We start from the raw sequence: 72,089 nt of genomic DNA on the forward strand, positions 1-72,089 counted from the left end.
GATGAAGAAGAAATACCCGCATCTATTTCCAGAAGATTCGTCAACACCTTCAACAGCTTAAAATTTCGGGACGAAATTTATTTAACGGGTAGGTACTGTAGTGACCCGAACTTTTCCATGTTTATATATATTAATTGAGATTGATATTTACATGATTAAATGTTTCCAACATGTTAAGCAATCAAACTTGTTAAGACTTGATTAATTGAAATATGTTTCATATAGACAATTGACCACCCAAGTTGACCGGTGATTCACGAACGTTAAAACTTGTAAAAACTATACGATGACATATATATGGTTATATATATATTTAACATGTTTTTATTATAAGTATGTATCTCATTAGGTATTTTAACAATGAGTTATATACATAAAAATGAGACTATTAATTTAAGAAACTCGAAAACGATATATATAACGATTATCGTTATAACAACGTCTTACTAGGTACATATGAATCATATTAAGATATTGATACACTTGGTTAATTATGTTAAATGATAAGTAAATATATTATTAAGTGTATTAACAATGAAATACATATGTAAAAATAAGACTACTAACTTAATGATTTCGAAACGAGACATATATGTAACGATTATCGTTGTAACGACATTTAACTGTATATACATCATACTGAGATATATTATATATCATAATATCATGATAATATAACAATTTAATATCTCATTTGTTATAATAAACAATGGGTTAACAACATTCAACAAGATCGTTAACCTAAAGGTTTCAAAACAACATTTACATGTAACGACTAACGATGACTTAACGACTCAGTTAAAATGTATATACATGTAGTGTTTTAATATGTATTCATACACTTTTGAAAGACTTCAAGACACTTATCAAAATACTTCTACTTAACAAAAATGCTTACAATTACATCCTCGTTCAGTTTCATCAACAATTCTACTCGTATGCACCCGTATTCGTACTCGTACAATACACAGCTTTTAGATGTATGTACTATTGGTATATACACTCCAATGATCAGCTCTTAGCAGCCCATGTGAGTCACCTAACACATGTGGGAACCATCATTTGGCAACTAGCATGAAATATCTCATAAAATTACAAAAATATGAGTAATCATTCATGACTTATTTACATGAAAACAAAATTACATATCCTTTATATCTAATCCATACACCAACGACCAAAAACACCTACAAACACTTTCATTCTTCAATTTTCTTCATCTAATTGATCTCTCTCAAGTTCTATCTTCAAGTTCTAAGTGTTCTTCATATATTTTACAAGTTCTAGTTACATAAAATCAAGAATACTTTCAAGTTTGCTAGCTCACTTCCAATCTTGTAAGGTGATCATCCAACCTCAAGAAATCTTTGTTTCTTACAGTAGATTATCATTCTAATACAAGGTAATAATCATATTCAAACTTTGGTTCAATTTCTATAACTATAACAATCTTATTTCAAGTGATGATCTTACTTGAACTTGTTTTCGTGTCATGATTCTGCTTCAAGAACTTCGAGCCATCCAAGGATCCGTTGAAGCTAGATCCATTTTTCTCTTTTCTAGTAGGTTTATCCAAGGAACTTAAGGTAGTAATGATGTTCATAACATCATTCGATTCATACATATAAAGCTATCTTATTCGAAGGTTTAAACTTGTAATCACTAGAACATAGTTTAGTTAATTCTAAACTTGTTCGCAAACAAAAGTTAATCCTTCTAACTTGAATTTTAAAATCAACTAAACACATGTTCTATATCTATATGATATGCTAACTTAATGATTTAAAACCTGGAAACACGAAAAACACCGTAAAACCAGATTTACGCCGTCGTAGTAACACCGCGGGCTGTTTTGGGTTAGTTAATTAAAAACTATGATAAACTTTAATTTAAAAGTTGTTATTCTGAGAAAATTATTTTTATTATGAACATGAAACTATATCCAAAAATTATGGTTAAACTCATAGTGGAAGTATGTTTTCTAAAATGGTCATCTAGACGTCGTTCTTTCGACTGAAATGAATACCTTTACAAAAACGACTTGTAACTTATTTTTCCAACTATAAACCTATACTTTTCTGTTTAGATTCATAAAATAGAGTTCAATATGAAACCATACCAATTTGATTCACTCAAAACGGATTTAAAATGAAGAAGTTATGGGTAAAACAAGATTGGATAATTTTTCTCATTTTAGCTACGTGAAAATTGGTAACAAATCTATTCCAACCATAACTTAATCAACTTGTATTGTATATTATGTAATCTTGAGATAACATAGACACGTATACAATGTTTCGACCTATCATGTCGACACATCTATATATATTTCGGAACAACCATAGACACTCTATATGTGAATGTTGGAGTTAGCTATACAGGGTTGAGGTTGATTCCAAAATATATATAGTTTGAGTTGTGATCAATACTGAGATACGTATACACTGGGTCGTGGATTGATTCAAGATAATATTTATCGATTTATTTCTGTACATCTAACTGCGGACAACTAGTTGTAGGTTACTAACGAGGACAGCTGACTTAATAAACTTAAAACATCAAAATATATTAAAAGTGTTGTAAATATATTTTGAACATACTTTGATATATATGTATATATTATTATAGGTTCGTGAATCAACCAGTGGCCAAGTCTTACTTCCCGACGAAGTAAAAATCTGTGAAAGTGAGTTATAGTCCCACTTTTAAAATCTAATATTTTTGGGATGAGAATACATGCAGGTTTTATAAATGATTTACAAAATAGACACAAGTACGTGAAACAACATTCTATGGTTGAATTATCAAAATCGAATATGCCCCTTTTTATTAAGTCTGGTAATCTAAGAATTAGGGAACAGACACCCTAATTGACGCGAATCCTAAAGATAGATCTATTGGGCCTAACAAACCCCATCCAAAGTACCGGATGCTTTAGTACTTCGAAATTTATATCATATCTGAAGGGTGTCCCGGAATGATGGGGATATTCTTATATATATGCATCTTGTTAATGTCGGTTGCCAGGTGTTCACCATATGAATGATTTTTATCTCTATGTATGCGATGGGTATTGAAATATGAAATCTTGTGGTCTATTGTTACGATTTGATATATATAGGTTAAACCTATAACTCACCAACATTTTTATTGACGTTTAAAGCATGTTTATTCTCAGGTGAATACTAAGAGCTTCCGCTGTTGCATACTAAAATAAGGACAAGATTTGGAGTCCATGTTTGTATGATATTGTGTAAAAACTGCATTCCAGAAACTGATTTCGATGTAACATATTTGTATTGTAAACCATTATGTAATGGTCGTGTGTAAACAGGATATTTTAGATTATCATTATTTGATAATCTACGTAAAGCTTTTTAAACCTTTATTTATGAAATAAAGGTTATGGGTTGTTTTAAAAATGAATGCAGTCTTTGAAAAACGTCTCATATAGAGGTCAAAACCTCGCAACGAAATCAATTAATATGGAACGTTTTTAATCAATAAGAACGGGACATTTCATTCGATATTAGAAATTCAAAGATATTATCGTGTCTTTCATTATAAATATCCTCCATATTTCTGAAGATATTTTTATAATTATTCTTATTTGAAATCATTAATCACTTCGTACTATCAGTATTACATCATATAGAAACTGTTAGTTTCTATATTCTGTAAACTTCGAGCTTAAAATATGAATGTTACTGAAGTAATGTTGGAAAATGATGCATGAGTTAGTATAATATAATGACACTTGATTAACGTGATTATATTACATTAAGTCATGCTGAGTTTATAAATGGGACATGATGATTCACAGATTATAACGTCATCATGTGCCATGTTACACGACTCTTACATTTTATCTGATATATAAACATATCAAGAACATATTTTCTTGATAGTTCTATCTTTCCCGGATATTCTGGTAATTTGACGAATCAAGATCATGCTATTACCATTTCTTTCTTAGAACATTAACTATGTTCATTTCGAAATTCATATCTATGAATTCTGGATCGTTTCTCGCTTTACTAGAGGCCGAGAGGATAATAAAAAGGCAAAGAAATCCAAAATATAAGAGAAAATATAAAGCCCAATGACAACACCGAAATTACAAACCATGGATATTAATACGAATAGCAATATAAAGACACGGTAGAATCAAGAATAGTATCACCCCAAGGTAATAGTAGAAGTAAACAGATTTTTCTGGTGAAGATTGAAAAGAAGGATAATAGAAATGATAATTAGAAAAAATATCATGGAGTAAAACGGGATTAAGCATTTTCACAATCTTTTAGATGTATGAACTAAGAAAGGAAGTATAGGAATGGTGAGAATAATGAAACAAAAGAGCTTAATTTATAATGAAAATAGCAGACAGAGTAATCGAGGCAGATCACCGTATTAAATAATAGAGATCTTAATTTCCTTACTCACTGAAGAATCAAATCTTTTAGATTTCGAAGATTTTCTTTAAATCCCTTGAATTCCGTAATTCAACCAAGACAACGTCAAAAGTTAAAACGAAACTTCATTCATTCATTTCACTCTTTTATGATAACTTCATTCGTGCTCTTCGAATAATCGATTTATTTTATCTGTATTAGTCAATAATGATAAAATTCTATTTATCAACACATATTTGTCAGGAAAACATATTTATTGTTAGTCATGACGACCTCACTCAAATTTCGGGACGAAATTTCTTTAACGGGTAGGTACTGTGATGACCCGGGAATTTCCGACCAAATTTAAACTTGAATCTTATTTGATTTCAATACGATAAGCAAAGTCTGTTAAACTGAATCTCAAAAACATTGAACTGTGTTCATGTGTACATTTGACCTTTGACTAATCCCGACGATTCACGAACCACTATCTGTAAATAAATAAATAAATATATATATATGAATTAGGTACATAATTAATATTATATGAATATAGTAAAATAAATATAGTACATAAAAAAATTAAATATTCACATATGATATTATATAGTATAAGTATTACATAATTAATAAAATGTAAAATTTTATATTAAACTTAATTACAAGTTAAAATATAGTTATTATATTACTTTTATTATTAATATTGATACTAGTATTATTAATTTAATATATATATATATATATATATATATATATATATATATATATATATATATATATATATATATATATATATATATATATATATATATATATATATATATATATATATATATATATATATATATATATATATATATATGAAAGATTTGATAAGCACAATTTGTTATATCAATTTGTTTAGTATTACTTTTATTATTGATATTAATATTATTATTAATATTAATATTAACATTATCATCTGTATTATCAATACTATATAATATATATATATTGATATACATATATATATATATATATATATATATATATATATATATATATATATATATATATATATATATATATAATTGAAACATGTAACTTGATATTACTGGTATTATTATTAGGCATTATCATTTAGAATCATTATTAGTAATATAGATTATCATTATCATAATAATATGTAACTTATAAATATTATCATTAATAATATTGTTATTAACATTATTATTAACAATTATTAATATCATTATTATTAATAGTATTTATGATAATTATTATTAATATTAGCTGTATTATTATTTTTATTAATATATTATAAGTATTACTAATATTAATAATATTATTATTAATATTAATATTATCCAAATTCTTAATTGTTAATTATTATTTATAATTCTTATTGTACTACTTGATATATACACACATATCAGACATATCTGTCTTCCTCACTTTATTTTTTTTCTGTTATGCTTGTGACTTTCCATGGACAGCATCCTATCCACTACAATAAATCATATCAATTACCATCACCAATTTTATCTTTATATTATCCTTCTTATTCGCAGATATCGATTATCTATTTTTTTTATCAGAGTATTTTTTTGTTTTTGTTTTTCTTTTCAATCGACACCCTACTTGTACCTGCTTAAATCAAGTTCTTATTTTCGAATTGAATTTCAAAAATCTGTTATTGTGGTGTTGTAAGGAACCCTCCACTCAAACTACTTGCAAATTTATAAGTTTTAAATCATCATATTCGTCGTAAATTTTCAAAGTCAAGGTTTTAGAAACAAAAGTCAAAGTTCGTGTTCATGATAAAATTCGAAATCTTTGTTATGTTTTAAGTGAAATTAGGTATTGAGATAGATTCTAGGAACGATTTTATACTTAATTCGTGTTGTAACAATTGTCTAAAACTTTCTCAAAATCAATAATCGATTTTATTTTTTTATTATTTCGACGACGAGTAGAAGCAGGTTTTATAATCTGTTCTTCTTTTTATATATTTTTTTTATATACAATAAATCACTGGTACTTGTTTTCTATGTTAAATAATTAATCCAACAATAAGTGAAATTGCATGTTATTGGAAGGGTTGAACCCTGGATCGATGGGTATTGTGTGTAAGAAGAAAATAACAGAAGTTTTGGGTTAAGTAAATTCGAATTGGGTGTTATTCCAGAAAAGATTGGTTAGTCGAGTGGTTAAGGGCGTTTGCAATATTTGAGAGGTCACGAGTTCAAACCCGGCTGATGACAGCTACTTTTTTTTAGAAGTCTATATTAATGAGGTAGTGACTTTATTATCTTCATTATTATTATCATTATTATTTTTATTGTTATTATTGATATTGCTATTGTTATTGCTATTATAATTATTAATGTATAATTGTTATTATTACTAATAACATTATCATTACCTTAGTGTTATTGTTATTATTATTACTAAACAAATAGAAAATATTATTATTGTTATGATTTTTAATTACACAACCGAATATTATTATTATTATTGTTAAAATGAGTATTATTATAACTATCATGCTGAATCTATTATTATTATTATTAACAATTAGTACTGTCATTATATTTATCATTACTATCATTGTTATTAATATAATGTTATTATTAATATTATAATTATTATTTCTAAAATGATTAGCAATATCATTAGGGTTATTATAATTATTATGGTTAAGTTAATTGTTAGTAAAACTATAAAATGCAAGTATATATATTATTATCATTATTAGTATTGTTATTATTAAAAACTTATTATCACTTTTACAAAATTGTTATTTTGCTCTCATTACAACCAAATAATTATTATTATTATTATTATTATTATTATTATTATTATTATTATTATTATTATTATTATTATTATTATTATTATTATTATTATTATTATTATTATTATTATTATCATTTTTACTGCTAATATCACTATTATTATTATTACTATGATTCTTATTATAATAACTATATGTAATGTTATTTTTGTTATATTATCATTACTATCAAATACAACTATTTTTTTCACTTTGATTATTATTAAACTTTTCATTTTACTAAAAACTACTGTTATTATCATAAGATTTATTATTAAAACTATCATTAATATTATTATTAATAAAATCATTAATACTATTATCATTATTATTAATATTAGTATTATCATCATCACTAATTTAATCACTACTAATGTTATTTTAGTATTATTATAATTACTATTTAACAAACAGATGTATTATATACATATAAAATATTTGATACATATAACATAACTAAAGTTATATCTTTATATAGTAACAATGAAATATATAAATTAATAATATAAAACATTATATCAATAATAAATAATATATATAATCGTTCAAAAACAGGTATATGTATTAATATATATATGAATGATATAGGTTCGTGAATCCGAGGCCAACCCTGCATTGTTCAGTTGTTCAATGTCGTCATATGTATTTTTACTACAAAATATAGTACTGTGAGTTTCATTTGCTCCCTTTTTACTCATTACATTTTTGGGCTGAGAATACATGCAAATGCTTTATTAGCTGTTTTTACAATATTTATATGCGTGAGTTTCATTTGCTCCCTTTTTACCCTTTACGTTTTTGGACTGAGAATACATGCAATGTTTAAATAACTATTTTTGCAATATTTATATGCGTGAGTTTCATTTGCTCCCTTTTTAAATGCTTTTGCAATATATATTTTTGGGACTGAGAATACATGCGCTGTTTTTATAAATGTTTTACGAAATAGACACAAGTAAACGAAACTACATTATATGGTTGAATTATCGAAATCAAATATGCCCCATTTTATTAAGTCTGGTAATCTAAGAATTAGGGAACAGACACCCTAATTGACGCGAATCCTAAAGATAGATCTATTGGGCCTAACAAACCCCATCCAAAGTACCGGATGCTTTAGTACATCGAAATTTATATCATGTCCGATGGAGGATCCCGAAATGATGGGGATATTCTTATATATGCATCTTCTTAATGTCGGTTACCAGGTGTTCACCATATGAATGATTTTTATCTCTATGTATGGGATGTGTATTGAAATATGAAATCGTGTGGTCTATTAAAATATTGAAATGATTGTTATGATAAACTAATGAACTCACCAACCTTTTGGTTGACACTTTAAAGCATGTTTATTCTCAGGTACGAAAGAAATCTTCCGCTGTGCATTTGCTCATTTTAGAAATATTACTTGAAGTCATTCATGGCATGTTTCAAAAGACATTGCATTCGAGTCATTGAGTTCATCAAGATTATTATTAAGTCAATTATAGTTGAACATATTATGAAACAGTGTGCCTGCCGTCAACTTTTGATGAAATGAAAGATTGTCTTTTCAAAAACGAATGCAATGTTTGTAAAATGTACCATATAGAGGTCAAGTGCCTCGCGATGTAATCAACTATTGTGAATCATTTGTAATCGAGATGGACTTCATCCGGATGGATTAGGACGGGTCATGAAACACCTGTGCGCAGTGCGCACAGGGCCTGGCAGCCCGCTGTCCACTTTTTCCAATTTTCGTAAAAAGATCTCTTGCTTCCTGACACTTTTAGACCAAATGCTTTTCAAAATACATTAATATAAGTAAAACTAACATGATTCAATAATAAAACGAGTTTTACGTTACCTGGCCCACATACACCCAAATTACCCTTTAAGTACAAAGTACAAGTTTTGACCATATGAGTTTTAATACAAAATAAAGACCGGGCATGGTGATTGGGAATATGCTACCCAATCCTAATCAAATCCAAAAGCAAGATCTTCTAAAGCAACCTACGTAAGTCCACTAGTCCCCACGCTTACCCGAGCCACCGTCTCCAAGCAAATCTATAAAAACGTAAACAACGAGAGGGTAAGCTAACGCTTAGTGAGTGAGAATATACTACATACATATATATGCATAAAATGGACACGCCACACAAATAATCAATTACTGCATATCGGAGCATCCAAGCATAAAAGCAAGCTAAGCTAAGCATACCGTACGATCACTAAGCAACAAGTTAAGGATACATCAACGAACATAAGTTCACCAATGACGATGTGAACGACGCCAATAAGCTACACCCGGAGGGTTAGCTACATAACAAAAATACGACAATATATATATAAAACTATATATAAACGTCCAAGGTTACCCCTTAACCCAAATACTGAAAACCGAATACCACAATGAAGATTGGCCGAACTACACGAGCCTTAGTAAATCCGCTTACACACGAGACTACTATCATCACTAGCACAACAACATCGAGGTTGGCCGAACTATACGAGCCTTAGTGAATCCACAACCACACGAGATCACTACCTCGATAAGATGACCGAACTACACGAGTCATCATGAATTCGCATCCACACTTGATCCACTTCACAACTCAATAAGATGACCGAAAACTACACGAGTCATCGTGAATTCGCATCCACACGTGACTCACTTCTCAAATCAAAACCCTTCGCCATTGGGGTTATATCGTCCACATCACAACCACGTGTGATAACGTACACACAAAATGTGCACCTCGCCAAAGGTGGTCAACCAAAACGCACAACCGTGCCAATTGGACCTATGCAAAAATCTATCAAATCCACTTATATGTGAAGTGAGCTCTATAACCGAGAATTACTTCACCCGACCCGCACCCATCCTACACATACATATGCACATAGGATATTAACACTCACCTTGTCGCCTTGATGAATGCCACCGAAAAAATCCGCAACTCGTCAATGGAAAGTACCTATTCCATTATTACAAATACAACAACACACTTAGAGTGGATTTACAAACCAACTCAATTCGACACTTAGTGCAAATTCGACCAATTGCACTTACAAACACAAAACGCGCCCAAACTAACCAATAATCACTAACACTAGTGACAATGGTCCTAATATGCCAATTTAACCCAATCATAAGTGTAAAACACTTATAATTCTCAAAATCACCCATAAACCCTAATTTTGACTTATTTCAAAATTAGTCTTTCAACACTCTAAAAGGGTTCCAACACTTCCATAATCACTAAACCTAGTGATTAAACCCAATTACAAGTTTTAATCATGGCCAATTTGTTCACCAACCCAAAACCCACCAACAACAACCAATAACCTGATTACTAGCATCAATAAACTCACTTCAAGAGTTTTAATGGGTTTATCTACAAATCAAGTTCAAACCCTAACTTGAATATCAAATCAAACAATGAAATTCAGAGTTAGAACTTACCACAACAACCAAAACGTAGCTAGGAACGAGGTGAACAACTTTAACACTTGAGCTTTTGATCAAACCAAGCTTCTTCTTCTCCAAAACCCCAATTCTCTCTCTAGAAATCTCCCTCTAGAAATCTCCCTCTCTCTCTAGATAGTTGAGAGTGTGTTTGTGGATGTGAAAATGATCCAACAACGGATCCAAACCAGCTGATAAGTCCACATATCCGGTCTCAAGTGAAATGACCAAAAAGCCCCTCATTTAAATCTAATTTAGAAAAAGTCAGGAATCTGTCGCAGGCTACGTGCGCGGCGCGCTCACCTTATGGTGCGCGGCGCGCACCCACGTCTGGGCAGATTCTGAGCTTTTAATTTTATACTGTGCTTTACCCACTATACGTACATCGTTTAAACTCAGTGTGCCATAAACATTGGGGTCTTACATTCAAGTTCTGAAATCACATAAGAAAGCAATTGCTTGGAAGATTTTCGACATAAAAGGAATAAGTCCCAACTATTGCACCCACAAGATCTTCATGGAAGATGATTTCAGACCATCAGTTCAGAGGCAAAGAAGGGTCAATCCTATGATTCAAGAAGTCATCAAGAAAGAAGTAATTAAACTTCTGGATGCCGGTCTGATCTATCCCATTTCCGATTCACCGTGGGTCATTCATGTTCAAGTTATACCTAAGAAAGGAGGAATGACTGTAATCCAAAATGAGAATAATGAACTTATTCCAACACGGGAGGTCACTGGTTGGAGGGTTTGCATAGACTATCGTAAACTTAACGATGCAACTCAGAAGGATAATTTTCCATTACCTTTCATTGATCAAATGTTGGAACGTCTATCAGGAAATGAATTCTATTGTTTCCTTGACGGTTTTTCGGGCTACTTTCAAATTCCTCTCGATCCAAAGGACCAAGAAAAGACAACCTTCACCTGTCCTTAAGGAATATTTGCCTATCGACGCATGCCCTTTGGGTTATGCAACGCACCAGCTACATTCCAGCCATGCATAGTAGCAATATTCCACGACATGATTGAACGTTGTATGGAAGTCTTCATGGATGACTTTTCAATTTTTGGTAGTACTTTTGATTCGTGCCTTTCTAACCTTGACAAGATACTCACCCGGTGTGAAGATTCGAATTTAGTTCTAAATTGGAAAAAAAATGTCACTTCATGGTTAAAGAAGGCACAGTTTTAGGACATAAGATTTCAAAAGCAGGAATAGAAGTTGATAAGGCTAAGATTGAGACCATTACTAAACTTCCAGAGCCTACCACAATAAAAGCGGTAAGGAGTTTCCTTGGACACACCGATTTTTACCGACGTTTCATTAAAGATTTTTCAAAGGTCACTCGACCTCTCACTCATCTCCTCAGAAAAGAAGTTCCGTTTGTCTTCATTAGAGAATGCAGAAAAGCATTAACTATCTGAAGGAACATCTCACACATGCGCCCATCATGATTGCTCCCGATTGGAGCTTACCATTCGAAATCATGTGTGATGCGAGTGACTTCGCAGTTGTATCTGTACTAGGACAACGGACAGATAAGCACTTTCATCCAATCTATTACGCCAGCAAAACCTTGACCGGAGCTCAAGAGAATTATACCACCACGGAAAAGGAGCTGCTAGCTGTAGTTTTCTCCTTCGACAAATTCCGTTCCTATCTCATCCTGTCCAAAACTACGGTTTACACAGATAACTCGGCCCTTAAATATCTATTCACTAAGCAAGACGCTAAACCGAGACTCCTACGATGGATCTTACTCCTACAAGAATTCGATATTGAGATCAAAGTTAAGAAAGGAGCTGAGAATGTCGCAGTAGACCATCTCAGTCGTTTGGAGAACCCAGCGATGGAACAACTTGCTGAACAAGATATCAGAGACAAATTTCTGGAAGAACAGCTTATGAGCTTAGGAGAAGCTAACATAGGATCGCAATTTACTGATACCCCTTGGTATGCTGACATTGCCAACTACCTAGTTGCTGGAGTAGTACAGAAGGGAATGAGCACATCCCGAAGAAGGAAGTTCTTTAGGGATGCCAAGTACTACTACTGGGAAGACCCTTACCTGTTTAGAATTTGCCCTGATCAAATAATCAGGAGGTGCGTAGATGAGAAAAAAGCAGCAGGGATTCTTCACCAATGTCACCATGGACCAACAGGAGGGCATCATGGAGCAAACTTAACCGCAAGAAAAGTCTACAAATCAGGATTTTATTGTGACGCATGCCAAAGGCAAGGTATTATCAATGTGAAGAATGAGATGCCTTGGACTAATATCCAAGCTTGCGAGATCTTCGATATATGGGGATTAGACTTTATGGGGCCATTCCCTAAGTCTAATGGGAAAGAATATGTCCTCGTAGCAGTAGATTACGTCTCCAGATGGGTCGATGCCCAAGAATTTCCAACTAATGATGCCAAGGTCGTCACCAACTTCCTGAAGAGACTCTTCTGCCGATTCGGAGCTCCCCACGCTATAATAAGTGATAGAGGCACGCACTTTTGTAACACCCAGTTTATGAAAGTGTTGCAACAGTACGAAGTTACCCACAAAATGTTCACTGCCTATCACCCGCAGACGAATGGACAATCAGAGGTCACTAACAGAGCACTCAAGAGAATTCTAGAATGAACCATCCGCCATCATGGGAATAAATGGGCCGAGAAACTAGACGATGCTCTGTGAGCATTCCGGACTGCCTACAAGAATCCCCTAGGAACTACACCATACTGAAAGATCTATGGAAAAGTTTGTCATCTTCCGCTGGAACTAGATTATAAAGCTCTCTGGGTACTGAAAACCTGTGACCTCGATCCTTCAATAACTGCTAGACATCGAAAAATGCAAATGAATGAACTCGCTAAATTAAGAGACCAAGCGTACGAAATGCCATACATCTACAAGGAACGAACAAAGCTGACGCATGATGCAAAATTGATTCCTACAAAGTTCGCTCCTGGAGATAAAGTTCTACTCTTCAATTCAAGATTCAAGAAGTTCGCTGGAAAATTCAGATCAAGATGGAGTAGCCCATACAAAGTTATTCATGCTTTTCCGCACGGGGCCGTGGAATTAGAAGGACTCACTGGCAACTTCAAAGTCAATGGCCACCGGTTAAAAGTTTATCTAGAAGACCACGACAAGGAGGAGCATATCTTCTCCTTCGATCTATTCTGAAGATCTGGCAAGAAAAGTCGAGCTGTAATGACTTGATAAACAAAGCGCTCTTCGGAGGCACCTCTTGCTTATCCTTTTCATTTGTTTTATTTTCAATTTATTTTCAGTCTACAAATTTACTATTTCTGTGAACTAACCCTAAGCGCCATACTTGCGCTTAGTACTTACAAATTTGTTGAATGTATTCAGGCAAAAATGCCAAGCTCGAGAGGTTCTTTTTGCATTCCCATTCGCAGGAGGAGGACTCCCAGAGTATACCTATCGAAAAGCAGCACAGATCAGTTTAGGCCATCCACAGGACAGTTAGGTCCAAGACGTATGATCCTGAGAGTGTTGAGGAGGACACTAGTACGGCACCACCAGCCCCTCCAATGCAACGCTCCCGACATTTAGCATCGAGACCAGCTGAGTTTCCAGAGTTATCAGAGATACGTGAGCCGCAGACTGTGATTCATTATGGAGCCACCTTGAACGATCCAGATGTTACTTGGGCAGTACTTAGAGACTAGCAGAGACTTTACCGAGCTCTCAGAGCGTACCTTCATCGTGAAGGAATGCCCAAGAGTACTCTGGGCCCTTCGTCGTTCAGGCTAGCACGCCGTGTCCCTCCGACACGACAAGATACCCCCAGGCACTCCACTCCAGTCTCAGTCCGTTCAGTTACCTCAGGCGCCATTCCGACTCACGCTGCTCCCATTACGCCGCCTGTGCTAGTCATTTCACCTCCCCCAGTCACGGAGACGGTCCCCATTCATGAGCTACCAGAGGGATGCCACTTAGTGACAGTGCCCATCTCAGTAGAGCCACCCATGGCTCAGGTTATTGAGATTACCGGGAACATTCCTGAGGAAGAGCCGTTTCTGAGTTTATCACATCTGGAGTTGCCATCGGACCTTTGTATAGATACGCTTCTGAGCCCCGAACTGGATGTAGGGCAACCATTAGAGTATTTGCTGACCCTTGAGGATGATGATGATCTCTTCGGATACTTCACAGACACCACTTAGCACATTGGCCAGGATAGTATTCCGTAGACTACTTTACTTTATTTAATTTTAATTTTATCTTTTTAAAAGCATTGTATGAAAAATTATATATAGTGAAAATGCTACCTTTCTCTTTTTTGTTCTTCATACAGAATTTTATCGAGAGACTGGTTCTTTCTAGCATTAGGAGACGCTGATCGTAGAAGCACAACACTAGGAGAATAACCTAACCGTAGGGAAGTAATCTTTCCTCAAATCTCTTTCAATTATCACGCACTAAAATCTATAAGTGTGGGGTCATCCCTGCACCAAACTCATAGATTCTAGAGGCACTGTCCTTAATTTATTAAATACTAAATATTCTATTTCAGAGAACATTAGGGACAATGTTCCTCTAGTGTGGGGTATTGGGTAAAGATTTAAGGATAAGTAACCGTAAAAACGCCAAAGTTTTGAAAAATTCTTTTGTCTAAAAGAGACTAGCAAGGAATATTTAGATAATTTCGAAAAATTCTCACCTCGTTTTACTCAAAAGATTCTATAAAATTGCTAGAAATCAGTTTTCGAAATATTTACTAGAACGGAATGATTAAGCTAAAAACTCATGGTTTATGTCAAAAGATTTCTTTCGATAAAATATGTAAAAGGCTACGCATGACCAAGCACGACCCCTACTCCTATAAAGTGACGACTTTTGGACCCAAAGTATCTGTACGATCCATCAAATCTACAGTACTTTGTCAATTCAATTGATGAGCGTGCCGGTGTACGGTTCAAGTTAGAACTTGGTTTTGACATTCGTTTCGAGGCCAATGGTTAGTAAGCTCCATACGTGGTGTAGGTGCGATACTCCTTCCGAAATCATTCTGAATAGAGAAGACAAAAAGCCATCCGTTTCTGTTTCTACTCTACGAAATTTAAACCTGACCAACTCACATGAAGAGTTAATGAATCAGAAATATTCACCCCAAATTCACTCCCAAAAATACATACCCATTCACCTTCATTCCCTTTCCATTTATCAAAAGACTCAGAGATTGATGAAGAGATAGATTGATCAAATTCGCTTCAAAGGCACTTGTTAAAAGATTCTGAACCCCCGACTATTGTTGATAGGTCAAAGACCTATTTTCGGTGAATTATCACTTCCTCTCTGGGTACCAGGAACAAATAACAAAAGTTATGAAGAAAGGGTATGCCAAAAAAAAAAAAAATTGAAAGAGAAAAGTCTCTAATAAAGGCAAGAAAAACCCGAGAAGTTGCCCAGAGAAGAATTACCGGAAGAGCCGGGAAAATTCTAGAAAAAGTCTTATCAAAATCCGTATCCTTCGAGGAAAACTCTTACGAAACTTAAGCCATTCTCCATCCAAAAAGGATACCCTAAAGAATCAAAATCTATCAATTCTCTAAAAATCAAAAGATCTGGATACCTTTCACCCATCCATAAAAATTTCCAAACCCTATAACCCGTCTTCCTCTTGAAAGAATGCCTAGGAAGAAGATCAGTGCCGTCCTTACTTAACCGGTGGAGATATCGATGTTTTACCAAGCCTATGATAAGAACTGATACACGACTGGCTTCGGAGCGACAATACAACAAGATTAGGGCACCCTAAACACTTGAGTGATATGAGTGATCCGTTAGTAAGAAGCCTGGTCATGTATACTCTACATCTGAGAGTTGGAAAGTACGCCTTTTTCACTATGGACGTGACTGGAATCTAGCGACTAAAACCATCGAAGTTCGAAACTTTTTCTAATACTTTCGAAAGATGTGACGAATTTTGATGAAGGCATAATAAAAGAACTGAGGATAGGCGAGGGAGAATCTATTAGAAAGATCTTTATATTCCCGCAATTTGCTTGCGGACAAGAAAGCTAAGTGTGGGGTATTTGATATCGGCCAAAAAGTCACGTTTTTACCCCCGATATTGGGCCCTAAAACATATAAAGTTCCAAACTTTATCGCAAAAATAATCGCTTTATCGGTTGATTTTGTAGATTAAGTAATTACAAATGCGATGCAAAAAGAATCAAGTAAAATGAAGCTAAAACGAAGAATCTAGAGTGAAAACGGTGAAAGACAAGAAAACAAGTTAGGATCCAGGAAATCAGGCTGACCAGGCAAGCCAAACGGCCTGCCAAACGGCTTGTCTGGCATAGAAATGGCCTGCCAAATGGGCTCAGCAAACGGCCCCTGCAAACGGGCAGGCTTGGTAAACGGCCTGCCAAACGGCCTGCCAAACGGCCTGCCAGCCGTTTGCAGGCAGAAATCCAAGTCTATTTATAGGGTCTTCTCCATCCATTTCAACACACATTCAATTTACAATTCATTTTATATTTTCAAGTTTTAGGTTAGTTTTTAGTAGTAGCTAGCTTAGCTTTTATTTTCCGGAGGATATCCCAGCGAGTCCCTGTGATCTCGGGCAGATTTCTTCGGCCTTTTCAGATTTTTATCCGAAACACTTGTCTTTTGTATTAAACATGTATTCTTAACTTTTATGTTTAATAATGCGTTCCGATATTACCATGATAGCTTAATTAATCTGTATGTTGCCATGATAGAAGTTTGGGTTAGCGTAATTATGTTAAATTAGTACGGTTATCGTTATTATGCTGAACTAGGAAGTCTGATAGATTTATATGCTAGCATCTTAAGGATTGACCAATCTAGGTTGTGATCAGGACTTGTCCACCTATATGAACTTAGCTACTTCATAGGACTAAGACCCTTGGTTATACTATATATGAAGATTCTATGAACTCGGTATGTTCGGAGTTCCCGAGAGGCATTTAATGCGCTTTTAGAACACGAAACTTAGGAATTGAGACATGAATGACCTAGTATGCCTATTGACTGTTCCGAAGAGACCTCTTAGGAGCTGATAATATATAGCTAGTGCCCTGACTGTATGAACCAAACCTATTGCATGTTCTTGTTTGATTGTTGCCCTAGGATTAAGTCATATCAACTGTTTAGGTACCTGTTAGGTTTCTATCTGCTTTACTATTAGTATATTAACTTTAATGATGTATAATGTTTGTCTTGGTTTGATGTCATTAGTATGAAGAAATGGTTGTTAGTTTTCATTTAAAGTTTTGTCAACTTAACCCGACGGACTCCTTCCGTTTGTGATCAGTGTTCAATCAACACGGCACGTTGTTATTCAGTTAACCAAACTGATAACGAGGGTTAGGATTAGAACTCAACTCACTAATAAACCTAGTGCTTTACTAAGGATAACCTCCGAGGTATAGTCACATTTCAGTTATACAACCACGTGACATACTTCTCACTACTCAACGAGAACTCTGAGAGTCTAGAGATAAGTAGGTCTGTGTAATTGGCTCATCCAACCAGATCTACACCATTTCAATCACAAGCTTTAATATCAACATAATTACCTTTTTCTAGCCCAAACTAATATCTTGGTCAACATTGCCTTGATCTGCATACTCCGGGCATCCTCCCACTTTATTTACTTTTTCGCAATTAGGACTTTAGCTTAAATCAACTACTATCTTTTATCCAGGTAATTTAAATAAATGACAATTATCCACTTGATCTTCAATTTGTTAAACCATTCAAAAGCACTACCCTAGGTTAACTTACACCTTCTACATTAGAAAGTTAAAGTAAATTTAGGCCTCGCACAATATAAATTAAACGAGAACCTCTGAGTGCTGTACCGAATCTGACGCTCTGCGATCTAACGACACCGCACAAACAAAACCGTCTATTTTGGCTATATCAGTGCCCGTACAAGCCGGTGGTCCTCTAGTTGGAGCATAGTTTCCAATTGTTGTTTGTTGTATGTGGTTGCATAAAGTTGTTGATATAAGAATACAAGTTGAAACTGTATGCTAGACCTTTTGATATTTCCATTCACTTAGCCTTGTGCTAACCCCCCACCTCCTCCCTTGCAGGTTCTGAATCTTAGTGCTAGTAGGGACGGGAGTCGGGTTGAAGATGTGTTTGACAAGATGAACTCTGATGTCTTAACTTTTGTAAAATATGTAACTAGTTGTTTAACGTAACACCAGTGGTTTGTAATTAAGTAATTAACTAATGATTTTTGGTAATCATGTTTGTAATTAACTAAGGGTATTTATGTAATTTAAGTCTTCTGCTGTATAAAAAAACAGGGTGTCACAACTTGGTATCAGAGCATAGGTTTGGCGGCATGTACATTGTGTTGAATGTCATGTTCCCAAACCTTGTGTTGTGTCAAACATATCTGAGGGGACAGGTTAAGTGAATGTAGGGATTACATGTGTTAGTTGATAGGTACTAACCTGTTTTCCACTAAGAGTTTGTGTGAGATGTTTTGGTAGTGCAGATATGGCAGATAATACAGGAAACGCAACTGGTCCGTTAGCCCCCTGAACATTCAGAGCCCCAGATGAAGACGGGTATGTGTCAGAAGAGGATCCGCAGGAACAAATTCTAGATTTATAAAGTAAGTTAAAGGAAGCACATGATCGAATAAGGGGATTGGAATAATGTCAGGTAACAGTGAATCCAAGTGGTAGTGTACCGAATCAGATGTTTAGTAGGTATCTGGTTCAGTCAAATATGTATCAGCAAACTGGAAGTGCTTTCCAACAACAACAATGATTACCACCTCAATATCAATTTCCTTAATAGTATCAGATGCCACCTTAGTTTAATCAACAGTTCCCAAATCAGATGTGGGGTCCGTAACAGATGCTGACGTTTCAACCACCAAAGAAATGTACTTTCAAACAGTTTCTGAACTGTAATCCGACAGAGTACCTAGGAAGTTCTAATCCAACGGTAACCCTTAATTGGTTAATAGAGATAGAAAAGATTTTTGAGGCCTGTCAGTGCGAACCGGAATTACAGGTTATTTATGCTAGTCGTATGCTGAAAAATAGGGCAATGGTTTGGTGGAATACGGTTATTTCTAGTATACTGAAAGAGCAAGTGAGCATGATTACTTGGGAACAATTTTATAGTAAGGTTTGTGAGCAGTATTGTTCGTCCTATGACCTCAATCGAATTAAGACAGAATTTTTGGCAATGAAAATGACACCTCAGATGACGATAGATGAGGTGATTGAGCAGTATATGGATAAATTAAGGTTCGTGAAATAGGGGGTTCTAGATGAACAGTTCAGAATTTAGCATTTTGTTAATATAATTTTACCAGAGTATAGAACAATGGTTAGGATGGCGAAGACGTTATCTCAAGTGTTTGTTATGGCAAAAATGGTAGAGGATGACGTCAGAGGAACAAGAAATAGAATCGTAGGTTATGAGATGCCACAACAAGATCAGGTGATGAGTCATTCGGACTCTAGTTCAAAGAAATATGTTATGTTGAAACAGAAAAGTGGGTCGGAACAGAGTGGGTCAGCATCAAGTTAAACTATGGTGTTATAGTTGTAGATCATCTCATAGTGGTCCTTGTTCAGATTCAACCGAAAGATGTTTGAGATGTGGTATTGTGGGACATGAGATTTGGATGTGTTCGTTCTAATAGGATGTATGTTGGAGATGTCATCTGATGGAATTTAACAAGTTCATAAAACATGTTCTTCTAGTTAACAAAATTACAAAACCAATTTATAGTAGTGTTAAAGCAAGCGGAAGCAAAAGTTAGGTTCATGTTTATATGTTTAACCATTTAGTTAAATTCCATGTTAATATCAAGTCTTGAATCATATGCTTACAAATAAAAGGAGAGGATAAGAAATGTATTTACCTCCTCAAGCTAGTTGAGGGTTGTTTAACACAAGGAGATGATGAACAAGTGTGTTAAAACTCCAAGCTTTTGATGCACCAACACCACCCTTGAACTTAGTTATGTATTAGACACTTAATCACCTTTAAACTTAGCTTGGAACCCACTTCTCTTGCACCATAAAAACTGGACAGCAGCTTAAGAAAAGATGAAGGTGAATGGAGTCTCAAAACAATGAAACCTCAAGAGGTGATACCCCAAACTTGTACCCAACACTTAATACTATGGTTAGGATTTAATTATACTTGATTATCACTTGAAAAACCAAGCTTTTAAACCCTTTATTTCTGCTTAAACTCACGACAGCAGTAGCTGTATTTCAGGCAGATTTTTGCTTGGTTTTCTATATGGATTATGTGTAATTGCATCTAGATTTAAGTCTCCAACAAGTCCTACCTATCTTACCCATGCTCATGAGAAGTTGTGCTACTTAAAAGCAACAAAAGACTATGCATGAATGGACTTCTTGGAGTCCCAAAATCTGCCCACCATGGGAGTATTATAACATTATATTGTAATTTTATAAAACTTGTAAATACAATTACAAAACTTTTTAATTAAATCCATGTATTATTTATGTTACTTACATTTTATAAACCTTTTATAAAATATAACATAATATAATCATTTAAACCTATAAACAATTATATATAAATTATCCAAATAATTTATCTCAAGTGATAATAGTTTAGAAAACCGATTTTCTAAATTTCAAGTGTCGCGTATTTATTTAACGATCCAACCGTTAAGATTAAATACTTGTAAAGTGTTGGTAAGCTTGTTATTGGGTATGACCCGACTTGGATCATAACACATTAGCCACATTAGTTTAATATGTCTCTCGGGCATACGAAATACCTTCAATCTCCCACTTGCACGAGAAACATTAGAAATTAATGCAAGTGATGGATACCACCTAACGACCGTCCATCACCCCCAATATGTTATGACTTTGTGCCATTCAATAACATCATCCCTTTCAAGTTCCCATCTCGAATATGAATGGGTGAATCTTTCATTATATATCCTTTTGTCCTAGATGTCATGTTAAATCCAAGAGACATAGAATGATCACTCTCTTATAGATTTAACTTTATCAGGCCTTAGACATCCGAATCTCAACAAATAAGAGGGACAAATTCCATCTTGACTGCATACGTCCTAGACACTACACCTTGTACCATACCTGAGGCCTCCCTTATGTACTACCATATTTCAGAATAGCGAAGGAAAGAATCAAGGCACAATATTTGGTGAATATCTGAACCCAATATGTGTCTCAGGTCAGAGGAAATAATGATATTCTCCTTTACTCAAGATTACATGTGATCAAACACAAAGGCTCCATATAGTTAATCTTGAGAGCGGGTCTTCCAATATTTGTGTCCCACAAATATCTATGAACCTTGGTTGCAACCTTGCCCCACATTCACCATTTGAATGTTAACCAATCCAAGTTCATAATAGTCTAGACCTCACACTTGTTCCCACAAATGTGATCAACTACGGAATTTAGAATAATAGTTTATTCATGGATAAAATATGCAATATTGGAACATGACTCATAATTAAATTAATACCATAATTATATTAATGAGCTTGAATAATTTCGTTCTGGTACAATACTTAAAACAGATCATGACCAATCACTAGAATATCGAAGCCCTAATGCACAAACATGTCCCTCATGTTTTGGCCCATGTAAGAGCTTCTTGAGTGGATCCGCTATATTATGATCTGTGTGAACTTTGTGAATACATATCTTTCCTTTTTCAACTTCATCCCTTATGTAGTTGAATCTCCGCTCAATGTGACGGGTCTTTTGATGAGCACGAGGTTCCTTGATTTGAGCAATCGCACCCTCATTGTCACAAAAGATCTCAAGAGGGTCCTGAATGGAAGGGACCACTCCTAAGTCGTCGATGAATTTCTTCATCCATGCAGCTTCCTGAGCTGCCAATGAGGCGGCAATGTACTCCGACTCTGTAGTGGATAACGCAACAACTTCCTGTTTTGAGCTCTTCCAAGAGACTGCACCACCATTTAACATGAAGACATAACCGGATTGTGATCGAGAGTCATCTCGATCAGTTTGGAAACTCGCGTCCACGTAACCTTTTACAGCGAGTTCCTCCTCACCAGACCCATATATTAGAAACATATCCTTAGTTCTCCTAAGGTATTTTAATATACTTTTAACAGCAATCCAATGACTATTTCCTGGGTTGTTCTGGTATCTACTTGTCAAGCTTAGAGCGCATGACACATCCGGTCTAGTACATATCATTGCATACATGATAGACCCAATAGTAGATGCGTATGGGACTTTCTTCATTCTCTCTTGTTCATCTTTCGTGGTAGGACACTGAGATGAACTGAGAACGGTTCCTCTTTGAATAGGTACCAAACCTTTCTTAGAGTTTTCCATCTTGAACCTTTTCAAGATTTTATCAATGTATGTACTTTGACTTAAACCTATCAATCTCTTGGATCTATTCCTATAGATCCCTATCCCCAATATGTATTGTGCTTCTCCAAGATCCTTAATGGAGAAGCAACTCTTTAGCCAAGTTTTGACTTCTTGCATTGTGGTAATATCATTCCCAAATAATAATATATCATCCACATATAGCACAAGAAACATTATGGAGCTCCCACTAGCCTTCTTGTATACACAAGCTTCATCACCATTTTTAATGAAGCCAAATTTCTTTGCCTCTTCATTAAAACGATGATTCCACATTCTAGATGCTTGTTTCAATCCGTAGATTGACTTCTTTAACTTGCATACCTTCTTAGGATTTTTCGGATCAACAAAACCTTCGGGCTGTACCATATAGACATCTTCCTCAAGATATCCATTCAGGAAAGCGGTTTTGACATCCATTTGCCATATTTCATAGTCATAGTGAGCAGCAATGGCAAATAATATCCTAATAGACTTTAGCATTGCTACAGGCGAGAAAGTTTCATCATAATCAACCCCTTGAGTTTGAGTGAAACCTTTTGCTACAAGTCTAGCTTTGTATGTATCCAAGTTTCCATGTATGTCGGTCTTCTTCTTGAAAAGCCATTTGCAATCAACTAGCTTGGAGCTAGGAGGTTGCAAAACAAGTTCCCAAACTTGATTTTCATACATGGATTGCATCTCGGCGTTCATGGCTTCCTGCCATTTATCTTTATCAATCCTTGATAAAGCATCTTCGTAGTTTGTCGGTTCATCCAAATCAACCGTATAGCAACCATCCACGAGAAACCCATATCTCTCGGGAGGATTACTAATCCTACTAGATCTTCGAACGTCTTGTGTACCTTGATCAACCACTTGATCATTTTCAACATCCTCATGTTGAGTACTAGTGCCAACCAATTGTGTATCATTGGTTTGATCTTGTACCTCTACAAGATCTATCTTCCTTTCACCATCACCTTCCATAAGGAACTTGGTTTCAAGGAATTCCGCTTTCCGAGCAATAAATACCGTTTGCTCGGATGGATCATAGAAGTAATACCCCATGTCATCTTTGGGATATCCTATGAAGATACACTTTGTGGATCGAGCATGTAGCTTATTAGCTACATATTGCTTAGGATAAGCTTCACATCCCCATACTTTCAAGTATGAAAGAGAAGGAGGTTTTCCAAACCACATCTCATGAGGAGTTCGTTCCACTTTCTTGGTTGGGGCCATATTTAAAATACGAACCGCGGAGCTTAGACAATAACCCCAAAATGATAGAGGTAACGAGCTTCTTGCCATCATAGATCGAACCATATCCATTAGGGTTCGGTTCCTCCTTTCGGAAACTCCATTAAGTTGGGGTGTTCCGGGTGGAGTAAGTTGTGAGATAATCCCACAACTCCTAAGATGATCTTGGAAGGCATCGCTTAGGTATTCACCTCCTCTATCGGTACGAAGTACCTTAATTGTCCTATTGAGTTGATTTTGTACTTCGTTTTGATATTCTTTGAACGCTTCAAACGTTTTGTCCTTGTATCTTAATAAGTAGACATATCCGAAACGACTGAAGTCATCAATGAAAGTAACGAAGTATCTTTCACCATTCCTAGTCATGGGCTTAAAAGGTCCACATACATCCGAATGTATTAATCCTAATAAGTCTTTAGCCCTTTCATAGGTCCCTTTGAAAGGTGCTTTAGTCATTTTTGCCTTGTAAACAAGATTCGCACACATCAAACGAGTCCAGTTCATTTGATTTCAAAAGGCCATTCTTTTGAAGTGTATGCATTCGATTCTTGTTTATGTGACCAAGGCGACAATGCCATAAGTAGGAATCACTCAAATCCATTTTGAGCTTCTTGGTGCTTGCTTGGTATATTGAGCTATCGAATGATGTGCTATCATGAACCAATTCATAAATACCATTCAAAGGCGAGGCCTTAAAATAGAACATATCATTCAAAAAGACATGGATATCATCATTAATAAAATTAAGATTAAAACCACAATGTCTTAAACGGGAAACAGAAATAATGTTTCGTGTTAAATCAGGTGCATACAAAACATTTTCTAAATTAAGTTCCAATCCGCTTGGAAGTTTTAAAATAAAATCTCCTTGAGCTTTAACATGCACCTTTGCACCATTGCCCATATAGAGACTTGATGTTCCCGCCTTGTGATCACTTCTTTTGAACCCCTGCAAAGAATTGCAAATATGAGTTCCACAACCAGTGTCTAATAACCATGTATTAGAAGAAGTAATACTAAGCTCTATATATACCATATATATATTACCTGAGGTTTGCCCTGCATCCCTCTTGTCCTTCAACTCCTTAAGATAGACCGGACAGTTTCGTTTCCAATGACCCATCTCACCACAACCGAAACATGGGTCTTCCTTGGGGTTTGTCTTCTCGGCTACCTTTTGCTTCTTAGCCTTGTTGATGGTTGGGGTAACCATCTTCCCCTTCCCTTTGCCTTGATAGGTGGGTCCTTTTCTCTTAGCCACCTTTGGCTTAAAGGTGTTACCTTTGGATCCACCTTGATCGATTGCTAACACGGGTAAAGCCCTTTTACCCATGCTAGTTTCCGCCGTTCTAAGCATACCGTGAAGCTCACCTATGCTCTTATCCATCCCATTCATATTGTAATTAATTACAAATTGATCAAACCTTTTTGATAGGGAGTTAAGGATAAGATCGGTGGCTAACTCATTTGATATGTTTAGGTTAAGGCGGTTAGCACGATCAATAAGGCTCTTCATCTTAAGCACATAAGATGAAACCGATTGGGTATCGTCCATACGACAAGCATGTAGCGCCCGAACGGTCTCGAAACGCTCGACACGTGCTTGTTGAAGGAACATCTCCTTCAATTGCTTTATCATGTCGTATGCACTATGATGCTCGAAATCCTTTTGGAGTTCGGGAATCATAGTCCCAAGCATTAGGCATGAGACTTGAAGGGAGTCGTGGCAATACTTATCGTAAGAGGCCATTGCTTCCACATCATTCTCATCCGGTTGATCGGGAATGGGGTCCTCAAGTACATACGCTTTATCCTCTTGTTTGAGGACAATCCGAAGATTGCGGAACCAATCCATAAAGTTTGTATGGTTGAGTTTGTCTTTCTCTAAGAGAGACCTTAATGATAGGTTGTTCATGTTAAGTGGTGCGTTTTGAATGTTGTTGTTGTTATTGGCGGCCATCTACAAAATTAACAAAGTTCGTTTAAGTATCGATTTTTTAATTTAACATTCAATACCCTTTTAATCCAATTGATATATTAAATTTTAGAATCCAACGGTAAACCAAATTTCGGTTAGGTGACCTTTATCCCGTTATTTGATTTAGCTAGGTAGTCATTATATGACAATTGCAATCCTTTTGCAACTTCTAATGTATGGGATCATGCAATCCTTTTGCATGGCATATTTATCCCATCAACGCCTATTTGTTCCTCATGCTTCGGTGACCCTAAGTTCATGATTCCCAAATCAAGTCGTCCTACTTGTGTAAACGTGTAAACTTAACATACAAGTGGTTAGGTGACCTTTATCCCACAAGCATGCGAAATTCACCTTAATCATATTAGTTTGTTCATGATGGTTAGGTGACCTTTATCCCATCATGAGTTCCCTAACATGCTTAAGTGTCACACAAAAGGATGGCGTTAAACTTGTTATCCTTGTTTGTAAAAGGGATTTTAAGTTTTCATTTATTCTAGTTTGAGAAAACTTTTATGCCATACACCAACATGCATTTAGTGTATGGTACTTATGAAAAACCATTTTCATGTCTTGTAATTAGCCAATTACTTGATATAAACCATTTTATATGTATGATCCTTATCATGCTCTTAATAACCGATTATTAATGTCCTTTTAGCCATTTTTAATTTAACCATTTAAATTGACATTTTGCATGTCGTTAATATGTCTAATTTAACCAATTAAATTGTTGTTTTCTAGTTGTTGACTTGTGTGATTAACTTGTAGCATACAAACATACAATCCACATAATCATACAAAACAACCACGCATGCAAAATCCTATGTTCACAATCAAGCCATTTTGGTGGACATTTGTTTAGCCGAAAACAAATGCCACCGATGAAGGGGTTATAACACAAAGTAGGAGATTTTAAATCTCCCACTTAATCTTGCATCTAAATGCTTCTTCATGTGTTTTTCAATTCTTCATCATCTTCATTATTTTACAAAATATATCCTAATACATTTTGTCTAAAAAAATGAAAATACAACCTAATCTATTTTACATACCAAATATAAAATAAATTACATAACCAAATGAATAATTATTACAAACCAAATTTGAATAAATTATTACAAACTTAATGAATAATACAAATCATTCAACCAAGCAACCAAACAACCACAAGGTCTAGGCATTGATTGTGAACATTAATGTATCAACAAAATGACCAAAATGGAGCAACCCAAAACCCATTTTGGGTGTCCAAAATTCGGCCTACATCACCAACCCTCCCAAACCCGAAAATTTTTGTATTCCATTTTCATGCATGTATATGGAATGCAAATATAGTGGGTTTAAAGACAATATACGAAGCATAATCCATAGACTTCAGCTCTAGATACCATTGATGGAATTTAACAAGTTCATAAAACATGTTCTTCTAGTTAACAAAATTACAAAACCAATTTGTAGTAGTGTTAAAGCAAGTGGAAGCAAAAGTTAGGTTCATGTTTATATGTTTAACCATTTAGTTAAATTCCATGTTAATATCAAGTCTTGAATCATATGCTTACAAATAAAAGGAGAGGATAAGAAATGTATTTACCTCCTCAAGCTAGTTGAGGGTTGTTTAACACAAGGAGATGATGAACAAGTGTGTTAAAACTCCAAGCTTTTGATGCACCAACACCACCCTTGAACTTAGTTATGTATTAGACACTTAATCACCTTTAAACTTAGCTTGGAACCCACTTCTCTTGCACCATAAAAACTGGACAGCAGTTTAAGAAAAGATGAAGGTGAATGGAGTCTCAAAACAATGAAACCTCAAGAGGTGATACCCCAAACTTGTACCCAACACTTAATACTATGGTTAGGATTTAATTATACTTGATTATCACTTGAAAACCCAAGCTTTTAAACCCTTTATTTCTGCTCAAACTCACGACAGCAGTAGCTGTATTTCAGGCAGATTTTTGCTTGGTTTTCTATATGGATTATGTGTAATTGCATCTAGATTTAAGTCTCCAACAAGTCCTACCTATCTTACCCATGCTCATGAGAAGTTGTGCTACTTAAAAGCAACAAAAGACTAAGCATGAATGGACTTCTTGGAGTCCCAAAATCTGCCCACCATGGGAGTATTATAACATTATATTGTAATTTTATAAAACTTGTAAATACAATTACAAAACTTGTTAATTAAATCCATGTATTATTTATGTTACTTACATTTTATAAACCTTTTATAAAATATAACATAATATAATCATTTAAACCTATAAACAATTATATATAAATTATCCAAATAATTTATCTCAAGTGATAATAGTTTAGAAAGCCGATTTTCTAAATTTCAAGTGTCGCGTATTTATTTAACGATCCAACCGTTAAGATTAAATACTTGTAAAGTGTTGGTAAGCTTGTTATTGGGTATGACCCGACTTGGATCATAACACATTAGCCACATTAGTTTAATATGTCTCTCGGGCATACGAAATACCTTCATCATCAAGTGGGGCATAGGTTAGTTCAGTGTCCGTATGTAAGAGGATCAGGTTCTGGGTCGGGGCTGGAGCGCAGTCGGGATCAGTAGGTGGATCTTCTGGTTCTCCAGTATGGCAGAAAATAAAAAATCCACCTACGGCAACAACAAGAGCTTATCAGATGGTTGCAGATGCAGATGTTGAATACGATGTGAATAAAGGTATGTTTCAAAATCCTCGTACCGTTTAGTGGTATATATATATATACATATATGTATATACATATATATACATATATGTATATACATATATATACATATATGTATATATATATATATATATATATATATATATATATATATATATATGATTGTGTATATATATGTTTGTGTGTAGATTGGTAGATATTGATTGTAGTGTAAGATTTACTTTGATGAGTTATGTTGTGGGTAAGAATGACCCATAGGTTGCATTTTTAGGATTGAAGGTCGTGACTTGGGTAGAGATGTGTTGGGTATCTTTATGCAGTGGACTTTTGTCCAAAAGGAAGTAGTTAGACAGTGACATGAGTATGAGTGATATGTCAGTATGGACTTTATTGACCGGATAGTTCCTATGCTTGTTGAATGTGTAGTAATGTTGCTAGATTATATTTGAACATTTGATGGACAATGTTTAAATAACTATGATTGGACAGATGGTGTAACTGATTAATTATAAAGTAGCTTAGTTATTGCCGAAGCGTTTGAGGAGACTCATTGGACTTAAGTTAGTGGATGGAACAAGTAGTATTTTTCCGTTTCGAGCGACTCAGAATGAAGGTGTGATTCAGGATAATATACTTTTGTCTGGCCAATAGAAGTGTAATATGGTGAGTCATAGAGAGTTTTTGGGAAGCAGAAGGAAAAATTAGGTGGCATGTGCTATTCGTGGACTGTAAATTCAACATTGGGACTGTGATATGATTGGACTAAGATGAGTAACCTGGAATATTACCATGAATTACGGACAATTTTGTAGACATAGATACATAATTTAGAATGATGACTGATTATATTGGCTGCGCTTGGAATAATTGTGGAATACTGACTACGTTAAGGGTTGAATTTGATGATAGATTATGAAATTTTCGATACAGAATGACTTAGAAACGTGAAATTTGACTTTGATTATTGGACTAAGAGTGGAGATTTGTGCATTCAAGTTGTTGACCAGTGGACGTTGTGGTAAATTGTATTATATCGGACGTGTGTAAATGTTAGAAATTCTATATTCGTGCACTTGTTTAAAGAAAAATGATTGGAATTGGAAGGACGATTTGCTAGTTTGGATCGATTATTGAAAAAGACTTAGTTGAGGTAACGGTTTGTTGACCGTAGTTGACCCGATTTCGAGGACATAATCTCTTTAAGGGGGTTGATTTGTAACATCCTGTTACCGGGCCTAGTTGAAATGACTCTTTTGACCTTGGGTGTGTTTGTATGTTATTATAATAATTATATATTTATAATTATTTGGTTGTTTAGTTGAGACCAGTTTGTGACAAGGGTCACGGAACATGTTTGTTTGTTTAATTTGGACTTCGTTAGGGGAGTCAAATTAAGTACGAAAGTTATCAGATAACTGGTAAATACCCGTATGTTATGGGGTATGGGTTTATAACCCAATATAAATAGTTTGAATCTGGAGTAAGATTATTACTCTATTTTCCCAAAATTAGAAATATCACTCCGTACCTAACTTTCACTCCCTTGAAATCCTAATCTCTTGAATCTTGATTTAGAGTCTAAATTGTTTTGTGTAACCAGTTGCTACTGATTTCGTGGTAATAACAAGGTAAGAATCATTCATTTTCGTGTTGTAATATGAGTTTAAATGGGTTTTAAAGTTAGGTTTTTGACAAAGTAAGTTTTGATGTCAAATTGGTTGATTTTGATGTTGGTTTGGTGTAAAACGTTATGGTTTATGTTCCTTTAGTTGTTATAAACATTTTCTAAGCTTTGTTCGGTGTCAAAACGTTTAGAAAACGAGATTTGGGTGATTTGGTTCGAAACCCATCAGTTTCTGCTGCTGTTTCTCGATGAATACAACCGTACGGTTGCAGCTTGCAACCGCACGGGTACACTGTGCAACCGTACGGGTGCATGTGCAACTGTACGGATGCAGGGTTGTTGGTGCAACCGGGCAGTGGGTGTGCAACTGTACGGGTGCAGATGCAACCGTACGGATGGACTTGCAACCGTACAGATGTAGATCAGTGCATACTTATGTTTTTAATGGCCATTTTCTAGCCGTTATGCCGCCCGCGTGACTTATGATGATCAGAATGTAAATTCTGAAAATGCATAAGTGTTAAGTGGACCTTTTTGTGGCGCTTTTGATACTGATTTATGTATTGTGCTGTCTTGTGCTAATGGATAGAGACTAACTTGATTTGCCCTATGTTTAGGTGATAAGGATAAGGAAGAAGCTCGGTGATAGATTATCTGAGCTAGTTGCTGGTATTTGGTGAGTGGGATTATATCTTGGTGTAGTATAGAGTAGCAAGTTGCGCTACTATGTTGCTATTGTTGATAGTTGCCATGATTAGTAGATATGTTGTACTATTCATCGTAGTTAAGGTTGCCATGCTTTTAGTAGTATTAGTTGCATGTAGTAGTAGTTGACTGGTTTTATGTGAACAAGTTGTTGTTGTTGTTGGAACCTTGGTCTATTAGGTTCAGCTCAGAGAGGTTAAGCTAGTTGTAGTTGGGTCCAGTTGGCTACTGTTTGTTAAGTATAGTGCTGAATGACGTATCACCTGTGACGACCCAGAAATTTCCGACAAAATTTAAACTTAATATTAATATGTTTCTGACACGATAAGCAAAATCGGTAATGTCGAGTCTCGAAAACTTTGGAACAGGTTACATGAATGCATTTGCCCTTTTACCATTCCCGACGATTCACGAACAATTACTTGTAAATAGATATGTATATATAAATATATATATATAAATAATAACTTGAAAAATATTATAATTAACTATGTAAAATAAAACAATATATAATAATTATGATTTAAAAACATATCTATATATATAAATAAGGTATATTGAATATATAATATAGTTCCGAATTTATTTAGTAAACAATAGAAGCACTCGTTTATCATTCGATGCTTATTTAAATAAGTTAATTTCAAACTTAGGTGATTTTAAAATAAACGATGATCAGAAAATGAGTAATAAAAATTTTAGGCTTATTAAAAATGTATTTAGGAACTATTTGTTGAATTTTAAAACTTTTTATATTTTACTTGGGGTTGGGAGTGAATAATTAATGTATTTTTATTTAATAGTTAATGATCGAATTTTATACCATAATGACCAAAATAAATAAATATAGTTAATTTAAAAATATGGGATTTTTCTGAATACTTTTATCTGCCACTGATTTCGCACGATACATAATCCGTGAAAACTGTCGGTAGAAGATTACAAATTGAGAGGCTGCTAACTGTTGGTGCACGTTTAAAGTTTCAATTGATTGAAGATATTAATTATTATTATTATTATTATATTATTTAAGTTACAGTATCTTTTTCCTTTCATCTAATCTATATAAACATATATAGATATATAGATATGTACATAGGATACAGAAACCTCACACCCACCATCCTCTCTTCTTTGATTCACGACACCCACCATGATCACCCACCACCGACCACCATCACCGGTCACCATGAACCACCTTCAACCATCGACCTTCAAGACCACCACCATCTTCCCTCTCTCTCTTTATCTATCTCTCTCTCTACTATGTTATTAGAAAACCATCGTCATCACCCATGATCACTACAAACCACCACCCTACTATCACCGGTAACAACCTACAACCATCACAAACTACTATGCGAGTTATGCTACTCTTCGAACTTCGAACACCATGACCGCGACTGTTATGTTTAAACCCATCACGAACCATTTGCTACTACTATCGTGACCTTGTCACTGTTTCTATTTCACAACCAATTGTTCACCACCGAATTACAATCACCAACTTACTCCCATATCTCTCCTCTCTCTCGCACACTCAAACCACCTCTCTCTATATTTCACTCATGTCTTCTATTTTCTGGATCGAATACTTCAACTCGAGAATACAGTGAATGTTGTTGATCATCTAGTCGGTTATCAGATACAACCAGGTATTTTAATTTAACTACCCATCTATCTGTTTCCCTTTCGCTTTATGATCTTGTTTCAATACCAAACAAAAACCCCACATGCTACATCTTCTGTTTCTAGTTTACTTTCGAACGAACCATCAACAAACACCACTTACTGTTCCTGTTTTTCTTTTCAATTCATCACAAAAACACGAATATACCACCATCACATTCCGCCATAACTACTGCTGTTACGTGTTATCTAACTATTATATGCTCGAGCTATTACTTGAACAACCTGCGTTGTTGCTTCGATTATCTACCCCAAGAATCTAAAACCCATGATCGAATGAGCTGAAGATAACAATGAAGTTTATGATGCTAAAAATGTTAAATGAGTGATGTGATGATGATGATAAAATAAAGGACGATGGTGATGAATTGTAACGAATGATGTATGATCATGAAACATGTGATCGTGGTATGATGATGATGGTTGATTATGATTATGATTATGTTTATGATCATAATGATGAAACAGAAAAGAGAAGATGATGACCCCATGATAATTAATCAAATACATACGTTGCTGTTATATTTTTTATGGCCGACAAGTCATAAACGAAGAAACCCCACAATCCCTATCAGCTTAGATATATTCTCTTAAATAGGTTGGTACTTTTGATTATAATTGTTCGGCTTCCTAGATCTTGTCTAGTTATTAATCGGGCCTTTATCAAATTAGGAACTCGTTAACTGAGTTAGTGGACTTATTTATCTAAATCTAATTGGGCTACTTTGATATACAAATCCCACTTGAATACTATAATGATGGAACAAACAACACCAATTTTCTGTTTCAGTTGCATTACCGATTACATTCAAACAACTTTGTGGTTGTTGTTATTCGATGGTGCACAAGTATGAGGTTAATAGAAATTAAGATGATGATAATATACGGTGTATGTTAATAATTATGATGATGAGATTAGGGTTAGTTAAGAATGATGATGCTGTTATGATTATTGTGATGATAGATAAAGGTTTAATGATAATGATCATATATGAAATTAGGAAGAAAAAGAAAAGAAATATAGTTAAAAGGTTGTAAAGATGTAGTTGTATTGTATATTAGAAATTCAAGATAGCTTAGTTGGTTTGGAGGGTGTTTGTTGAACGAGAGGTCACGGGTTCAAAACTAGGCCACGACATTTTTTTAACAATAAAAGCTGATGTTGGGCTTATGCTTACTGATTGGGTCGAGACCAAATTTTCTGTTGGGCCGAGATACATCTAGGCCGAATTTATAGGATAAGAGAATTAAATGCGAAAGTTAAAACAGAACGAGTTGAGTAGTTCAATGGTTGGGCGTGTTTGTGTTTAAGCAAGAGGTCGCGGGTTCGAGCCCGGGCAGAGGAAGTATATTTTTAGGCTATTCTTGTGAGGTATAATTTTACTACTATTATTATTACTTCATTATTATTATTATTAATTATTATTATTATTGTTGTTATTAAGTAATTATTATTAGTACCCATATTAGTAATAAGATTATTAGTATAATTAATATTATTATCATTTTTGTTATTACTAAGTATTATCAATAGGTATTATTATTAGTAGTATTATTATCATTATAGTTAGTAATATAAATATTAGCATCATTATTGTTAATATTATGATTAGTAAAATAAGTCTTACTAAATATCATTTTAAAATTATTATTATTATTATTATTATTATTATTATTATTATTATTATTATTATTATTATTATTATTATTATTATTATTATTATTATTATTATTATTAAAAACTATCATTTTTTATTAAAATCATCATTTTTAACAATATTAGTATTATCATTTTTATCATTTTTATCCTTAATAGTATTATCATTATCATTAATTAGTATCATTATTATTAATATATCATTATTGGTAATATTAAAATATTTTAATGAAACACATAAGTTATAAAATGATATCACTAATAAATACGTATATAAATTGTTCGATTACGATTACATATTTTAATATGTATATAAATAATATAGGTTCGTGAATCCGAGGCCAACCCTGCATTGTTCAGTTCCGTCATATGTATTTTTACTACAAAATACAGTATTGTGAGTTTCATTACTCCCTTTTTAAATGCTTTTGCAATATATATTTTTGGGACTGAGAATACATGCGCTGCTTTTATAAATGTTTTACGAAATAGACACAAGTATTCGAAACTACATTCTATGGTTGGATTATCGAATCGAATATGCCCCTTTTTAGTCTGGTAATCTAAGAATTAGGGAACAGACACCCTAATTGACGCGAATCCTAAAGATAGATCTATGGGCACTAACAAGACCCAGTCAGAGAATTTGAACTGCTTTAGTACTTCGATTTTATCATGTCCGAAGGGAGTCCCGGAATGATGGGGATATTCTATATGCATCTTGTTAAGGTCGATTACCAGGTGTTCAATCCATATGAATGATTTTTGTCTCTATGTATGGGACGTAAATTTATGAGAAATGGAAATGAAAATCTTGTGGTCTATTAAAATGATGAAAATGATTGATTATGATAAACTAATGAACTCACAAACATTTTGGTTAACACTTTAAAACATATTTATTCTCAGGTATGAAAGAAATCTTCCGCTGTGCATTTGCTCATTTTAGAGATATTATGTGACGACCCGGAAATTTCCGACCAAATTTAAACTTAACCTTTATATGTTTCTGACACGATAAGCAGAATTTGTAATGTTGAATCTCAAAAAGTTTGGAACTACATTCATGTAATCAATTACCCTTTGACCGTGTTCGACGATTCACGAACAATTATGTGTATATAGATATGTATATATAATATATAATATTAACTGAAAACATTAACAAAGTATTAGATATATGATACTTTACATAAACATATTTGTTTCGATATATTTATCGACAGAATTAAGAGATAATATCAAATGATTGAATTATCAGATACATTATGATATGATTACGGGCATATGTTATGAGGTCCACTGTGATTTAAGAAATCTATTTTTTTTTGACAACTCATTACTTAACCAGTATGATAAAGATAACGATATTTATATTTTATTTTATTAAATATATATATATATAATGATTTAAATTAATATTATATATATTTTTATACGCGTATTATACGTACACAGTTTTATACTTTTACTATACTTTAACTTTACCTTTACTTTACTTTTACTTTACTTTAACTTTAATAATTCATACTTTAATAATTCACTTTAATAATTCATACTTTAATAATTCACTTTAATAATTCATACTTTAATAATTCACTTTAATAATTCATACTTTAATAATTCACTTTAATAATTCATACTTTAATAATTCACTTTAATAATTCATACTTTAATAATTCACTTTAATTCATACTTTAATAATTCACTTTAATAATTCATACTTTAATAATTCACTTTAATAATTCATACTTTAATAATTCACTTTAATAATTCATACTTTAATAATTCACTTTAATAATTCAAAAATCTATTATAAATAGAATTCAATAGGTTTCATTATTTTATAGAAACTTGAAAATATATTTCTCTAAACTCTCTCAATCGAATTACACATATATATATATATATTTACTTAGTATTATTTCAAGATATTATTAGTATACATAAAATACTATGACGAAGTTATATTCAGACAATTTCAAAATACGTTTTCAAATGGGATAGAGCTAAGGAAATTATGGGTTATAGCTATGAAGGTTATGGGTATTGATCGAGGGTATTGCTCGTGAGGTCAACCTAACGTTTATCATTTTCGTTGCGTCTACGTACTTTCCTGCAATATTGAATCACAATATTGATACGTGAGCATTCATATCTTATCTTTTATATATTAATAGTGTATCTCTGACTAGTGCTCGAGTATATATGATTATGCATGTTTGTATGCTTAGTTTCGTCGTTAAATAGTTTATGATAAATCACAAATTTGATACATATGCTACTGAGATAAGTTATATGATATGCATGTCGTTGAAAATCTGAAGAAAAAATTAATAACTTTTCATTTAGAAATCGTGTGGTTTCGATGAACGGATTAAAAGATATGGTCAATTGAATTATCATTAATTTTAATATTATTATTAAAACGATTATTATAACTGTTATCAGTTAATGTTATTACTAAAATTATCTTTATTACTAAAAATTAATATTTTTATTGAAACTATCATTTTATTATTTTTATCATTATTATTATTATCAATATTATTTTATCAAATAAATATGCGTACAAAGATATTTTTACCACACGTAATGTAATTACATTAATAATACATACCACTATATTTTTATGATATTAAGTGAATTTTATAAATTTTATTATTTGAGATATATAAAAGTATATTTTTATCATATATGAATTTTAATATAAATTTTTATTTATTAATAAATGACTTGTATTATTTAGTATAATAAGATCTGATAAATATATTTAAATATATAAAACTACTATATATAAGTTATATAATAAATATGTACAGATTTTGGAAGTCATTTTGGGTCAAGTTGACTTTTGTTGACTTTTGCATGTCGGTCTCGAGCATTAGGATTGTGATACACTACGACTTGACCTAAATTGTTAGACAGATATTGACCAACATATAAATATATATACTTAATATAGGTTCGTGAATCCGAGACAAACACTGCACTTGTTCAGTGCCGTCATATACATAATTGCTACAAAATACAATATTGTGAGTTTCATTTGCTCCCTTTTTATATATATTTTTGGGCTGAGAATACATGCACTGATTTATAAATGTTTTACGAAATAGGCACAAGTACTAAAACTAATTCTATGTGGGTTTAAACCAGAAATATACTCTTAGCTTGGTAACATTAAACTACTTGTCTATGTACAGTAGGCGCGAATCCTAAAGATAGATCTATTGGGCCTGACAAACCCCATCCTGACTATGGGATGCTTTAGTACTTCGAGGTTATATTAAACACACCTGATCTGGTGTACTTCAGAGGGTAAAACATGAACGTTAAGGCTTGTTACCGGGTGCCTACAACTTATAGAATACTTTTATACACTTGCGAGTGTACGGATATTTATAGAAACTGAAATCTTGTGGTCTATTACTATTACGGAAATGATGGATTATGATAAACTAATGAACTCACCAACCTTTTGGTTGACACTTTAAAGCATGTTTATTCTCAGGTATTAAAGAAATCTTCCGCTGTGCATTAGCTCATTTTAAGGATATTACCTGGAGTCATTCATGACATACTTTGAAAGACATTGCATTCGAGTCGTTGAGTTCATCAAGATTAATATTAAGTCAATTATAGTTGGATGTAATATGAAATGGTATGCATGCCGTCAATTTTTGATGTAAAGAAAGTTTGTCTTTTAAAAACGAATGCAATGTTTGTAAAACGTATCATATAGAGGTCAAATACCTCGCGATGTAATCAACTATTGTGAATCGTTTATAATGTATATGAACGGGTCGTTTCAGTTGGTATCAGAGCGGTGGTCTTAGCGAACCAGGTCTTGCATTAGTGTGTCTAACTGATAGTTGTTAAGATGCATTAGTGAGTCTGGACTTCGACCGTGTCTGCATGTCAAAAGTTTTGTTTATCATTTTTAGTCGGAAATCATCTACTTACCATCCTTAGGAAATTACCTGCTTATCATTCTTAGTCTAGACACGTCTTGCTGCATTGATTGCATGAATAGTGTATAGACAAAATTCATATCTTAGCGTATCTGCTAAATCATATCTTATCGTATCTATTACCGTAAACTTTGCCTGACATATTCCGTAAATTCCTCCGTAATCTATGAAATCTTTTGATCTATATATATATAGATATTCTATGTAGTTAGAATACCACCCGATAGCCGGAAAATCATTTCGTATCAAAAAAATCCTTTATCAAATCGTACGAAATGGAATTCGTCATCAGTTCAAGTTCCTCGGATTCTGAAATGGAATCCCACTCAAGCTCCGAAAGCAGTGTGACTGGAATGGATCAACCAATCAGCCATCATCTATTCTGGATGAATTGGGGATGGGTTCGTAGCCTCCTTAATCATTGGAGACAAGAAGAAGGCGATCCTTTCCATCCACCACATTGCCCTCTTGGCAATGAACCTGAAGCACTTACTGGCGAACCTGTCCGAAACACCATTTTCTCTCTCATTTCCAGAGTATCTCGTCATGATTATATACTACACCAAATTTTAGATCTTATTTATCCGCTCGTCCGAACCGACAATCACCCCGGTGTAATAGAAGAAGTTAACGAGCTTCGCGCTCGGGTAGTGGCTTTGGAGAATATGGTGCAAAGGTTACAAACACCAGCAGCAGCACCAGCAGCATAACCAGTACCACCATCAACAACATCAACAGTACCATTACCACCACCAATAACAACCGCATCGCAAACCTCAACTTCACAATCTGTCCCACGAGCATCGACGTCATACGCCATGTAGATACCAAGTAATACCACAACGATGAAGTACTGATTCATAACTTCATTGGGAAAACATTCTACGACGATTATGTAATTTCTAAAGTTTAGAAATTATCTATCCTAGCCTTAACCATAAATCAAATGAGTTTAATTTAATATTAACTCATTAAATCTATATTACATCTGAAGAAATATACACATATATATTTCCATAAAGACTGTAATAAAATTCTTTTGTACAAAATATTAATTGTGAAATTTTTTTAACGGGTAGGTAATACCCGAGAGATATATAAATTCACAATTAATATGTTACATTCTTCGAATCTGATTCAGCAAATCATCCATTATACTCCCTACTTTCACAACAATATACATTCTTTTATAGAAATCAAAACAACCATACTCATTCAAAATCTAATTACATATTCTGATTTTGAAATCTCAGAATTCGATTCAAGATATAACCGAAATCATCACTCTTAGATTCCTACATCTTTCAAAACTATACTTTGACTTCAAAACTGTCCTAGAACCTCATTTCTATTCATGGAACTCACAAAAATATTTGTATCATTCAAAATCTTAGAACATCATATGTATATTAACAATTACAATATGTGTTCAAACACTTCGAAATTCCTAAAGACATGCGAGATGATGATCCAACCACATATTACCCACTGTCATGCATCTGAAAAGCTCTCGAAACCAAAGTTATAGTTTAACACGTATCCGTGTCAGCTCCTTTGATATTTATTACCAAATATAATTTTTCAATCTCTTTCCAAAATAGACAGTTTTGTCACAGCTCCAGCAAATCACCTTCATTTGTTTATACGAATAAACCTTATTATAACAATTACCCCTTCATCATTGTTACCGGGGAACCTTTCATATCTCGCCACATTAGCAGTAAACTTATCAACAACTTCATTAACCTTCGACTTAAGCCTCTCCGAAAAGCCACTATACTTATTCATTAAAACCCCATCATGTACTCACCTACATCCTGTAACAATAATTGTCACACCAACTACTGGGAATTAGCAATCAGTATTTTGAATTTCGCGACAATTTTACGTCAAAAGTTATACATATAACGTCTATCTCCTAGACTTACATACTTCGAATGTGAATTTTCTGAAAAACATCCCAAACTATGAACTAGTTCTTCGAAATTGGAAAAATGCTGATGAAGCAGCAAAAACTGTAAACGACTTTAACAGTCAAAAGTTTGATGATAAAGAATAGTATGGTGGTAAAGCTGAGAAAAAGAGAAGGTTTGAAACTGGAAAACGGATTGAGCAGACCATGAAGGAGGCTGTGGACAAATCACAAAGACTAAACCTGCCTTCAAAGGATCCAAATGATTCAGTGTCTACTAAAATCGTTAGCAAACACCTTACTTCTTATTCTAAACCTTCACAGACAAATCTTCTTCATCATCCATATTATCGTATCTTTTATTATAATATCTTCGATATTCCTGAAGATATTTTCACAACTATTCTTATCCGATATCTTTTATCTCTTCGCAATATCTGCGTTACCACATAAAAAGAAACTGTGTTAGTTTCTAAATTTAAAAAAAAAATTGAATTTAAAATAGGAATGTTTTTGAAGTAGTGTTGGGAACTGAAGCATGAGTTAGTATAATATAATAACACTTGATCAACGTGATTATATTACAGTAAGTCATGCTGAGTTTCTAATGGAAAGTGATGATTCACAGAACATACCGTCATCATGTACTGTTTACACGACTCTTACATTCTACCCAATTTTCAAACATATTAAGAACATATCATCTTGATAGCTCTATATTTTCGGATATTCTGGTAATTTGCCAAATCAAGATCGTGCCATTACGATTTTCTTCTTGGAACATTAACTATGTTCATCCAAAAATTCATATCTACGAATTCTGGACTATTATCCGCTTGACTTAAGATCGGGAAGAGAAAACGAAAGCATGAAGCTCCGAAATATAATGGAGAATATAAAACCCGATAACAACCCCGAAATTACAAACCGTGTATATAAATGCGTATAGCAATATAAAGACACGGGAGAATGAAAAACACAATAACCCCAAGGTAATGGTAGAAGAAAATAACTTCCTCCGGTGGTAGATGAAAAAGAAGAATAACAGATATGAAAGTTAAAAGTATATCAAGAATCAATACTGGATGAAGCATATTAACGAATGCTTTAAAGTATGAATTGGGGAGAAAGACTAGAAGGTGTGAGCTCTGGAAATAAAGAAACGAAGGGGGTGGAATTATAGTAAAATATCAGACAGAGAAATCGAGACAGATTATCGCATTTAATCAAAGAAGATCCTGATTTCCTTAATCGCGGAAGAACCAAATCTTATTGCAAAGATTTTCTTTAAATCCCATGAATTCCGGAAATCAATCATAACTACGTCATCGGTTAAAACGAATATACGTTTACTCATTTCACTCTCTTGCGATAGCTTCACTTATACTCTTCGCGTAATCAAATTGTTTTATCTATATTACTCAATGATGATAAAACTCTATTTATCAACTCATATTCGCCATGAAAACATTTTTATAGTTAGCCATGACGACCTCGATCAAATTTCGGGACGAAATTTCTTTAACGGGTAGGTACTGTGACGACCCGGAAATTTCTGACCAAATTTAAACTTAACCTTTATATGTTTCTGACACGATAAGCAGAATTTGTAATGTTGAATCTCAAAAAGTTTGGAACTACATTCATGTAATCAATTACCCTTTGACCGTGTTCGACGATTCACGAACAATTATGTGTATATAGATATGTATATATAATATATAATATTAACTGAAAACATTAACAAAGTATTAGATATATGATACTTTACATAAACATATTTGTTTCGATATATTTATCGACAGAATTAAGAGATAATATCAAATGATTGAATTATCAGATACATTATGATATGATTACGGGCCTATGTTATGAGGTCCACTGTGATTTAAGAAATCTATTTTTTTTGACAACTCATTACTTAACCAGTATGATAAAGATAACGATATTTATATTTTATTTTATTAAATATATATATATATATATATATATATATATATATATATATATAATGATTTAAATTAATATTATATATATTTTTATACGCGTATTATACGTACACAGTTTTATACTTTTACTATACTTTAACTTTACCTTTACTTTACTTTTACTTTACTTTAACTTTAATAATTCATACTTTAATAATTCACTTTAATAATTCATACTTTAATAATTCACTTTAATAATTCATACTTTAATAATTCACTTTAATAATGCATACTTTAATAATTCACTTTAATAATTCATACTTTAATAATTCACTTTAATTCATACTTTAATAATTCACTTTAATAATTCATACTTTAATAATTCACTTTAATAATTCATACTTTAATAATTCACTTTAATAATTCATACTTTAATAATTCACTTTAATAATTCAAAAATCTATTATAAATAGAATTCAATAGGTTTCATTATTTTATAGAAACTTGAAAATATATTTCTCTAAACTCTCTCAATCGAATTACACATATATATATATTTACTTAGTATTATTTAAAGATATTATTAGTATACATAAAATACTACGACGGAGTTATATTCAGACAATTTCAAAATAAGTTTTCAAATGGGATAGAGCTAAGTAAATTATGGGTTATAGCTATGAAGGTTATGGGTATTGATCGAGGGTATTGCTCGTGAGGTCAACCTAACGTTTATCATTTTCGTTGCGTCTACGTACTTTCCTGCAATATTGAATCACAATATTGATACGTGAGCATTCATATCTTATCTTTTATATATTAATAGTGTATCCCTGACTAGTGCTCGAGTATATATGATTATGCATGTTTGTATGCTTAGTTTCGTCATTAAATAGTTTATGATAAATCACAAATTTGATACATATGCTACTGAGATAAGTTATATGATATGCATGTCGTTGAAAATCTGAAGAAAAAATTAATAACTTTTCATTTAGAAATCGTGTGGTTTCGATGAACGGATTAAAAGATATGGTCAATTGAATTATCATTAATTTTAATATTATTATTAAAACGATTATTATAACTGTTATCAGTTAATGTTATTACTAAAATTATCTTTATTACTAAAAATTAATATTTTTATTGAAACTATCATTTTATTATTTTTATCATTATTATTATTATCAATATTATTTTATCAAATAAATATGCGTACAAAGATATTTTTACCACACGTAATGTAATTACATTAATAATACATACCACTATATTTTTATGATATTAAGTGAATTTTATAAATTTTATTATTTGAGATATATAAAAGTATATTTTTATCATATATGAATTTTAATATAAATTTTTATTTATTAATAAAATGACTTGTATTATTTAGTATAATAAGATCTGATAAATATATTTAAATATATAAAACTACTATATATAAGTTATATAATAAATATGTACAGATTTTGGAAGTCATTTTGGGTCAAGTTGACTTTTGTTGACTTTTGCATGTCGGTCTCGAGCATTAGGATTGTGATACACTACGACTTGACCTAAATTGTTAGACAGATATTGACCAACATATAAATATATATACTTAATATAGGTTCGTGAATCCGAGACAAACACTGCACTTATTCAGTGCCGTCATATACATAATTACTACAAAATACAATATTGTGAGTTTCATTTGCTCCCTTTTTATATATATTTTTGGGCTGAGAATACATGCGCTGATTTATAAATGTTTTACGAAATAGGCACAAGTACTAAAACTAATTCTATGTGGGTTTAAACCAGAAATATACCCTTAGCTTGGTAACATTAAACTACTTGTCTATGTACAGTAGGCGCGAATCCTAAAGATAGATCTATTGGGCCTGACAAACCCCATCCTGACTATGGGATGCTTTAGTACTTCGAGGTTATATTAAACACACCTGATCTGGTGTACTTCAGAGGGTAAAACATGAACGTTAAGGCTTGTTACCGGGTGCCTACAACTTATAGAATACTTTTATACACTTGCGAGTGTACGGATATTTATAGAAACTGAAATCTTGTGGTCTATTACTATTACGGAAATGATGGATTATGATAAACTAATGAACTCACCAACCTTTTGGTTGACACTTTAAAGCATGTTTATTCTCAGGTATTAAAGAAATCTTCCGCTGTGCATTAGCTCATTTTAAGGATATTACCAGGAGTCATTCATGACATACTTTGAAAGACATTGCATTCGAGTCGTTGAGTTCATCAAGATTAATATTAAGTCAATTATAGTTGGATGTAATATGAAATGGTATGCATGCCGTCAATTTTTGATGTAAAGAAAGTTTGTCTTTTAAAAACGAATGCAATATTGTGAATCGTTTATAATGTATATGAACGGGTCGTTTCATATTACTTGGAGTCATTCATGACATATTTCAAAAGACGTTGAATTCGAGTAATTGAGTTCATCAAGATTATTATTAAGTCAATTATAATTGGATATATTATGAAGTGGTATGCATGCCGTCAACTTACGATGTAATTAAAGTTTGTCATTTTAAAAACGAATGCAATGTTTGTAAAATGTATCATATAGAGGTCAAGTACCTCGCGATGTAACCAAATGTAATGTATTCGTCCAGATGGATTAGGACGGGTTACGACATGTGGTATCAGAGCCAGGTTCTTAGCGAACCAGGTCATGCATTAGTGTGTCTAACTGATGGTTATTTAGATGCATTAGTGGGTCTGGACTTCGACCGTGTCTGCATGTCAAAAGTTTTGCTTATCTTTTAGTGTCAAAAATTATTTGATTATCATCCTTAAAGTCTAGACACGTCTTACTGCCTCTGTTGCATAGACAGTGTATAGATAAATTCATATCTTAGCATATCTGTTATTGTTACCTTTGCCTGACAGCTTCCGTAGATTCCTCCGTAACTTATGGGATTTTTGTATTATATATGCATATGTAAATTATGTATTGCAGGGTACTAATCTACATCCTATAATCTATTTCTTATCGAAAATCATTCATCTGATTGTACGAGATGAATCCTTTAACCAGTTCGAGTCCCTCAGATTCTGATAGTTATTCCGATAGTTATTCAGACAGCTATTCCGACATGGATTTTCACTCGAGCTCCGAAAGAAGTATAACCGGAATGAATCAACCAATCATCCATCCCTAATTCATCGGATGGGTTCATAGTCGACTTAATCAATGGAGACGAGTAGAAGGCGATTCTTTCCACCCACCAACCTGCACTCTTGGCAAAGAATCTGAAGCACTTACCGGCAAACCAATCCGAAACATCATTTTCACCATCATTTCTTTAATATATTGCAATGATTATATACCATCTATAATTCTAAACCTTATTCATCCGCTCATTTCAACCGACAATCATCCCGGAATAATAGAAAAAGTCAACGAATTTCACGCTCGGGTAGTGACTTTGTAAAATATGATGCAAAATTTACCAACTTCATCAACATCCGCATCCCACACCTCAACATCTCATTCTATACCTCGAGTATAATCATCGTTCTACACGACGTTCTACATCATTTATCTTCGTTTGACATGGCAATTATGTAATCTCTAATGTTTTAGAGATTATATATTCTTGTTCTAATGGTAAATCAAATGAGTGTAATATCATATTAACTCATTAAATTCATGATTACACCTGAAGAAAATGTATATGTATATATATTTTCATAAAGATTGTAATTGAAAAATTCCTTTGTACAAACTGTTAATGGTGAAAATATTTTAACGGGTAGGTAATACCCGAGGAATATTTAGATTTCACATTAATAAGTTACATAGTACATTCTTCGAATCTGATTCAACGGTCATTTACTATCCTATTTATAACCACCGATATATGTATTCGTTCACCACAGAATAACCATTTTCATTCAATTTCATATTTGGATTTTGACTTATCAGAATCCTACAAGTGGCATAATGAAAAAAAACATTAGACAAAATAAAATTTGTTAGAAACAAACAAATTAACTATGAGAATTTTGTTAAGAATCCACGCTAACTGTTCCTAGCTAACTGTTCCTAGCTAACTGATTACATTTTATTTATCGCAATTTATTTTATCGCAATTTAATTCTCGCAATTTTATTTATTGTCATTTAATTTCTGTTATTTATTTTACGCACTTTATTTATCGTCATTTAAATACTGTTATTTACGCATTTTAAATATCGGGACACGTATACAATGTTTTGACATATCATATCTACGCATCTATATATATTATTTGGAATAACCATAGACACTCTATATGCAGTAATGATAGAGTTAGCTATACAGGGTTGAGGTTGATTCTACAATAATATATATACTTTGAGTTGTGATCTAGTCTGAGACATGTACACGGGTCACGATATGTATTAATTAATTCAAATATTAAATATTAAATTATATATGAATTATTGAATTGCTAACTGTAGACTTTTAACTGTGGACTACCAACATTGAACAATTAAAATGAATTAAAATATTAATTATAACATATGAAACTAAACATTTCTTCAAGTTTGCCATTTGATTTCATCTTAAACCTCATTTGTATCTTGACGATTACAATTTGCTTTTAAACCTTTCATGATCCTTGAAAACAACTCAACCGAGAGGATGAGCCAACCGCACTTCATCTACGGAAGAAAAGATTTATGCATATAGTTATGCACCTGAAAACACTCGGAACCTGAGTAAACGTTTAACACGTAGCTATGCTAATTCCTTTAGCGTTGTTATTACCGAAAATAACTTTGCAATCTCTTTCCAAATTAGCCAATTTTGTCACAGCTCCAGCAAGTCAACTTCGACTTTTCATTTGAAACAACCTTATTATAACCTTGAAAAATATGCGTGCTCTTTTATTGTTACCGGGGAACCTTTTATATTCCACTATATTACTAGCAGACGTACCAGCAACCTCGTTGCTCATTGGATTAAATCTCTCCGACAAATTACTATATTTATCTATTGAAGTCTTATCATATACTCATCCGCATCTTGTAATGAGAATTGCCATACCAAGTACCGGGAAATTAGCAATCAGAATTTTGAATCTCGCAGCTTTTCTACATCAACAGTTAAATGTATACATATAACATTTATCTCTTAGAATCATGATATTCTATTCTGAAATTCTAAAAAGCACCCAGTCTGTGAATCAATACTTGGAATATTGAAAAAGCTGAATGAAGCAGCAAAAACTGTAAACGATCTTAACAGTCAAAAGTATGATGATAACGAATGGATTGTTGGAAACGCTCAATAGAAAATTTAGTACCGAAAAGCGGATTATACGAAATTATGAAGGAGGCTATGAACAAATCACAAGGACTAAACTTGTACATAAAGAATCCTGATGATTCTGTTTCTGATGAAATCTTTAGCATATACCTTACTCCTTAATCGCTCTAAATCATCGTGAATGAATTTCTCCATCACAATTTGATTCTGAAATTTTAAGATATCATCGTATCTTTCTTTATTAATATCCTCAATATTTCTGAAGATATCTTCATAAATATTCTTGTCCGATATTAATTATCCCTCCGCTCTATCTGTGTTATATCGTAAAAGAAACTGTTTTAGTTTCTAAAATTCTGAAGAATTCGAATTTGAATTATGAATGATTTTGAAGTAGTGTTGGAAATTGATGCATGAGTTAGTATAATATAATGACACTTGATCAACGTGATTATATTACAGTAAGTCATGCTGAGTTTCTAAATGGAACGTGATGATTCACAGACCATAACGTCATCATGTGCCATGTTACATAACTCTTTCATTCTGCTTAATTTTTGAACATATCAAGAAAGTATATTCTTGATAGTTCTGTTCTCAGTGATTCAGATAATTTGACAAATCAAATAGTACTATTACGTTCTTTCTTGTTTAGAACATTAAGTTCATTCGAAACTCCATACCTATGAATTATGGACTATTATTCGCTTGACCTGAAGTCGGGAAGAGAAAATAAAAAGCATGGAACTCTGACATATAAGGGAAAATATAAAGCCCGATAACAACACATAAATTACAAACCGTGTATATCAATGTTTATCGCAACATAAAGACACGGGAGAATTAAAAACACTATAACCCCAAGAGCGAAGAAGAAGAAAATAGATTCCTCCGGTGGTAGTTGGAAAAGGAGAATGATTGTTGCAATAGTAAGGATAAGGACAAGGATCTAGGTTAAGCATTTTCACAATTTTTTGAATTTGGGAATTGAATATAGGAGTGATAAACGTAATGGAAGGAAAAAGTTAATTTATAGTGAAATATCTGATAAAGAAATCAAGGCAGATAATCGCATTTAATTAAAGAGATTTTATTCACCAAAGAATCAAATCTTTCAAATCTCAACGATTTTCTCTAAATCCCTTGAATTCCTGAATTCAACCTAGACAACGTCAAAAGTTAAGACGAACTTTATTTTCTTCATTTCACTCTTTTGAGATAACTTCACTAGTACGCTTCAAGTAATCGAATCATCTTATCCATATTACTCAACAGTAATAAAATTCTATTTACCAACTCATATTCGTCAGGAAAACATTTTATTTGTTAGCCATGACGACCTCAATCAAATTTCGAAACGAAATTTCTTTAACGGGTAGGTACTGTGACGACCCGGAAATTTCCGACCAAATTTAAACTTAATATTAATATGTTTCTGACACGATAAGCAAAATCTGTAATGTTGAGTCTCGAAAACTTTTGAACAGTTTACATGAATGCATTTGCCCTTTTACCATTCCCGACGATTCACGAACAATTACTTGTAAATAGATAAGTATATATAAATATATATATAAATAATAACTTGAAACATATTATAATTAACTATGTAAAATAAAACAATATATAATAATTATGATTTAAAAACATATCTATATATATATAAATAAGGTATATTGAATATATAAATATAGTTCCGAATTTATTTAGTAAACAATAGAAGCACTCGTTTATCAGTCGATGGTTATTTAAATAAGTTAAGTTCAAACTTAGGTGATTTTAAAATAAAGAATGATCCGAAAATGAGTAATATAAATTTTAGGCTTATTAAAAATGTATTTAGGAACTATTTGTTGAATTTTAAAACTTTTTATATTTTACTTGGGGTTGGGAGTGAATAATTAATGTAATTTTTATTTAATAGTTATTGATCGAATTTTATACCATAATGACTAAAATAAATAAATATAGTTAATTTAAAAATATGGGATTTTTCTGTATACTTTTATCTGCCACTGATTTCGCACGATACACAATCCGTGAAAACTGTCGGTAGAAGATTACAAATCGAGAGGCTGCTAACTGTTGGTGCACGTTTAAAGTTTCAATTTATTGAAGATGTTAATTATTATTATTATTATATTATTTAAGTTACAGTATCTTTTTCCTTTCATCTAATCTATATAAACATATATAGATATGTACATAGGATACAGAAACCTCACACCCACCATCCTCTCTTCTTTGATTCACGACACCCACCATGATCACCCACCACCGAACACCATCACCGATCACCTTGAACCACCTTCAACCATCGAACTTCAAGACCACCACCATCTTCCCTCTCTCTCTTTATCTATCTCTCTCTCTCTCTCTCTACTATGTTATTAGAAAACCATCGTCATCACCCATGATCACTATAAACCACCACCCTACTATCACCGGTAACAACCTACAACCATCACAAACTACTATGCGGGTTATGCTACTCTTCGAACTTCGAACACCATGACCGTGACTGTTATGTTAAACCCATCACGAACCATTTGCTACTACTATCGTGACCTTATCACTGTTTCTATTTCACAACCAATTGTTCACCACCGAATTACAATCACCAACTTACACTCATATATCTCCTCTCTCTCGCACACTCAAACCACCTCTCTCTATATTTCACTCGTGTCTTCTATTTTCTGGATCGAATACTTCAACTCGAGAATACAGTCAATGTTGTTGATCATCTAGTCGGTTATTAGATACAACCAGGTATTCCGATTTAACTACCCATCTATCTGTTTCCCTTTCGCTTTATGATCTTGTTTCAATACCAAACAAAAACCCCACATGCTACATCTTCTGTTTCTAGTTTACTTTCGAACGAACCATCAACAAATGCCACTTACTGTTCCTGTTTTTCTTTTTAATTCATCACAAAAACATGAATACACCACCATCACATTCTGCCATAACTACTGCTGTTACGTGTTATCTAACTATTATATGCTCGAGCTATTACTTGAACAACCTGCGTTGTTGCTTCGATTATCAACCCCAAGAATCTAAAACCCATGATCGAATGAGCTGAAGATGACAATGAAGTTTATGATGCTAAGAATGTTAAACGAGTGATGTGATGATGATGATAAAATAAAGGACGATGGTGATGAATTGTAACGAATGATGTATGATCATGAAACATGTGATCGTGGTATGATGATGACGGTTAATTATTATTATGATTATGTTTATGATCAAAATGATGAAACAGAAAAGAGAAGATGATGACCCCATGATAATTAATCAAATACATACGTTGATGTTATATTTTTTTATGGCCGACAAGTCATAAACGAAGAAACCCCACAATCCCTCTCAGCTTAGATATATTCTCTTAAATAGTTCAGTACTTTTGATTATAATTGTTGGGCTTCCTAGATCTTTTCTAATTATTAATCGGGCCTTTATCAAATTAGGAACTCGTTAACTGAGTTGGTGGACTTATTTATCTAAATCTAATTGGGCTACTTTGATATACAAAGCCCACTTGAATACGATAATGATGGAACAAACAACCCCAATTTTCTGTTTCAGTTGCATTACCGATTACATTCAAACAACTTTGTTGTTGTTGTTATTTCAATGGTGCACAAGTATGAGGTTAATAGAAATTAAGATGATGATAATATACGGTGTATGTTGATAATTATGATGATGAGATTAGGGTTAGTTAAGATTGATGATGCTGTTATGATTATTGTGATGATAGATAAAGGTTTAATGATAATGATCATATATGAAATTAGGAAGAAAAAGAAAAGAAATATAGTTAAAAGGTTGTAAAGATGTAGTTGTATTGTATATCAGAAATTCGGGATAGCTTAGTTGGTTTGGAGGGTGTTTGTTGAACGAGAGGTCACGGGTTCAAAACTAGGCCACGACATTTTTTTTAACAATAAAAGCTGCCGTTGGGCTTGTGCTTACTGATTGGGCCGAGACCAAATTTTCGGTTGGGCCGAGATACATCTGGGCCGAATTTATAGGATAAGAGAATTAAATGCAAAAGTTAAAACAGAAAGTGTTGAGTAGTTCAATGGTTGGGCGTAAGAGGTCGCGGGTTCGAGCCCGGGCAGAGGAACTATATTTTTAGGCTATTCTTGTGAGGTATAATTTTACTACTATTATTATTACTTCATTATTATTATTATTAATTATTATTATTATTGTTGTTATTAAGTAATTATTATTAGTACCCATATTAGTAATAAGATTATTAGTATAATTAATATTATTATCATTTTTGTTATTACTAAGTATTATCAATAAGTATTATTATTAGTAGTATTATTATCATTATAGTTAGTAATATAAATATTAGCATCATTATTGTTAATATTATGATTAGTAAAATAAGACTTACTAAATATCATTTTAAAATTATAATTATAATTATTATTATTATTATTATTATTATTATTATTATTATTATAATTATTATTATTATTATTATAATTATTATAATTATTATTATAATTATTATTATTATTATTATTATTATTATTATTATTATTATTATTATTATTATTATTATTATTATTATTATTATTATTATTAAAAACTATCATTTTTTATTAAAATCATCATTTTTAACAATATTAGTATTATCATTTTTATCATTTTTATCCTTAATAGTATTATCATTATCATTAATTAGTATCATTATTATTAATATATCATTATTGGTAATATTAAAATATTTTAATGAAACACATAAGTTATAAAATGATATCACTAATAAATACGTATATAAATTGTTCGATTACGATTACATATTTTAATATGTATATAAATAATATAGGTTCGTGAATCCGAGGCCAACCCTGCATTGTTTAGTTCCGTCATATGTTTTTTTACTACAAAATACTGTATTGTGAGTTTCATTACTCCCTTTTTAAATGCTTTTGCAATATATATTTTTGGGACTGAGAATACATGCGCTGCTTTTATAAATGTTTTACGAAATAGACACAAGTAATCGAAACTACATTCTATGGTTGGATTATCGAATCGAATATGCCCCTTTTTAGTCTGGTAATCTAAGAATTAGGGAACAGACACCCTAATTAACAAGCCCCAGTCAGAGAATTTGAACTGCTTTAGTACTTCGATTTTATCATGTCCGAAGGGAGTCCCGAAATAATGGGGATATTCTATATGCATCTTGTTAAGGTCGATTACCAGATGTTCAATCCATATGAATGATTTTTGTCTCTATGTATGGGACGTATATTTATGAGAAATGGAAATGAAAATCTCGTGGTCTATTAAAATGATGAAAATGATTGATTATGATAAACTAATGAACTCACCAATCTTTTGGTTGACACTTTAAAACATGTTTATTCTCAGGTATGAAAGAAATCTTCCGCTGTGCATTTGCTCATTTTAGAGATATTACTTGGAGTCATTCATGACATATTTCAAAAGACGTTGCATTCGAGTCATTGAGTTCATCAAGATTATTATTAAGTCGATTATAATTAGATATATTATGAAGTGGTATGCATGCCGTCAACTTACGATGTAATTAAAGTTTGTCATTTTAAAAACGAATGCAATGTTTGTAAAATGTATCATATAGAGGTTAAGTACCTCGCGATGTAACCAAATGTAATGTATTCATCCAGATGGATTAGGACGGGTTACGACATCACCTATTTGTGGATGATTATACTTGGGATTCAGTAGTAAGGACTATCGGTAGATTCTGGCCTGATCAGCTAGGGCCGTGTGCCCGTACAAGCCGTCGGTCCTCTAGTTGGAGCATAGTTGCCAGTTGTTGTTTGTTGTATGTGGTTGCATAAAGTTGTTGATATAGGAGTACAAGTTGGTACTGTATGCTAGACCTTTTGATAGTTCCATTCACTTAGCCTTGTACTAACCCCTCACCCCCTCCCTTGCAGGTTCTGGATCTTAGTGCTAGTAGGGACGGGAGTCGGGTTGAAGATGTGTTTGACAAGACGAACTCTGATGTCTTAACTTTTGAAAAATATGTAGCTAGTTATTTAACGTAACACCAGTGGTTTGTAATTAAGTAATTACCTAATGATTTGTAGTAATCATGTTTGTAATTAACTAAGGGTATTTATGTAATTTAATTCTTCCGCTGTATATATAAAAAAAAAGGTGTTACAGATTTGGCACGCTTACTTTGGACCAGCTGGTTCAAAAAATGATATCAATGTGTTAAACCAATCTGATTTATTCAAAGAGTTACTTGAAGATAGGGCTCCACCGTGTAACTATACGGTGAATGTGAAACATTTAGATATTATTTAACGGATGGAATTTATCCTGATTGGGCGACACTTCTTAAATCGTTCAAAAGGTACCAAGAGTCAGCAAGAAAGGATATCGAACAAGCTTTCGGTGTTTTTCAAGGTCGTTTTGCAATCATTAAAAGTCCTGCAAGATAATTCTATATCGAGAAAATCCAATGCATTATGTATGCGTGCGTGATTTTACACAATATGATAACTGAAGATAATGGTCGAGCTTTTTGTGGGTTAGAGGAGGATTATCAACCGGTTCATCGTTCATTATCAATAAGAGAAAGGTTCTATACGCATTTGCGAATGGACAAAGAACTACGCGATTCTACCATTCATCGTTTCCTCCGAGACAACCTTATCGAACACATTTGGAGTTTACCACCAAATGCACGTATTAGACATAACCCACAAGCAGGACCTTCGGCAATTCTCGAGCTGTCAATGACAATGATGAAGCAGGACCTTCGGGAACTAATAACCAAGACGAAGAGGACGACGAAGAGGACGACGAAGAGGAGAACGAAGATGAAGACGATGACTAGTTTGATTTTGTAATGTTTTGTTTTATTTTTTAGGACTTTGTAATCTTTTTTATTTTATTTTAGGACTTTGTAATGTTTTTATTTTTATTTTTGGAATTTGTAATGTTTTTTTTTTGTTTTTAGAAATTTGTAATGATTTTTTTTAGGAATTTGTAACATTTTTTTTATTAATAAAATTTTAATTTTTAGAATTTTAAATGTTATATATAAGTTAATAAAATAAAAGTTTAATATAGAAAAATAGAGGTGGGACCAAGTGATGGTTACGTCATGGTCATGGGTTAGCAGTTAGTGGTTGGTTAGTGATGGAAAAAATGTGTGATGTGTCAGTCAGTGATCCCATAACAAACCGTCATAGTTAAGAGTGGTCTTAATAAACCAATATTATCCTATGCAAGCTAGAGTTCAATAACATGAGAAAAAACTTATGCTTGATATCATTTCTAAGATTTCTAAAGTTTCCAAACCTTTTCTTAATATCAAAAGCTACTCTTAATATCAAAAGCTACCCTGTAAAAAATGATGGATAATTTACTTATAACTTTTGGTATTATGATAAATAATATAATACAATAAATAAAAAACACCAAAGAAAAATTGTTAGCTTTGAACCACTTTTTTACAAAGCTCCAAACTGTGAAGCAATACATTATACATATATCAAATAGAATTTATTCTGAATGTACTGCATATAAGCAACAAATACCGAGTATCAACAAATAAAGAATATGCGGTTACATCAACTTTCAATCGATAAAAAAAAACCCCAACTACTAAATTTTTTATTTTTTTTACGTAAATCATAAAGAAACTAAATAAATCTGAGTAATTGAATACAAATAAGTGATCGTAAAATAGTTACACATATAAAAGAATACTTCTCGGAGTTTACTATTTTCTAAACACTAACATAAATTTTAGCCTTTGAAATTGAAATAAAAATAAATCAATAAAGTTCTAGTTAATAATTTGCAACTTTGTTGATACGGAATAGGATAATTTGGACTTATTAATTACAGTATCTCCGTAAATGTTTTGAGACAGAATCGTAATTAGAAGCAAACCTAGTATCTGAGATGAGTGAACAAGCAAACCTAGTATCTGATAGAGTAACTACACGTGTATTTTTCAACAGAATAACATCAAGACCGATTACTCACACCTTTAAGACCATTCTCAATGACCCGCCCTCAAACCAGTCACCGAAAACCACCCTCGAGGGCATCATTAGCATTCCCGCCGCCCTCCTCCTCCAACCTCCGCCTTGAAGCTCGTCGCCCTCAGTTATTTCATGGTGTAGCATAAATGAGGATGGTATCTGCATGTTTGTGTTTCAAATTTTGGACCGTTAACCACCAACGGCTATGTTGGTGGATATTTAATTTTTTTTTCACTTATTTAAACTATATATCTAAATATATTTTCAACACTCCCAACACACACAACACTCCCAACAATTCTACATAACACTCCAAACACTTTCATCCAACAATTAATCAAGTTACGATCCAATGATTTCAGCTGACCAGGCAAGCCAAACGGCCTGCCAAACGGCTTGTCAAACGGCTTGTCTGTATGTCAAACGGCCTGCCACACGTCCTGAACAAACGGGCATTGCAAACGGGCAAAACAAACAAACGGCACCAGCAAACGGCTTGCCAAACGGTCTGCCAGCCGTTTTCTGGAAAAAATCAAGTCTATTAAAGGGCTCTCTCCATCCATTTCAACACACACTCAATTTGTAATTCACTTTATATTTTCAAGCTTTTAGTTAGTTTTTAGTAGTAGTTAGCTTAACTTTTATTTTTCGGAGGATATCCCGGCGAGTCCCTGCAATCTCGGACATATTTCTTCAGCCTTTTCAGGTTTTTATCCGAAACGCTTGTCTTTTGTATTAAACATTTATTCTTACCTTTTATGTTTAATAATGCGTTCTGATATTACCATGATAGCTTAATTAATCTGTATGTTGCCATGATAGAAGTTTGGGTTAGCGTGATTATGTTAATTTAGTACGGTTACTGTCGTAATATTGAACTAGTAAGTCTGATAGATTTGTATGCTAGCATCTTAAGGATTGAACAACCTAGGTTGTGATCAGGACTTGTCCACCTATATGAACTTAGCTACTTCATAGGATTAAGACCCCTGGTGTCACACCCCCAAATAGGGCATGTGGTATTTGTGATTAATTATATCAAATCACAGTTGTATAAACGAGAACGACTCTATATGAGACGTTTTATTGAGTTTTGCAGCAGAAGATAAATAGATTACACTGTATTTAGAGCATTAAATGTCTTTAATTGATATGATATGTAATGAAGACTCCAAGCATAGGAAGCAATCATCATCAAAGCAGCAGATATATAGCGGAAGCAATATTTAAGTACCGGAGAATAAACATACTTAAAAAGTCAACACGAGGTTGAGTGAGTTCATAGGTTTGTCATAAATAATGATTTCAGTAATAGATCACAAGATTTAATAAAAGACGATATATCATGTATAACAAAAGTATGCCATGAGCGTATAATATCAAAACTAAACGATTTTACCCCGAGACAATACATATGTAATTGTCGAGATCATTATTATACCACCAATTGACCTGAGGTCAACAGTGCGGGATGTTACTCCCAATAGCGCTATTTATAATAATTTCGTTTGCCTCTTCATTATCTAGCAATTAATGATATTACAAAGCAGGGTTTTGCATGTTTCAAATGAACACAATAAAAGTGCTCATGTTGGTCGCATAATAGTTTGTACTTGTGTCTATCATTAATAAAAATAGTACATGTATTCTCAGCCCAAAAATATAGATAAAAAGGGAGCAAATAAAACTCATGATACGATACGATAGTTTGTAGTAAATATGCATATGACGGTACTGAACAAGTGTAGAGTTGTCCTCGGATTCACGAACCTATATTCAATTATATATATATATATTAAAACATATACTTTTAATTGAACAAATATATATATTATTATTAATGATATAGTTTTTATATTAATAAACTATATATTTCATTATCTTATTAAATATATTCATTTTATATATTTTAATAAATAAGATATTAATATAGTATAATTATGTATATTAAGTATATTGTTATATGAATATCATTTGTTAGTTAAATTAATAAAAATATTAAGATGAGGGTAATAATACTATTAGATTTAATAATAATAATAATAATAATAATAATAATAATAATAATAATAATAATAATGAAATTTTTATATAATATGATAATTTTAATAACACTTATAATGTTAATAATGATGATACTACTAATAATATTCTTAATAATAATACTAGTTTTAATAAAATGATAGATTTAAAAATTAATGATATTTTGAGTATTAATGATAAAAGTAATAATACTGATATTAATAATAAGTATAAAAATAACCATTTTGTTACTAATGATAATAATAATAGTTTTAATAATAATAATAATAATAATAATAATAATAATAATAATAATAATAATAATAATAATAATAATAATAATAATACTATTAATGATAATTATACTTATTTTAAATTTTTGATAACAATACTTAGTAATGATAATAATATTAGTAATAACAATAATAATAATAATAATCATTATGAAAATAATAATAATTGTAACTAATACTTTTATTAGTAATAATAATTATAATAATAACTATAATACTAGTAATAATAACAATAACTAATAGTAACAATAATAATAATAACAATAAATAATATAATTATAATAATAATAATAATAATAATAATAATAATAATAATAATAATAATAATAATAATAATAATAATAACAATAATAATAATTAGAAAGCTACCTTTATATGTTTTCCTAAAAAGAAATGCCTACGACCGGGCTCGAACCCGAGACCTCCCGAATACCTAAACACCCACTAAACCATCCAGTCCAATTTGATTTTCTGATTTATAACACTGCCTAACAATATTTAACCCGAATTATTTATGTGTTCATCTCCTTCTTCTTCATGAATCAAACGACCAAAATCAAACTCAATCTTAATTAAGAACTCGATTTATGAGTGAAATAGAAACAAACACGAATAGGATGTGGGTGTTTCTTGATCACAGAAAAGAAAAAAAAAAAAAAAAATAAGAGTGCTGCTGCTGTCGCGAAGGAGAGAAAGAAAAAAAAATGATTTCGATTTTGGGATTGTTTTAAACAAAAATTTCAACACGAATCATGTTTCAAATCATTCCTTGAAACATTTCAAACCATCAATTTGACTAAAAACATCACCACGAACTCGAATTTTACGAAGAACAAATCAGTTGACTTTTTAATTCGAAACTTCGACTCCAAAATTAGACTTCGATAGAACGAATTAGAATTTGAGACTTTGCAGAAAGTTTAAGTAATTAATTCCTAACACATTTACATTTATAGATTTTAAAATTAAATTCGAATTCGCGATTTGGCTGAAAAAGTGAAGAACAGAGGTATACGAGCTTTATTTTCTGTTTTTTCTTTTTGGTTTGTGAATTAAATTTGTATCAGGGAGTTATATAGAGTTTAGGTGAGATTAATATACTCTCAATGATTAAATTATTAGTTAAAGATGGTGAAGGTCGACTCATAGTCACGATCCAGAACAGAAATATATAAAATATATAAAAGCAAAAAAATATAAAAATATAAAAACATATAGGATTACAGCAAGAAGAAAAAAATATAAAAAATTACGCGACCTAAATTAGGTATCTGCTTTTCTTTTGATTATTTTTATATAATTAATATTAATAATTAATATATATATTAATGATAATAATACTAATTAATAATTATATTAATAATGATAATAATATTGATAAGATAATAATAATAATAAACTTAAAAATAATGATAAGTTTAATAATAATTAATAATAATAATAATAATAATAATAATAATAATAATAATAATAATAATAATAATAATAATAATAATAATAATAATAATAATAATAATAATAATAATAATAATAATAATAATAATTATACTCTTAATAATAATAATAATAATAATATTAATAATGATAATTATCAATAATAATATTAATAATAATATTATTATAAATAAGTTGTATTAATGATATTTATAATAATCCTAATAATTTTAGTAAAGGTGATAATACTAATAATATTAATGTTATTAATAATTATTAATAATAATGACATTAATAATATTTGTAGTAATAATAATTGTAAATAATGATTAGTGATATATTAAAAATGATATTAATAATAATATTAATATAACGAATTAATATTAATGCATAATTATTTACGAATAATGGTCCGTGAATCGTCGGAATTAGTCGAAGTTAGATTTAAATTTAGTCGGAAATTTCCGGGTTGTTATAGTACCTACCCGTTAAAAGAAATTTCGTCCCGAAATTTAGTTATTGCCATCAGTCGGCATTGTTTATAAATAGGTGAGGATATTTTCGTTTTATTTGGTTTTCACGTTCCCTGGTATACTCGGGGCCTTGCATGAATTCCAACGGATAGAATATTATTTTGTTTCTAGCGTTTAAATCTTACGATCCATAAATTCTACGAAGTACATTTCATTATTAATGCGGAGGTTATCTAAAGGATTTAACAAGAGTGTTATTGAATAGATTTTCTCAGAAAGAGATGATAACGCTATACAAGCATTTCAATACACATGAAATGTGTTATGAATAATAGTGAGCTTATTTAAACCTTAAGCGTTTATGCCACAATATTAGGGTAGGCAAAATAGATAGGAGTTCGTGAAAAGCACGGTCATGAAATTTGATAGAGATCGTCATTGTTTACAACATGGATATTGTAATGATGAATATGAGTTGAAAAATAGAGTTTTATCACCTTTGATTAATATGGATAAAACGATTCGATTATAGGAAGAGTATAAACGAAGCTATCACAAAAGATTGAAATGAGGAAATTAAATGTTCGCCTTAACTTTTGACGTAGTCACGATTGATTTCCGGGATTTAAGGAATTAAAAGGAATCTTCGTAATCTATAAGATTTGATTCTTCGGTAATTTAGGAAGTTAGGATTTCTTTGATTAAATGCGGTAAATTGCCTCGATCGATGTGTCTGGAATTTTTTGCTATAAATTAGCTTCTTCCGTTTCATTATCTTCACTACTTCTATACTTTCTTCCTCAATTCATACTTTTAAAAGATTCGTCAATATGCTCCATCCAGTTCTAATTCTGGATATAGTCCTGATTTTTATATCTTTCGTTCTTCTTTTCCATCTGTCGCTGGAAGAGTCAGTTTACTTCTACTATCCTCTTGGATTTATTGTGTTTTTAGTTCTCCCGTGTCTTTATATTGCTATACGCATTGATATACATGGTTTGTAATTTCGGTGTTGTTATCGGGCTTTATATTTTCCTTTATATGTCGAAGCTTCATGCTTTTGTAAAGAAAGTAATGGTCCAGAATTCGTAGGTATGAAGTTTCGAATGATCATAATATACAAAGCAGAAAGGAAAGGTAATAGCATGATTTGATTTGTCAAATTACCAGAATATCCGAAAAAGACCGAATCATCAAGAAATATATTTTCTTGATATGTTTAGAGGTTAAATAGAATGAAAGAGTTATGTAACATGGCAAATGATGATTATAAAGTCTATGAATCATCATCTTCCATTAAAAATTTAGCATGACTTACTGTAATATAATCACGTTGGCCTGACGTCATTATATTATACTAACTCATGCTTCAATTCCCAACACTTCTCCAGAATTCATTCATAATTTATACTTAGGTTTTACAGAAGTTTTCAATATAATGTAATACAGATAGCACGAAGAGGTATATAATTTCGGATGAGAATATTTATGAAAATATCTTCAGAAATATCGAAGATATTTATGATGATATTTTGGAATTTCTAAGTTCGAAAGTTGATGAAGAAAAATTTTCCGCAAGCTTTTAACATGACTTCGGTGCAAGGTATTCTATAAAGATTTCATCGGATCCAGAATTACCTGGATTCTTTGAATATAGGATTTGGTCCTTGTATTTGTCCTTGGTCTCCTTCATGGTTAGCTCAATCCATTTTTCAGTTCCAAATCTGAGCTTTTTCAATACATCATTCTTTATTGTAACATCCCGCGTTTTTCCGTTAAATTTATTTTAACACCGTCTTTTTTTTTTATATAATATCTTTCGTTATTCAAATTTGTATCTTTCGTTAACTAACGTTCATAATATTCTCGTTATCGGATTTTAATATCTTCCGTTAATACGCGTTTTAAAATATTCCGTTTAGGTATTTTCCGCACCCGACTACAAACTCGAGGGACTAAAATTGACACGGGGCAAACTAGTTGACTAGGTCACCTAGTCCACCCCAATCACCACCATTCAACCATCTCCCTCTCTCTCTCTTTCTCTCTAGCAAGAGCACACCCAATTTCCAAATTCATTCAATCATCATCTAAATTCGATCTAGGAGGCTTACAACAAAATAAATTACATATTCGTGATCCTCTCTTCATCCTCTTCATTTTGGTACCAACTTCATCTCGTTTGGGTAACATTTCTAAAACACTAGTTTTCTTTAAATTTGTGTGCTTGACTTAAAAGTATGTTAATTAGTGTCTATGGCTCATTGTGATGTCGTGTATGTAATTTGTATGCTCGATTTGTTGTTTTTGGTGTAACTAGTTCATTATGAAAATTACTTGCTAAATCCTTGATTTTGGATAATCAAATGTTGTTAGATTGTTAAAGTGCATGTTTTAAAAGTGTTACTAGTATCATTAGCTTCGTTTTGATGTGTAGGTTGATTAAGAAAACTTCAAAAACATGATTATTGATTTTGAGATGTTTGACTAGGGTTTGATAGTTCTTGACATGAATTTTTGGATGCTTGAATGCCATGAAATGTAAATTGTTAGTGTTTAGTAGTAATGTATGCTTCATTACCTTCAAAACGGCATATCACATGTGTGAATTGGATTCCCGAAACTTAAAATGCATTTGATGAACTTGAAACTTTGAAAATGGATTCTTAATGATCACTTGACGGAAAATCGGTTATTGAAATTGATGTTTTTGTTTGATGAAACATGTTTAGTTGTTTTTCTTGTCAAATTACCTTTCCAACGATATATAGTATGCATTTTGGATGTTTTCGGTTCATAAAATATGTTAATTTGAGTTTTGGTTCGTGACTTGGACCATTTTTCTGCAAACTGCATGTTTCCCAGGTATTGCGCGCCGCGCATATACCCGCGCGCCGCGCAGAATTAGAAATCCCAGATGTTTGCCTTCGTGGTTAAGTTCTGACCAGGATTTACACTTGGGTGCGCGCCGCGCAACCCATTGCGCGCCGCGCATATGCCCAGCTCATTTTTGTTTTTATTTTTCCTTTCACAAAATGTTTCCCGCTTAACCGTAACTCCGATTAACATGAAACTTGGCCATTCTGCTCATAAATGATTTCTCATCATGGGAAAATTGTCGGATACCCGACCCGACCCCGTTGACCTTGACTTTGACCAAGTTTGACTTTTAGTCAAACTTAACCAAACAATTATACGATCGTTCTAACATGCTTAGTTACTTGTATCGTGCATGAAACTTGACTAATTGATTCACATGCTACATAATCGAGTCGTAACGAGCCATAGGACTAATTGAACATCTTTGACCGTTTGTGTTTACCGTTATTGATATAACCTATATGTTTAGGTCAAGACTAGCCTTGTCTTTGCACGCGTTTACTTGTTGAAGTACTTTTATAACTCTCGCACTCAAGGTGAGATCATAGTCCCACTTTTACTCTTTTTGAACTTATATTTGGGATGAGAAAACATAAACGATTCTTTTGAACTAAGTGAACACAAGAACGGGAAAACAAACATTCTACATACGAGTTTAGAACAAAAATCCTCAATTCGATTATCATTAGTTACACTTGCCGGGTGTAAGCGAGAACTTATGTTATATGGCCATATGGGTTGGCAACCCTCATCTTTGACGGTTCGCTACCGTCTACGGATGAAATATATTTTCGAGAATCAGTGTTTGTTCTAGCACTATGGATGGGGTATACAATGGATGGAATGTTAAGCTTTGATAATTGGGTGCTCGTGAAACAAACTTTTGGAATGTAATACTATTATTTCTTTGATGCAAATCTTGTGGTTCACTTGTACTTACTTACTTAAACCTATGATTTCACCAACGTTTTCGTTGACAGATTTCTATGTTTTTCTCAGGTCTTGCACGATATGTGAAACATGCTTCCGCTTACTATTTGATACTTGCATCCGATGTCGAGTATACATGCATTTCATGGAGCGTCCTTTGACTTTACTTTAAACCGTGTCGCCTAGATTTCAATCGTACTTATAACGTTGTAACTTAACTTTTGGTTGAACAATTCTTGTAAACTTTGAAACAATCTTTATTTTGAAATGAAGGCGACATATTTTGGTCAAACGTTATCTTAAAGACTTATAATCAGGTAATGGGACCCACGTAGCCGACGCCGTCACTTGACGATTTGTCGGGGTCGCTACAAGTGGTATCAGAGCCTTGGTTGTAGGGATTTAGAGTTCATTTGTGTCCACCCCGAGTCATAGGGTACATAGGTGAATCTAGACTACAACCGGCATATAGACTGAAGTAGGAATTATTTGACTAATTGTGCATTTATACTCGAACTCTTCTATCATATCTAACTCGTATTCGATCTTGATCTTACGTTGATAAATTTTGTTGATGCGCCACCTTGACTTTATGAAGTAATGTTAAATGCACATGAGATTCAGGGTAATATAATTTCCGGGATTATATTACGGTGATTCACATGGACGTTCCGACATTATGACGTAAAGAATTTAAGGCGAGTCAAGGAAAAATTTCCTCTCTATCCTATTTCCATACTCCGGTTAGTATTGTTGAAAATACTAACCAACGATATTCTTGTCTCATGAAGGAACAATGGCTCACCAAGGTCAACACAATACTCCTCTCGAAACTCTAGAACAAGCTCTTCAACGAATGATAACCACCGCCGTGGGTACGGCCGTGGCCGATCACTTTTCTAACAACAACAATCATGGAGCCGGTAATTCAATCGAAGGTTGCTCCTACAAGAACTTCATGAAGTACAATCCTCCCACTTTCGATGGAACCGGAGGACCGGTTACTCTCACCCGATGGTTTGAACAAATGGAGACCGTTTTTAACACAAGCGGTTGTCGAGACCAAGATAAGGTCAAGTTTTCCACCCTCACCTTCACCGGCATTGCTCTCTCGTGGTGGAACACGTATGTACAATTGGTGGGAAGCGATGAAGCCCACACACTCCCTTGGACCGAATTAAGAGAAAGAATGATCACCGAATACTTCCCGCGCGACGAGACTCGAAGGCTCGAACAGGGTCTAAGGAATTTAAAAACGGTCGGAAATGACCTCGAAGCTTATAATCAACGGTTTACTGAACTAGTCTCGATGTGTCCAAATCTCATGACTCCCGAATCCCTAAGAGTCGAACTTTACATGGATGGCCTCCCTAAGAGCATTCAACACAAGGTAATGACATCTCAACCCACTAACCTACAAGAGGCTTTAACAATGGCCCGCCAAGCCTTAGAAACGGTGAATGAAATGGAAGCACCGGCACCAATGGTCGAGAACCACCCGAGTAACAACAAAAGAACATGGGAAGCCTCTCAATCAAGCAACCACAACAATAACAACAACCCCGCCAAGAAGCCTTTTACCTCCAACGACAAGAAAAGCTATGCCGGAAAACTACCTTTTTGTAACGAATGCCACAAGCATCACTTTGAAGGATGTGGCAGGTTTCACCACCGGCGCCAAGGACCCGTCGCTCGAAAGATGCCCAACGCACACAGAACGGGTGCTTGCTTCGAATGTGACCAACTGGGTCATTTTAGGAATGTGTGCCCAAATAAGAAAATCAACCCCAACGCACGCCGTTGAACCTTCAACATCGACACCTAGGATGCCCGGAACGACGATGGACTAGTAACGGGTACATTTCTTCACAACAAACCGTATACTTCATACTTATTCGATTTCATTACCGTTAGACGTTTTATAACCAAGTCTTTGACTCGTGCTCTTTGCACTCCACTTTTTCCCTAGACACTACTTAGGCAATTTAAGTGACCAACGGAATATATTGTGTGCCTATAAATTTTATCAGAGGATATACGTTAAGAATTATGACTTGACACCTATAGAACTAAGGAGCTCAAAACCTATTCATTAAGGAGAAATTTTTTTTTTTCTTTCTTTCCTACAATTATGTATGGATTTTTGTGAACTAAATAATTTTCGGTTGGAAACCGATACCCACTTCCTCGTATCCATGACCTCATGATTATTTGCGTGAAACTCGTGTGTATTCCAAATCGACCTCCGTTCCGGTTATCACCAATTGGGGGTTAAGGGAGACGATGTCTCCTAAGCCATTTCCGAACTCACAACGTTAGTTGTAAATCTCTCTTAGTACCGTTTGATTTATTTAGGACTCCGTCCGTATTCATGAACCTCCTAAACCACGTATGCAACTTATCTAGACAAATCTGTTATCGTATTTATAGATGACATCTTAACTTATTTAAGTAAAGAAGGAAAACGAACAACATCACCATCTTACGCTCGAACTTTTGAGGAAAGAGCAACTTTATACCAAATTCTCCGAGTGAGAATTTCTGTTGAACGAAGTCCAATTTTCTAGACCATGATGTTAATGGTCAAGGCATTACAATCAATCTCGAAATCAAGCCACATGTAATCAGGAAACTCTCCCAACTCAGACTTGTATTCGTAAAATCTTAGATCTCGTCTATTTTTACCGAAGATTCATTCTGACTTTTCTCGTGTTACACGACTTTTAAACTCGTTAACTCACTAAGGAAAACTTTAAACCTCTTCATGTCTGAGCCTTGAACGTGATTCTTCACACCAACCTTCCTAGCTAAATTCGTATAGCACTAGATGGAACTCAAACATGGAAATATTTCTACTTGAACGCCGAAAGGCATACTCTCTCGTCTCAAAAATCAACATAACTAAAATTCGTTATTTTGCACGAAGAATTCGAATACTAAATTGTGGATCCGATCAATTTTCTCGTCATCCCGTACCACACTACCTACCTCTGTTATTTCACCGTCACCGTCTAATATTACTGGAATTTAAGATAACACACAATCCAACGATACTTCACTCTTCTTTGACTTAACGCCCTTGCGTCACTGATAATCGTCCAACCATTATTCAACCCCGAACTATACAATTACGTGTACTATCTCGTTTCTCTTTCAGACTTCATTTTTTTTTGACAACTAGAGGCACGTTATGGCAACCTCGAGATGTAAGCTCATCCTATTCTAAGTCCTCGTTTCACTCCTATCTTTATCGCTCGCATTTCCGTTTAAGGGAACTCCTTGTAACATTTCTCCATGGATAGAGAAATTCATCATATTACATTAGTATTCGCCACGAGGGTGAATAGTCCTAACGAACATTTTTCGAACCCTAACTGACTTGTTCAAACGTATCTTAATAGATTCTATTCCAACACGGTGTATCTTTGTCAATTATTCCGTATCGAAATACTCGTTTCACTTCTAGTTTTACAAGAAACCTTGGAGACCCGCTTAGACATGAGTACCGCGTACCACCCACAAACAGACGAACCGAACAAACGAACGATTTACGTCTTCGAAAGACATGTTTCAAACTTGCATGGTCGCTTTTAGTAGATCCCTCTTACAACAGTAGTTACCACTCGTGTGTTCACACGCACTTTCCGAAACCCTATATGACCACTAATGTCATACCCCTGTTCATTTAACCAAAGCATCAACCACCGAAATCTGAACTCCATCAAGAAACAACAATTGAAATCATTCAAATCCGAGGAGGGCTCGAGACGATCCGTAGTCGCCAAAAGAGTTATACCAAACTTAGATGAAAACCTCACAAATCCTAGTGTGTAACCGCGTAATATTGAGAAACCGCACCTTGGAAAGGTGTAATCCATTTTGGGAAATCGAGAAAGGCTATAGCCGCAATATTGAACCTTTTGAAACCTTGGGGCGTATTGGAACCGCTTCCTACCGTTTAGAACTTCCGACTCAATTAAGTTTCCGTTTACCTTACATTTCGTGTAACAAACATAGAAACGTGTCCTGCGGAACAGGAACGTGCAATTCTTCTAAATGCACCAACTATTGAAGACAAACTTCTCTTCATAGGAAAACCAGTTGAAACCGGGGATCGTAAAAATCCAAATTCATGAGAACACTGATAATGCTAAAAACGAACATATATTTCATAGCATTATTCCTCAAGAAAGACAAGCTTTTAGTTGCAATTGTTCTATTTACAAGTGATATTCGTTTAAATAATAAAAGGTGAAGACAAAAGACAGATTCGACGATTTGAAGACGCAAACGACCAAAAAGCTCAAAAGAACAAAAGACAATCAAAAAGGTTCCAATTATTGATAAGAAACGTCTCGAAATCACAAGAGTACAAGATTCAAAACGCAAAGTACAAGATATTAAATTGTACGCGAGGACGTTCGAAAATCCGGAACCGGGACTAGAGTCAACTCTTAACGCTCGACGCAACGGACTAAAAATTACAAGTTAACTATGTATATAAATATAATATAATATATAATTAATTATATTAATTATATATATATTATATATATATATTAAAAACTGTCGGCAGCCAGAAACTCCAAGGGTGTGAATTGAAAATACCTCTCCGCGACTCGCGGAGTTTGAAGGGCTTTTTGCCGCGAGTCGCGGAGCCCCAAATTTCACTTCTGGCTATAAAGCCAACCGAATTCTGATCGAATTTATCATCATTTTTTCTTCTCAATCATACGTAAATATATTTATATTTATAATTTATATTTTAATTTTAATTATAATTCTAATAATAAGGGTATGTTAGCGAATGTTGTAAAGGTGTAAGTCGAAATTCTGTCCGTGTAACGCTACGCTATTTTTAATCATTTGTAAGTTATGTTCAACCTTTTTATATTAATGTCTCGTAGCTAAGTTATTATTATGCTTATTTAAAACGAAGTAATCGTGATGTTGGGCTAATTACTAAAATTAGGTAATTGGGCTTTGTACCATAATTGGGGTTTGGACAAAAGAACGACACTTGTGGAAACTAGACTATGGGCTATTAATGGGCTTTATATTTGTTTAACTAAATGAAAGTTTGTTAATGTTAATATAAAGATTTACAATTGGGCGTCCCTATAAATTACCATATACACTCGATCGGACACGATGGGCGGGGTATTTATTTGTACGAATAATCGTTCATTTAATCGGACACGGGAATGAATTAATAGCCACTAGAATAATTAAAACAGGGGTGAAATTACATTCAAGGGTAATTGGTGTAATTGTTAACAAAGTAGTAAAACCTTGGTTTACACGCAGTCGATAACCTGGTGTATTCATTAAACAAAGTATTAAAACCTTGTTACAATTCGAATCCCCAATTAGTTGGAATATTTATCTTCGGGTATAATAATAATTTGACAAGGACACTTGCAATTTATATTTATGACTGATGGACTGTTATGGACAAAAACCAGACGGACATATTGAATAATCCAGGACAAAGGACAATTAACCCATGGGCATAAAACTAAAATCAACACGTCAAACATCATGATTACGGAAGTTTAAATAAGCATAATTCTTTTATTTCATATTTAATTTCCTTTATTTCATATTTAATTGCACTTCTAATTATCGCATTTTTATTTATTTTATTTTATTTTATCGCACTTTTAATTATCGTACTTTTTAATTATCGCAATTTAATTTTATCGCATTTTTATTATTCGCAATTTCATTATCGTTATTTACTTTACGCTTTAATTTAAAGTCTTGTATTTATTTTATATTTTACATTAGGTTTTAACTGCGACTAAAGTCTTAAAATCGACAAACCGGTCATTAAACGGTAAAAACCCCCCTTTATAATAATAATATTACTTATATATATATTTGTATTTTTATAAAAGTAAACTAATATAGCGTTGAGCTTTGTTTAAAGATTTCCCTGTGGAACGAACCGGACTTACTAAAAACTACACTACTGTACGATTAGGTACACTGCCTATAAGTGTTGTAGCAAGGTTTAAGTATATCCATTCTATAAATAAATAAATATCTTGTGTAAAATTGTATCGTATTTAATAGTATTTTCTGCTAAAATTTAATAGTATTTTATACCCCTCTGCTTTGACATCAAGTATTTTTGGCGCCGCTGCCGGGGAAAGTATCTTAAAAGCCGGAAGCGCAACGCTAATATATAAAAAAAAATTAAAATTTTAGTTACTTTTATTAAAAATTCGCTTTTGTAAAAATACGTTTTAAATATTCAAAAATATAAAAAGAAAAACAAAAATATAAGTATTTTTAGGATTTTGTTAAATATTTAAGTTTTATAAGTTTCTTTGTTTTTATTTTAGTTTATAAAAATATAAGTTTTAATTTTAATATCTTTTATTTAATTAAAAAACACAAAACAAAATAAAAAAAAAAAAAATAAAGAAAAACGCGTAAAAAGTAAGTCCTGTCAACTGAATTCCTGAACCCCGCGACTCGCGGGGTTTTCCTCTTTATATGCCGCGACTCGCGGAGACCCTCTGACACACGGACAAAAACCCTAATCACGGGTTATTTTTAATTATTATTATTATTAAAACCTAAATATTATTATTATTATTATTATTAATTTTAGTTTTATTTTTACTTTTTACTTTATATTTATGTATTTTGTTTAATTAGTTTTATTAAAATTATAAAATTAGTAGTTTAATAAAATAAATAATATAAAAATAATATTTTTATAAAAATTGTAATTTTTACAACTTTTTGTATATTTTTATATTTTGTACCTTTTTAATCGTTGTAGCGTAATATTTATATTTTTAGCTCATAATTAATTTTAAACTTAGTCTTTGCTATAGTTATTTTTACTCCTATATTTTTAGGCTATGTCGTAGAATTCCTTAAGTGCTTTTTCTTTAGACTAAGATTTAGGTGCTTTAGAATTTTGCGACGCCTTTTTAAGTTTTAGTTTCTTTTTAAGATATTTCCATTTGGGATTTAGTTTTTCTTGTAAGCTTTAATATTTTTACACCTTTTACTATGTATCAATTATCATTCCAATTAGTAATTTCAATTTGCGATTATAATTTTAAGTTAGTTGTAGTAATAAGGTTAAATTAGTTAAGTATTTTTAAGTTTTGATAAGTTTCTTTTATTTTTCCGTCACCTTTTATTTTTCAACCATATTTTTTTTCTTTTTCGACCTTTTTCGACGAACTCTTTTTCTCTCTTATTTCTCGCCATTCTAATTTTAGGACTTAGAATTTTTTCTACTTCTTATCTAAATTTCTTAAAATTACGAAAATTTATTTTAAGTGGTTAAATTAATAGACATCAAAATTTTCTGGTTCGTAGTAATAGTTGGATTTGTACGTGGACCGGGTTATTGGAGCCAAACAGTCCTCAATTATATTGAGACCAAACGAATCCTGCCCCTCTGCTGCATCTTTTGGCTATTCGAAACGTGGGCAAAATCAGAAAAGTCTATTGATTGGATAACTTATTATAATTTTTCTTTCCTTTTTAAAAAAAACTAATAGGATATTCTGTGAATGCACCGAGCAAGACGTTCATCACCTTTTGTACGTTCACCACCTGTAACTCGATCAAGACATCGTTTAACAAATATAACCGCCGTTGATTTTTCTTTAGAATCGTCATCCAGTCGACCAAGTACTTCAGTTCAAATTTCCGATAATCCATTTTTTGAAACAAACCTCACAATTGAGAATCCAGAAAATATTCAGGAACGGTTCATAGATCCTGAACCATTAAACTTTCCTCCGGAACCACCAATCATTCAAACAGAGATTGTTGAGGAACGAACTATTAAATCAGAATCATCTAGTGATACCGATTCAACAAATTCAATTATGGAGAATCTGGAACCTTTAAGTATGGAAGACCGAATGAGAGCTAAACGCACTGGCCAAGGTCACGCAATTACTCATCCAGACATTAATGCGCCAGATTATGAAATCAAAGGACAAATTCTACACATGGTGACTAATCAATGCCAATTTAGTGGTGCGCCGAAGGAAGATCCAAATGAACATCTACGTACCTTTAATAGGATCTGCACACTATTTAAAATACGAGAAGTGGAGGATGAACAGATATATCTCATGTTATTTCCCTGGACTTTAAAGGGAGAAGCCAAAGATTGGTTGGAATCGTTACCTGAAGGGGCGATCGATACATGGGATGTTTTAATTGACAAATTTCTTAAACAATTCTTTCCTGCATCTAAAGCCGTAAGACTTCAAGCAGAAATTG

The sequence above is a fragment of the Rutidosis leptorrhynchoides genome, chromosome 3, assembly GCF_046630445.1.
Source record: "Rutidosis leptorrhynchoides isolate AG116_Rl617_1_P2 chromosome 3, CSIRO_AGI_Rlap_v1, whole genome shotgun sequence".
NCBI classification, from domain to species: Eukaryota; Viridiplantae; Streptophyta; class Magnoliopsida; order Asterales; family Asteraceae; genus Rutidosis; species Rutidosis leptorrhynchoides.